The following is a 72,089-nucleotide window of genomic DNA, read 5'->3' as shown; positions in this document are numbered from 1 at the left end:
TCTATGACTGAATAAAAATTGATTTGATTTGATAATAGCATAGTTTTACATTCTCTTAGTATTTTACAAATTTTAGTATTACTTATGTCTTTTTATAGTTATTTGCCCTAGTTATTTATAGTATTTAGATTATTCATGGTAAAATTAATTGTAATTTTATAGGGTTCCTTTGTTTTTTAATACTTGCACTCTGTAATTTTACCTTAATAATTTCATCTTTACCTTATTTTATGCTATCAATATGACTTTTTATTTATATTTCTATTTTAGTGTAATTGTTATCTTACTAGTTGTATGCTGGTCTATGACCAAAATAAAATAGATAAGATAGATAGATTGATTAGTTTATAACATTTTAATTTATTTACTCAGGGCCAGTTCTAGCATTAGGTAAAATGGCTACTCAGGCAGTTTGGTGTATGATAAAAATGCAGCAGTTATAAATTATTTTCTTGTTTTATATAATAATGTTTATTAACGTTTATAGTTATAAAGATAATAAACTAATACAAACTAAGAAAAATATTAAAAAGTAAAAATAAAAAATAAAAGTGCAGAGAAAAAATAAAAAAATTAAAGGAGAAAGAAAAAAATATAGTAAAGAAAAAAGAAAAGAGATACATAAAGAATTGACTTCCCCTTTCATCACAAGAACAATTTTAGTAACTTATCACCTTCTCTGATACTACAACAAAATATCTCTTCTTCCCATATCTCATCTCTCATCTACAGTATAAACAGATTCTGAAAGCCTCATCATTCAAGCAAGAGTCCATTAAGAGTAATAATAATAGAAATAACAACATATATATTTTAACCTTAATCAAATAAACCAACTTTATACTCCTTTCCTTTCCTTTCCATACAGTAACTTATCACTTTCTCTGAAAAAACAACAAAAGATCTCTTCTTCCTATATCTCATTTGTCTATAAACAAATCTTTAAAGCCTTCTCATTCGGTCCTGGTCAGCAAAAATCCATTAAGGGTTACCAGAGATAACAACATATCTATTTTAACCTTGATCAAATAAACCAACTTTATATTCCTTCATTTTGCTTTTGACAATCTTGGTCTTTAATCCCTTTAAGCAGTGTCCCAGAACTTGATTTTTCATTTTCTCTTTACCTCTTCTCAGAAACTCCTTCAAAACTTTAACACGTCTCTTTTGTAAATATAAAATAAGAAAATTATCCAAATCACTCTTCTGGTTTGTTATTTGTATATCCCCTTTAATTATTAAGACATCAGCTGGTTTCATTTGTAAATCCAGTGTAAGATCTTTTTCCATATCATTCTTATAATCCATCATTTTTAAATCCACATTCAAATCAGCCTCAGTCTGTTTTGTCCAGTAAAACCAGTTTCTCTTCTATAACCTCTTTTAAATCTAGTTTTATGATAGCAGACAATCTTAAGAATAACTTCTGAGTGCATTGTCCCCAAATATCCTTGAATTCTTCCAAAGTTAGAGGATTTTGCTCCATTCTGTATTAGTGGGTCTTTTCTCCTTTAATTATAATCTTTGGTTCTTTCTGGTTCTCTCTAGTGTTCAACCTTCAAAGTCCCATATTATCATGTTTTTTTCTAATCAACAGCATTTTCCCACAGGAAGGTTTCTTATACTTAATTTCAAAATCTTCATATATTTTTTATAGAATTCTAAACAATCCACAGGAAGGGTTCTTGTAATTAATTTGAAAATCTTATTTCAAATCTATCTGGCCCCTTAGTCCATTTATAACTTTCCAAAACCAAAGGTCTAATCACCCTTTTGCTGTTTATTACAAAATAAAAAAAATTAAAGTCCTTAAAATTGCATACTTCAGCAAAGGATCGTTACCTTGTCATGGTGCTGGAGCTTGAGCACCTCAATGATGCCATGAGCTAAACTGTGAAGGGCCACCCAAGACGGGAAGGTCATGACAGAGAGGTCAGACTAAATGCGATCCCTGGGGAAGGTAATGGCAACCCACCCCAGTATTCTTGCCGTGAAAACTCAATGGATCAGTACAACCAGAGATATGTTGGTATACCATCGGAAGATGAGACCCCCAGGTCGGAAGATGGTCAAAATGCTACTGGGGAGGAACAGAGGATGAGTTCAACTAGCCCCAGACGTGATGACGCAGCTAGCTCAAAGCCGAAAGGACGGCTAGTGGCCGACGGTGCTGGTGGTGAACAGCGAATCCGATGTTCTAAGGATCAACACACCATTGGAACCTGGAATGTAAGATCTATGAGCCAGGGCAAATTGGATGTGGTTATTGGTGAGATGTCAAGATTAAAGATAGACATTTTGGGCATCAGTGAAATGAAATGGACTGGAATGGGCCACTTCACATCAGATGACCACTAGATCTACTACTGTGGACAAGAGGACCACAGAAGAAATGGAGTAGCCTTCATAATTAATAGTAAAGTGGCTAAAGCAGTGCTTGGATGCAATCCAAAAAACGATAGAATGATCTCAATTCAAATTCAGGGCAAGCCATCTAACATCACAGCGATCCAAATATACGCCCCAACCACAGATGCTGAAGAAACTGAAGTAGAGCAGTGCTGTGAGGATCTGCAACACCTACTGGACAACACACCTAAAAGAGATGTTATTTTCATCATGGGAGACTGGAATGCTAAGGTGGGCAGTCAAATGACACCTGGAATTATAGGTAAGCATGGCCTGGGAGAACAAAACGAAGCAGGACATAGGCTGATAGAATTTTGCCAAGACAGCTCACTCTGCATAACAAACACTCTCTTCCAACAACCTAAGAGATGGCTTTATACATGGACTTCACCAGATGGACAACACCAAAATCAGATTGACTACATCCTTTGCAGCCAAAGGTGGCAGTCATCTATACAGTCGGTAAAAACAAGACCTGGAGCTGACTGTAGTTCAGATCACAAACTTCTTCTTGCACAATTTAGGATCAGACTAAAGAGATTAGGGAAGACCCACAAATCAGCTAGATATGAGCTCACTAATATTCCTAAGGAATATGCAGTGGAGGTGAAGAATCGATTTAAGGGACTGGACTTAGTAGATAGGGTCCCAGAAGAACTATGGACAGAAGTTCGCAACATTGTTCAGGAGGCGGCAACAAAATACATCCCAAAGAAAGAGAAAACCAAGAAGGCAAAATGGCTGTCTGCTGAGACATTAGAAGTAGCCCAAGAAAGAAGGAAAGCAAAAGGCAACAGTGATAGGGGGAGATATGCCCAATTAAATGCAAAATTCCAGAGGTTAGCCAGAAGAGATAAGCCAAGGAGTTTCAGAAAAACATCTATTTGTTTTATTGACTATTCTAAAGCCTTTGACTGTGTGGACCATAACAAATTGTGGCAAGTTCTTAGTGGTATGGGGATACCAAGTCATCTTGTCTGCCTCCTGAAGAATCTGTATAACGACCAAGTAGCAACAGTAAGAACAGTCCACAGAACAACGGACTGGTTTAAGATTGGGAAAGGAGTATGGCAGGGTTGTATACTCTCACCTTACCTATTCAACATGTACGCAGAACACATCATGCGACATGCTGGGCTTGAGGAATCCAAGGCTGGAGTTAAAATCGCTGGAAGAAACATTAACAATCTCAGATATGCAGATGATACCACTTTGATGGCTGAAAGCGAAGAGGAACTGAGGAGCCTTATGATGAAGGTGAAAGAAGAAAGTGCAAAAGCTGGCTTGCAGCTAAACCTCAAAAAAACCAAGATTATGGCAACCAGCTTGATTGATAACTGGCAAATAGAGGGAGAAAATGTAGAAGCAGTGAAAGACTTTGTATTCCTAGGTGCAAAGATTACTGCAGATGCTGACTGCAGTCAGGAAATCAGAAGACGTTTAATCCTTGGAAGAAGAGCAATGACCAATCTCGATAAAATAGTTAAGAGCAGAGACATCACACTGACAACAAAGGTCCGCATAGTTAAAGCAATGGTGTTCCCTGTAGTAACATATGGCTGCGAGAGCTGGACCATAAGGAAGGCTGAGAGAAGGAAGATAGATGCTTTGGAACTGTGGTGTTGGAGGAAAATTCTGAGAGTGCCTTGGACTGCCAGAAGATCCAACCAGTCCATCCTCCAGGAAATCAAGCCAGACTGCTCACTTGAGGGAATGATATTAAGCAAAACTGAAATACTTTGGCCACATAATGAGAAGACAGGACACCCTGGAGAAGATGCTGATGCTAGGGAGAGTGGAGGGCAAAAGGAAGAGGGGCTGACCAAGGGCAAGGTGGATGGATGATATTCTAGAAGTGATGGACTCATCCCTGGGGGAGCTGGGGGTGTTGACGACTGACAGGAAGTTCTGGTGTGGGCTGGTCCATGAAGTCACGAAGAGTCGGAAGCGACTAAACGAATAAACAACAAAAAAACTTGCATGAAACTTATTTCACTGAATATTGAAGGAGACTCACCCAGTATATTGAAATTTGCCATTCTGAAGGTTCCTAATATCCAAAAAACAGTTAACAAACAATTTTCAGAAGTGATTAAGAAAGGAAGTATGGGAACCCAGTGTCCATAAAGGCACCAACTGCAGCTTGGGCAAAGATGGCAATACCTTGGCTCTCAAAGTTCTAAATCCACTGGAGATCACTGTCTTCCAGTCTCCTTGCAGGGATCTACTGGCTGGAGCGCTTGTGGGCAATCCCAAGTCCTCTCTTTGTCCAGAGAGGAATTCCGAGAAGCCGGTCTGTTCACCAGCTCCTCATTCCTCTGTGGTCGTCAACTCCACTCTCAGCAGAGCTGTCTTCAGTTCACCATTTTTTCCCCAGAAGTCCCTAGTTATAAGTTATTTTCAATGTTTTTACTGTAATCTTACTGCCAGGGAGAGTGACCTGTGGATTTTTATTTTTATTTTTTAATCTCACATGGCAAAATTGTTGGCTTTGGAAGTGCCATTTGCTATTCTGCTGCAGGGAGCAAAATATCTGGGATTGGTCTTGCACTCTGTGGTAGCCCCTAATGGTTCTTGTCTAGGCTGAGGCTTTAAGCAGGGTTGGCCTGGGTAGTACTTGGATAAGGGACCACCTTAGAAACAAAAGTTGGCAACAGTCATTCAAAATGGCAAACTAAAGATCCCTATCTAAAGCAATAGCTTTATTCAGGAATGATTTGGTAACTGTAAACATATTTTCCACATATAAGGATTCATAGAACCTTGCAAAGTTTTAAAGAATATATCTTCAAACTGCTTGAAGATTTCAAAACAAAGATAATGGAAGTTTAATTAAAATTATACTTCAGGTCAGGAAAGGTGCCACCAAGTCCCAGTGGTAAATCAACAGTATCTAATAAAAATGAATATGACCTTTAACAAAAATAGAATTCTTGTCCAATTTAAAGAACACAAACTTCGGCAAAAGATAATGGAAGCACAGTTTATTTTATTAAATAAAGGATGCAAAGAAAGGTTTCTTCGGAGCTAAAGGACCTCAACATTTTGTTTTGAGACCAGTCATAAACCAAATGTAAATATATTCAGAGTGGAGAATCAGCCAGGAAGACAGCTGAGTTGTTGGACAACAGAGCCATTAAAGGTGATCTCAACAGCAGAGAAGATTGGTGAATTTTTTGCTTTTGGGCAGATTCACTTTTCATCTTACTCCAGCATGAATATGAGCCACCCAACTTTTGTAGAGGGCAGGTGTGCATGACATATACATGACAGCATCTTCAATCCAACAGCAGCAAGCAATCTCCACCCATCTTTTCTGGCTCCATGTCAAAAGTCAAGTTTTTCATTTTCTGCTGACTCAAGTCATGATTTCCAGTTTGTATGCTGTGCTTTAATTCCCTGTAAGTAAATTCCTCCCCTCTGGTTGATTATTATGCCCTGTAGTGGGAAGTTCCCTGGCCTCAACTCTCTATTTTTTTAAGAAGTTCACCACTGGAACAGTGAAAAATTAGATTTTTTGTGTTTTCTTACAAATTCATTTATGGTCATTGCAACTATGGACCTGTCTTTGTGTTTTGTTTTGTTTTGTTTTGTTTTGTTTTGTTTTGTTTTGTTTTGTTTTGTTTTGTTTTGTTTTGTTTTGTTTTGTTTTGTTTTGTTTTGTTTTGAACTAGGTGAAATTGACAAAACTTCTGCCAGTTTCCCCTTCTAGCTCAAGTGACAAGAAAAATGTCCGTCCTTCCTTCCTTCCTTCCTTCCTTCCTTCCTTCCTTCCTTCCTTCCTTCCTTCCTTCCTTCCTTCCTTCCTTCCTTCCAGGAGGGGTAAAGAAGGAACAGAAAATACCAATCAGGGATGTTAGTAAACATGGTTCAGACAGAACATCAATGTGCCCCAAGCGAAGGAAGGGGTTGAAATCCAGACAGGGATTTCTTGAACAGGCTTCATTTCTAGCTGGTTAACATATGGGGGACAAGAAGCTGAAGGCTGCAGAATGGGAAAGGCATTACTGCAGCAGTCAGAGCTCATACACGTAGCCTGAACAGACTTTTTTTATGCAGAAAATCTGAAGAACTGAAGCCAATAAAGGTGACAAGAGATAAAGCTACAGACTTTGGTAAAAGGTCATGTCTATCCTAGTAACCATTTTATGAATGGGAACAGTTTCCCCCCATGTCTATTTTCTCAAATGGTCTTAAGAACAGCTGGATGCCCATGTTGTAGGGGCATCATGCCTGAGAACATTATTATTCTATTGGCTGATTATGCTTCTCATTTTCAAAATTTTCTTCCTTCAAGTGACAGTTTCTTTAAATGAATTCATATTGCCTCTTGTTAAGTTTAAGCCTATAGACTTCTTCAAACCCTTCTGTAATCAATAATCCTGATCCATTCTGCTTCTACCCCATACACACAATTAATAAACACAAATTGGTATCAACTAGGATCTGTTGCACAGTCTTGTGGATTATTATTTGCCGAAGGTCACATTCTGAAAGCAGAATTTCAGAACTACTGAACAGGCACCTCAAACAAATAAACAAATAGCAAAGCAGTAAATATGTAGTAAACACAACAACTGACTTTCAGTGTTCATCACAAATTTAAATGAAGGAAATCTAATGATCTGACTGGCTCTGGGAATATGCTAAATTTACATAAAATTGCCATATTTAGCAAATAGGTTCACTCCAGTAATATGCTCTGCACTCTGCTTGTATGCCAGGAAATCTTGACTCTGTACCTCACAGTGCAGGAAAAGCCAGTGCGTGAGCTGAAAATACCAGTCCCCAATTAGACTACAGGAAGGAACAAATCTGTTCGATGTTCAAAACAGATACTTGAACTGGCAAATCACTGGGGCTAAAGTAGTATGAACTTTCTTTAAGCAGGGAAAAGAGACATACTAAGTCTTTGAAGTTGTCAGAATAGATTGAAATGTCATCTAAGTAAACCAGGACCCCTTTGTACAAATGCTCATGGAGGACCTCATTGATATATTGCATAAACACTCCAGGGGGCCCCACTAACCCAAATGGGAGGACTTTTTATTGATAGGAACCTAGAGGGCAGTTAAATGCTGTTTTCCACTCATCCCCCTCCCGAATTCTAATTCTAAAGTAGGCTTCTCCGAGGTCAAGTTTGGTGAATACTTTTCCCTTTGATAGGTGTGATAGCATGTCTTTCATTAAGGGGAGAGGGTATTGATTGATTATTGAGATGGCATTTTTTCCACGGTAATCTGTGCAGAGTCTCAGAGAGCCATCTTTTTTCGCCCGGAAGGTGAATTGGCAGGCCCAATGAACCCCCTCTCTAAGTTTTTGTCAATGAATTCCCTGAGAACTTGTTTCTCAGTTTCTGACATAGCATACATTTTTGGCTTATGTAGTTTAAACTTTGGGTCAATTTCAATGGCACAGTCAGTTTTTCTGTGAGGAGGCAATTGGTCACACTCTTTCTCATCGAACACATCAAGAAAGTCTGTATACTCGGGTGGAATGTCGGGCTGTGCCACAGGTTCTGCCACAGGGGTGTGGTTGAGGAGGATGCCGGCTACATTCCGCCTGGTTTGTGGTATAGTAAAGAGGTTGCCAGCCCCATTGTTAAACAATAAAGCACCTGAGTCCCAGTCGATTTGTGGCTTTCTACTCTTTAGCCGTGGGAGTCCCAGGATGATAGAATAGTTGGCAATAGGGGCTACAATAAATTGCAAGGTTTCTTTATGTCCCCCCAACCTCATGGCCAAAGTCTTAGTCCAGAATTCCACGGGTCCCCCGTGGGCAACTGAACCATCTGAGGAAAATAATTGGATGTTTAAGTTTCTTGGTTTTAAGGCTCAGTGTGTCAATTAAGGCGGGGTGTATCAAGCATTTTGTGCACCCCGAGTCTAACATAGCTGTCAGATTGGCTTTGTGCCCGGTTCTTACGTTTTTTAGTTCTACTTTCACCAGCAAGGTGGGGCAATCATCACTCACCAAAGGGTCTTCCTTGTCTATCTCCGAAGTAGGCATGTTGTGCCCTGGAGTTTCCACCTGCTCGTGAGCGTGATTTAGAACAGGTGAAATTCGTTTCCCACCGGCTCCAGTTCCTCCTGTTTGGAGTCTTCGTCGGAGTCAATCAGGGACTTCACCTCTGGATCCTTTCGGGCCAGCGCCATTGGAGCAGCTGGCTTGCGTCTAGTCAGTGGGGTTTTAGCCGGTTTGGTTGCTCCTTTCGGTGCATCTGACTCCCTGCATGGGCATTCTGCTGCTCTGTGGGTGTCCTTCCCACATTTGAAACAGCTGCCTCTTTTCCCTGGCCAGTTTTTCTGGTCCTCCTTGTCACAGAAGAGTTTTCGCTGGGTGAAGGGAAATTGACCTGGGGCTACGGTATTATTTCCCATCGTTTGCGCTCGGAGTTGCCGACAGAATTGGTATTGGGTATTCTCTACCTCCCCTGCTAGGCAGATCCATTCTTTCAAAGTGTGGGGGAGGTCTCTGCAGTAGAGCGCCCATCTCAGGATTTCTGGCTGCAAGTCCCCTTTGAAGTAATCAATCTTAGTGGTTTCTGACCAGTCCATAACTTTTCCGGCAAGAGCTTTAAACTCCATGGTATACTCTGCCACGGTCCTTCCCCCTTGCCTAAGTTGCTGGATACCTGTCTTCACCCTCATCTTGTCGAGTGGGTCCTTGAACCGGTCTCTCAGTGCCCTCATGAAGTCACACAGGCTGTTCAGCTCCGGGGCCATGGCATTGTGCAGTTGCACAAACCACTCTGCCGCAGGTCCCCAGCATCTGGTGCTACCTGGCTCATTTTCTTGTACTCAGTGGGAAAGCAAGACCCATATTCCTTCATGTATATGGACATGTTGGTCAAGAAGAACACCAACTGTTGTGGGTCTCCATCAAACTTAACTTGTATGTCCTTTGGGGTCACAGCTGGTGTTGCCCCACTGGGCAGAGCTCTCCCCCAGTCGCCTTGGCTCTCTGAGTGGCCTCCACTCCGCTGGCGCATCCTGGTTTGGGGTTATGGTACACCATCTTTCTTGTGAGTCCGGCAATGCCACTCTGGATAGCTGAGTTGAGATTTCTGCCAAGGGGTATGCCATGGTCTCCAGGGTTCTCGATACCTGCTGCAACACCACTTCCATAGCAGACATCCTCGGCTCCAAGTTCCGCATTTCTTGTGGAGTTCCATTGGGATCTGGTATGGTCCCATGCGACCCCAGACTGTGCACCCTTACTTGTGCCTCCAGGGGTGGAGGGGCTCTTCCCTCTTCCTCTCTGGCACTGGGCTGGGAAGGACCCATCTGTGGTTCTTCTATGATAAAGCTTGGTGTCTGAGGCTCTCACAAAATTGAGGGAACGGAGGGCACTTTCCAACTCCATAGTGTTGAGCTGGGGTTCCATCTCACACTCGCTGTCCCCGCTCCCCGAGCTCTCCTCCATCTCAACTTTTTCTTCTTCCACTTTGGCATACAGCACTGTCCTCTCCGATGACGGTAAAGGTGATGGCTGCTTAGCCCGGGATTTTCCGTGTTTAGGCATGGTTCGTTAACTTTCAGCTGATTACTTGCTCAGGAAGAGTTTTCGAAAAGATGGGATTCGCAGCTTAATGTCAGCACCTGATCATTCGAGCATTCACACAATCACAGTCAGGAGGCTGGGATTCCTTTAACTGTTTTAATGAAGCGTAATGAATGGTACAGAACGCAAGCTGCAAATAAGATTTCCTGTTCAAACCTAACTTAAAAACTACATTCCCTTAGTCCCTTTTCCCATGAAACCATGTCACCCCCCCTCCCATCCAGATGGTATTCCTGGCATATCTCAACCCCGTGTCCTTGATGTCCGCCATAGCCATCATAAACCACTTCACACTCCAACTTCACACCCCCTCCCATCTGGCGACACAGAGTCCATTCCTTGGAGAAGGAAATGATGGTAGATGCTCCGATAAGGGTTTCTGTAAAACCTTTGATCGGGGGGATCTGACAATTTGTTTTGTTTCTCTGGATTTGTGCCTGTCGATCACAAAGCCTGTTCTGAAGAAAGGGCATGTGGGGGGGTGGGGTGTTGGAGAAGAAGATTGAGGGAGATGGCAGATACCAGAAGACAATGAAGAGAAGCCTGCAGAGAAAACAGCTGCTGGATAAACCACCTTTCTATACTGCCTGGCCAGGACTCAGCTCATTGCCCAGGCAGAGAAGAAAGCTGGTTCCTCCCGCTGGAAAGCCTTTCTCAGAGGGAAGGAAGGGGCCAGAGACTTCTCAAGTAAGGAATTGTTTATATGCTCACTGCTGAGGTTGGAAGGCTTATGGAGACTATTGGGGTGAAAGCAGAAGAACAAGTCTTGGGCTGCTGCCGCCAGATCACTTTACTTCTCACCTTAGACATTTTATTCTGAAGGTTACTTTTAGCTCTTGGTTTAAATTGCTGAGGCTCCAAGAGCATTTTTTTGTTAACCCCTGTCCCTGAATGCTCAAGAGACTGGAGGGAATATACTGCAGCAGGTTCTCTACTTTGGAGAGCCCAGTGTTTGCTTTCTGTTATTTGCTAGTCAGCTCCCCACCTGTCTACAAGGGTCTCTGCCACATATATATCTTAAAATAAAGTAAATGTGCTTCAAGGGAGAGAAAGCTACCGCATGTGCTCTATTGGAGCATCTGCCAGTCAGAGTATTACCAGTCAAAGAGAATATCAATCAGAGTATTTTCTACTCTTTCAATTACAAGACCAGAGTATTTTCTACTCTTTCAACTACAACCCTTACACTCAGCATAAAGTGTAAGAAGATCTTTCTGCAGCATATTCCACAGAAGTAATTTAAGGTGGATAAGAATAATTCAGAGCCAATCATCTGTAAAACACTGATGTCAGCAAGTATTCATCTGTTCTTTTGGTTTTAGTCATTTCACATTCATCAGCTAATTAATCAGAAGAGCTTCACAATGTTGTTTCTTCATAGTAGACTTTGTGGGAAGATTTGGTCTTTCTACACCTGTAGAAGTCAATACAGTGTGAATGAAATTGCATTCTAGCCAACAGAAATTATTCTGAATATAGAAGGTAGTGGCAAGAATATAATACTGATTTCAGCCTCTATAATCACTATAAAATGGAAGCATTTTTTTTCTGAAAATACAAGAAAACTCTAATGGAAGAAATACCACTTTGAACCCAGTTGATTTCCCTACTAGCACATATTAAGTCTTCTAGAATCACTCAACCATTGTTGTACCAAAATAACAGCAATGAAAATATTGAAATGACATATAACATCCTGTCTGGGTGACACTATAAAGGTGCCTTAAGTCACCAATGGGGCAATGGCCCCAGACTCTAAGTCTAAAACAATTTGATACTTAGACAGTCAAGGAAGTACATTTGCTGTCTAACTCTGCCTAAGCATTAAAGTCTGCTGAAGGAGCTCTCCTCTATTTTCCATATTAGGAGCAGCCCCTTTTGTGGGTGAGTGAAAGAAACATACTTAGCTGTGGTCTACTGGTTATGGGATGCCCTTCCCTGAAATGAAACTTTAATTTCATTTCTGTACCAACAATAAAGATCCATACTGGTTTCAATGGCAGCAGCTTGATTATTGCTTTATTATATCCTACCCTGAATCTACTGATATAAGGTGAGTTATAAATAGTTTACTACTTCATGTTGAAACTAATTACCCCTCTAATCTCAGATGTATTTGTGCATGTTAACTCACATGCTCAAACGGCCACACATTAGTCAAGGCAGAATGTTGGGGTAAATTCTGACATCTATTTGCAGAATCCTTACTTTTTTTCAAACATATCCTGGAAAGTAAGTGTATATAAACTACAGTGGGAGAGGAGAAGGAAGTCATCAATCAGTTTCTATGATCTCAATCACATTAATATATCAATTGCAATCCCAGAAAATATTTATGAGGAGCAAGTGATGTTGGACTACTGCCTTTGAACCTACGCTTCAGAAAGGAACACCCCACAAATGGGCATCTTTAAATGAAAAAATATTAAATTATCATTTTTAGGGATCAGATTGGGTTACAAAGATAGGGAAGGGGGATATTTTTGTCAGGTAGGCCTGAAAAATTTGCAGCTGATTAGCTTTTCAGTAAGGTTTCTCTCAATTTTTCTGGGGCTTTTAAAGACATGTGCTTCTGTCAGTCTTCAGGGAATCAAAGGGGTTTTACTGAGAAATTATGACATGAAATGTTTTTTTCTCTCTTACACATATGGACCAAATTCTTTTCAAACTCAGAGGATTGTGTAGTTTCCTGCACCCTAGAACATAACATAGTCTTGCTACATATAACAAATAATATATTGAAAACATTCCTGTTCCTGACATTTGCAGCCAGAAAGATGCCCAAGACTGTCTCAAGGGAATTAGCATGTACCCACCACTCAGTCTGCCTAAGTGTGACAGCAGAAAATTAACCTGTTACTTGATACTGCATAATCACAGAAATCCCTTTGAACTGCTTAGCCTACATGGATCAAGGGATAGGCCTAAGCATCATAAAAGTTTCAGAATCAGGTTTGCTTTGTTTGAGGCTGCAAGCTACCTGCACAGCAATTCAAACTCACAGAATATTGTTTTCCATTTACCTGTACTGCAGATAGAAGGCCTTCTCTAAATTTGTGAGAAACAGTGTTCACTGAGCACCAAATCTTTTAGCTCATTCTTAGCCATATGAGTAAAGAATACAGTACATGAATTTCTAATCTTTCATACGTCCTCATGTAGCCAGAGATGACAGTGAAACTTCCAACTGGCATCATTCCAGCAGCAATGCCAACAGCAACATGATACTTATAAGAACACGGTGTATAAGAATTTAACCTCAGATGTTCACGTCTTTCACCATTGTAACCTGAAAGATATCTATCCAAAAGCCAAAACTTTCAAAGAAAACATTGGAAGATAAAATCCCAGTTAGTATTAGCCATAAACCAAGGAGTTGCAATTAATAATCAAATCACAAGATGCCTCAGAGCTTTCAGGGGCCATTAAAAAATTTATCATGGAAGTATTGTTTACCTGTAGGTGAGCATCTTTAATTCCTTATGAAATATACCTATTCAATTAAGACAATAATTCTGATACTCTTCAAGGCAGGAATGCACAAGAGGCCTGCTACATATCCTGTTGAAAGGAAGAAAATAGGTAAGCAAATGGGGCTACAAGTCCTTGCATACTCACTAGAAGTAAGTCCCCCTAAGTTCCAGGCAGACACAGATAGGATAGATGGCTGTACAAGTGGTGTGAACAGGAGCAGCATTACCACAGACAGCGTAAGGAGCCTTATCTGTCATCCCTCCCTGTCTTCCCCTTTCGCACACTCCCAGTGCGGCTGCAGGATGGAGGCAAAAAGAAGATAGATATGGAATTCCTAGAGAAGCAGGACCTTTCTAGGATCTTTTCCCTGCCTCAGAATCAGGAAGGGACAGTTAACACTCTAGTAAAGTGTTTCTCAACCTTGGCAACTTTTAAGATATGTGGACTTCAAGTCTGGGGAATCATGGGAATCAAGTCATGCTGCCTGGGGAATTCTGGGAGTTGAAGTCCACACATCTTAAAGTTGCCAAGGTTGAGAAACCCTGCTCTAGTAAGTAGTGTCCACAATAGGGTTGACTGGGGGCAATAATTTTGTATTAAAACTACCTTGTCTGAGACACTGTATCCACGTGACTTGCTTAGTTAAGCATACAGTACTGTAAGAACAAGGTTACTAGGTGTCATCATTCTAACACTGCTGTTGATGTTCTTCGTTCTATTGGCCAAACAGCAGTAGCTGTGAGTGTACCTCACACCTCCCTCTAGTGTTACATTCTGTTCATTACAGTCCATATCTTTATTAGGGAGCTGACTGAGCCAGGGAAAGCCCAACACAGCAAGTATGTGGCACTTTTTGCTGATGAAATTGTGGTAATGAATGACTCAGCTAGGACTGCAGAAATATATAGATAGCTGATAGATTGCACAGACATCAGTTGCGCAAACCAAATATCAGTCACCATCTAGAACCAGGCGAGTACCCTTTTAATGGCCTTATGAATCACCTGCCCATAAACCTAAAGGTTGTTTAGCCCATGATTATATATACCATATATTATATGGATTGCTAAAATCTGTATGGTCACTAGAGGGCAGCAAAGAGATACACCAGTTCTTTGCTGTAGAGCCAGTTTGGTGTAATGGTTAAGGCACCAAGTTAGAAACCAGGAAACTGAGAGTTCTAGTCCTACCTTAGGCATGAAGCCAGTTGGGTGACTTTGGACCAGTCACTTTCTCTCAACCCTAGGAAGAAGGCAATGTCAAACCACTTCTGAAATCTTGGCAAGAAAGCTGCAGGAACCAGTCCAGGCAGTCGCCAGGAGTCAAAAACAAAAACAAAAAACACCTGATTCAAAGGGACCAAAATAAATTCTTTGCTACCATCTAGTGGTCATCAGATAGGGAATGTTTGTGTTAACTAATTTCTCCACAGCAAGTTCACAGCAAAACCAGCTTTAAAATTCTGTGTCTCTCAGCATCATTAACAACACAATTCATATCTCTGGATGATCTCATTTTTATATAGATCAAATAGCAGAGGGAACAAGACAGTACCAAGGTTTCAAACATACCAACATTAGGGCCGCCATATCTGGGCTGCAAAAACCAAGATGACCATTAGGTAGGGCTTTGTGTATCTCTTTGCTGCTATCTACTGGTTGTCTGGATCTTTTCAGCCCAGATCTGGTATCCCTAGTTAATTACAATATTTCCTTATAGCTTCCCAGACAGGTTCTTCATAAGAAGTTTAACATGCTGCTTGTCATTTATATGCACTGCATCTTCTTTTCTTAGTAATTCTGATAGTCATATTTACAATACATATCTAATCACACTTAAAATCAAGTTTGATAAAGAAACACAACTCACTTAAGTGTCACTTATTTCATTGGATCTACTCTCACTTTTGGAAAATCAATCCATTTTTTCCCCAAAAAAATATAGTGGAAAATTTGTGGCATGCATATTGGTTCTTCCAAAAAAGCAAAATTTAAATGAAGAAAGAGCTGGTTAAGCATTTTTGAGTCATCTTTTTCTTAATTGCTTTAGCCTGCACTACGAAATATCATTATCTGAGAATATCACTGGATTTATTTAGATAGACTTCTAAATGTACTGAATTGGATTATACTTTAAAATTGGTGTTACCAGATCTGGCCTGCCTGGATCCAGACAGCCACTAGAGAGCACCAATGAGTGTTTTCTGTATCTCTTTGCTGCTCTCTAATGGACTTCAGGATTTTTGAGCCCATATTGGATTAAGTGGCTCTAATCCTATGTATACTTATTTTGTTGTTTATTCATCTAGTCGCTTCCGACTCTTTGTGACTTCATGGACCAGCCCACGCCAGAGCTTCCTGTCGGTCAACACCCTCAGCTCCCCCAGGGACGAACCAATCACCTCTAGAATATCATCCATCCATCTTGCCCTTGGTCGGCCCCTCTTCCTTTTGCCTTCCACTCTCCCTAGCATCAGCATCTTCTCCAGGGTGTCCTGTCTTCTCATTATGTGGCCAAAGTATTTCAGTTTTGCCTTTAATACCATTCCCTCAAGTGAGCAGTCTGGCTTGATTTCCTGGAGTATGGACTGGTTTGATCTTATTAGAGGGCAATATTCTTCAAATTAAATGAGATGTGCTTATGGGTGGATATAAGATTGTGTTGTAAATCTATATACTGCTAAAACTCTCATTGTGTTTATCTGTTTGTCCCCTCAAGTTAGCCCAAACAGTGCATTATACCACAACAATTTTTGAATGAATGTACCTAAAATCTGCTAACTTAAAGAATGCCTGAAAAAGCTGGGACCCATTACTCCTGTGGAATTGAAACTTCCATACAGTATGTTCAGACCAGTTTTATTCGCAAAGTTGTGGCTGTGGCTGTGGCAGTGTCCCCGCGGTCACACGATTGTGATTTCCGATGCTCCCTGCTAGCTTCCCACAAGCAGATTCAATGGGGAAGCTGGTAGGAAGTTGGAAGTTGCTTCCTCTCCCACTGCTTTTTTGCCCTCCCATGGTCAGTCTGTATCTGTTTAGATAAGGAAATATTGACTTATTATTGAAGTTTGTTTGCCGCTACAATTACTTTTCTATTTATGATATATTAGATGATCATGGGACTGTCCAGCATTGGGGTAAAAAAAATATGGTCAGCCTAAAATTTAATGTTCATTCTGGTCACATCAGACTGCACTCCCTTCCTCTCAAAGGATGAGCCAATCGGTCACAGGGTTGTCTAGTATAAATTAATAGATCTGTTACCATTGTAAGAACCTACATGCCATTTTGTGAAAGTGAATCAAAGGGAAGATATTTTGAAATTTAATAAATCTAATCAACTATATTATGCTGGTCTATGATTCTAATAAAGATTTGATTTGAATAGAAAGAAAAAGGTGCATTTAATATACAGCAATTTCTTCATATTTGAGTAACACACCAAATACCTAAGAAAAATTCATTCCCATTTATTAATTTCCCAAACATAGTTACCTAAAGCCTAAATTAATCTCCAAATTAAATCACAAATTTTTGGATCCTTAATCATTTTTTTAAAATAATAAAAGTAGAACAAGCATACCTTTTAGCAAAACATACATTAAAATTCCCAAAACCATACCAAGCACAAGGTCATATATTGCTTTCTCCTTTCTTTTTTCTCAGGTTTCTGTTGTGGCTGTTTTATACCAGTAAACTGTCACTGTTCACCAGTCAAAAAGAACTGTTCATCTTACACTAGTCTTGACATTTCAGGATAACTAGTCTTTTTTTTTTAAAGAAATCTATTATCTTGCAATGTAAACAGGTGTTTAAAAAGCTTCCTCTTACCTCTAGATATAGTTGTGTATTCAAGGATGCAGTTCCAAGAAGGAAAGTTGATTTCTATGAAAACAAAGGCATTGCAAACCCAGTGCACAAGGTTTAGTTAGGAATATATGAAGCATGAGAACTTTGGGTTTAAGGACCTCATGTAAGTATGAAATTAAAGAGAAAGTACAGTGAGATATTTATAATAGACGTCCAACATTAATAAGGTCTTTCTGTGCATGAATTATGGCAAAGAATTCAGCAGGAGACAAATTTGCATAAATATAGTATGTCATATAATGTATTGGAGTCACGTTTATAATTCATATCGCTACAATTCACAGCTTCACAACTGTAGTTGCAGAAGCAATGATTGACATGTTGGGAAATGGGCATAAATTTCATTGATACATCTGGAGGCCAATTTCATTGGTACGACATTCACATACTCCTAGTCTTCCGTATGCCATTCACTATTGAGATACTTCATTTATTCTGCAGTTTGTGTAAGAATAACTGAAACATAAGTACATGCTGAGATACAGTGCAGTATCTTCCAGTCAAACATACAGTATTCACTCCCATAATCACAATATGTCATCTTCAGAACCTGTAAACATTAGTTCAGATACTGATGGCATCTGAATGGGGTCCAGGGTTTTCTCTTTTTTGTCACTCAAAACATGCTGCACATCCAGAAAACGACATTATGAAATTTTGAGAAATTTTATTCACAGCTTTTTAGCTGCAGGAATGAAGCTGTGACTTTTTAATGGTGTCCTGAAAGGGTAGTGAATTAGGAAATAAAGGTTTCTATTTCAGGCTTGAATATTATTTGTCTCAATAGGTAACAGCACATATTTAAACTTGGTGTTCTTGGAAGCTAAGCAGGGTTAGCACAGGATAGTTGGATGAGAATCATTTGGGAATTCCATGGCTGCTGACTGAACTGGGAACTAAGAAAAAGAAACCACAAAAATCAGTGACAACCCCCTTCCATAACACTGCCCAGAAAATTACAGTGGGTGACCAGAAGTCAAAGTCTGAGTGTGCCTTTCCCTCTTATATGACTCCTGGTTTTAGCCTGCCATAGTGAGACAGCTTCATCCACGGTAGCTGAAAGATCACTATTGACTTCCTTCATATTGGAAAGTTTCTCCCCTCTATGGAAGAATGGTTAATTAAATTGTGAGAGTATGTTCAATGTCCAGGATACTGTAACTTCCTATCTAAAAAATAAATTCAATCTTATTTGAAAGCAATTTCTAGACTGCAGTACTATGCATGAAATTGTGCCACATCCCAAACTTGGATTCTAGAGTTTATAATGTGACATATTGTCTATGCATTATTTACAGTATTTTTTGAATATATAGTTTACTATTTAAAGCTTTTTTTCCTCTCGATATCAATAGCGTTAACCAAATATTTTTCCAGTTCCTTAGAAACATCTCTTGACTAGAAATTGGATATGAAATATCTTAGGAGTATTCAAAGTTGTTAATGTTGTATTAGAATATATTAACCATATACAGAATTTCTGATCATCTGGTTATTTGCAATTTGTTAGTTATCCACCTGTATTCTATTGCTTATACTGAGTTTTTTTTTCGTCCTTGCTACACATTCTTTCAAATGACTATTTGTATCAGTATTGTTTTTCCTGTTTTTGAAATTATAATAAAAACAAATTTTTAAAAAGTTTCACATTTTCCTCTCCTTTTTAAAAATGAAAGTCACCCTATAAGGCTCCTTATCAGATTCAATAAGTGAAATGATAAAATGCCATGAATTTGCCAACGGTTGTACTGTGTCCTAGAATTTACCAATTCCAAATGCTACCAACAGAATTCTACTCTTCAGGCTTTTTAAAATACCTCCCCCCCCCTTTTTTTTTTGGAGAAAGGAGCAAACTCATTCCTCCTTTCTCTTTTTTATTCTTGCCGATGCAATGGAATGTTGGAAAGAAATTATACCAAGGACCTGGGGATTCTTACCTACATGCCAGGATAACTCTTCGAAAACTGAAGAGAACTGGACCACGTTTGGCGTTGGAGGAGAACCCAGCAAAAGAAAGATCAAATTAGAAAATGGGCCAATGAGGCTTGGGGCTGCAGAACACTGCATGCTAGGAAAAAAGAAATTTCGCGATACATCCCTGCAGGAGTGACACTTGCATAGCCACATTGAAGGTTGCTGACTCACCCTTTCTAAGCCCCCTCTAATCACGTGATGCAGAATGGCCTGGAAGCAGCTAGCCTTGTGTTTCCCATTCAAGCATACCCACAAATGCACACAGAACTAACACAAGGGGAAGGAAGAAACATACACAGACACATCGTACCAAGTTACACAGAACAAAAACAGACATTGTGTTTTGTACTATTCTTTTATGGAGTGCAGGACTAAAAGTTCAATTTGGGGTGTGTATCCACTTGCTAGTTAAAGCAAAGGGAAAAACATCTACAGAAGTAGAGTGATCATTTCTGCACTGTCGAAAAAGAAACACATTGCCAGAGAAGCATAAAAGAGGACACTGATTTAGATAGTTCATGTTCTGATGATAATTTCTATGTAAAGTAAATAGAAATGTTTCTAACCATACTGGGGAGTTCTGTGACCAAGTGGTTGGGTGCTTGTTATCTGCTGGTAATTCCTAGCTATTGATGGGCAACTGGAAGTCTCCTACTACTCTGTTTTTAGACTGGATTAGGCCCAGACAGCTCTTTGGAAGGAGGAAAGTCCCTTGGAAATCTGAATGACAGTCACTCCCCAAATGAGTTACACTATATTCTCTTGCACGTTTTCCTACACATTTATGATAACTTCTATCTGAAAATTTGTTTTGTCAGGTGTATTTCTTTGCATTGAATTGTATGGATGTATGAACAGTGGTACGAATGGCTGACCCATCAATTAAGAATTTTATGATGCAACATCCCAAGTCTGTCTAAGCGCAGGATAATGATAGATAAGCTTTGCTAAGAGTCTCCATCTCCACTCTTAAAAATTCTAATGGCTCATATGTGTGTTAGATAGAAGTAGAATAATTTTTTTAAAAGGGAGGATTTTAAATATGTTTTATTATTTACATTTTTTATCTGAAAGAATCCAGCTGGGCTTTATTCTGGGAACTGAATGAAGGAATGTAGCTAAGTGTCTGGTTGGGCTCCTAACAACATAAGATCAACCAAAAAATTTATAATATGCTTTATTTGCAACAATCACAGGTATTCTATCTGAACATTCATTCTGACTTGTAACACTAATCAAAACTACTGTACCTCTGAGACAGAAACTCATAAGGGAATGATGCTTCTGTGAGTTAAATAGGGTTAACTTACTTGATCAATGTCTAGTTCCTGAATATAAAAAACCAACTAGAGGTAGATGAAGACTGCTTGGAAACACAGCCATTTCCTTTGAATGACATTTTCCTTTCTACATAAATACGTATCTCAGTCAGGATTAGATCAAAAGCATCTAATGAACATATTCTTAAAATTTGTACACAATTTATTTCATTTTTTTGCAATTGTGAACATAACAATATATTCAGTCATCAAAACCCTTATTTCCAGAGATAAACTCTTGATTCATTTCTGTTAAGCATCTGTCACAGTCCTGGATATTCATTTGAATGTCCCCACACCCATGTGCATAATATGACTGGATTATGAGCCCTTTATTCTTCTTCGCTGGAGTTGCATTATACATCTGAAACTCAGACCCAGGTTTTGGTTTTACTTGCAAATCCAGCTGACAATACACTTTTGCAAAAACAGCACAACTCTAACATGAACCAAACATTTAGACTGGGGTTATGCATAGAAGTTACACCAATTCATACCTTAAATCAGTAAATGCATATTCCATTGTAAGTACACATTTTTGTAACAGTTTTGGAAATAAATCTCTTCTCAATAATCTGACATGAATAAACACATTTTAATAAATACATTTGTAACAAAAATAAATGTTTATATAACTATAGAATTACTTCAATTTGTACATTTTAGTAAATCAATTTCTTTGCAGCAATTAAGGTATTCTTCAGGAGCATGGCAACTGTCATTGGTCCTACACCTCCTGGGACAGGGGTGATAAAGCTAGCTTTCTTCTTTACTTCTGATATTTAAAAAAAGGAAAAATTGTGTAAAAAACGTGGATTAAAATATGTGTAATCAAAAGCAATCCTCCCCCAACAATGGACAACAATATTTTCATAGGACACATAAATCCAAAACGCAAAATGTTTTCCAGTTCCAGGATTTTACATCATATGATTCCTCCTACAAATACTCTCAAATAAATTAGGAATTAATGGAATCCAACTGAAATGATATTAAATTAAAAGTTAACTCAGATCTGACTCAGACACACATGGTATTCCTTTAGCAGGATGTGATGGTTTCTCCCGCTGGCTGAATAGTCATTTATGAATCGCAGGGTTAATGCATGCATATTTACTTTCATGTCACCAGGTATAGTCTGTTTTAAGCAGCATCCACAGGGGGAGTCAAAACAGGCAAGGTGGTGATCTCAGCATCATAACAGAAGTCCTACTCCTTTTGTACAGTATGTAGAAGGGGCAGGGGATCAATTGCAACATCACAACCACCATCTTGCCTGTTTTAACATCCCCTGTGTATGCCACTGCCTCTTTCAATTTTATTTATTTATTGTTTATGTGCCCAGTTGTGGAATTAGCTTAGTCTCCTGAAACCAAAGCTATACTTGTTTATTATTTATAAATGCAGAAACTGAGAAATTTTAATTAAATTTCAAAAACACTGTTCCAATACAAATGAAAACAAAAAACCCAAATATAGTGGTGGTAATGAGGCATAGGACAAAAAGACAACCATTGCCATTTTCATTAGGCACCAATAGAATTGAGGGCATGACAACCTTTTAAAAACATAGATTCTATCACTTGAGTTCTTCTTCCTTTAGTAAACATAGTTCCCCCCAAATGTCTGGATCCCTAAACAACAGCTCTTATGGCTTCCTTAACTATGTTCATAAGGGGAAAAAAACTCAGAGCAGTGATGAAGAGGAAAAGTTCATAAGAGGTTGGAAGACCTCCAATCTGTGTTTCTAATTACAACATTAGAAATTGATCTGACAAATAACATTTTAATTGGGCTCAAATTAGGTAAAGGTAAAGGTTTCCCTTGACGTAAAGTCCAGTCGTGTCCGACTCTAGGGGGCGGTGCTCATCTCCGTTTCTAAGCCTTGGAGCCGGCGTTGTCATAGACACTTCCGGGTCATGTGGCCAGCATGACGACTCGGAACGCCGTTACCTTCCCGCCGAAGCGGTACCTATTGATCTACTCACATTTGCATGTTTTCGAACTGCTAGGTGAGCAGGAGCTGGGACTAGCAACGGGAGCTCACCCCGCCGCGCGGTTTCGAACCGCCGACCTTCCGATCGGCAGCTCAGCGGTTTAACCCGCAGCGCCACCGCGTCCCTCGGGCTCAAATTAGACTTACCTAAATTAGACATTTCCCTGAGACCAGGGAAGCTTGGCCACCAACCATGTTTAGGTACCTCTATCATCTATTTTAGACTGTATTACTTTTATTCTCTGAATACAGTTTAGCATAGTAGTTCATATTTAATTTCAGAGCATATGTCTCAAAGGTTTTGAGAAATGGCCATGTTCCATTTAAAAATTTTACCTGGGGGAACAAAGTATCATCATTTTGCAATTCTTTCAGAAATTTCAGAAATTTGAATTGCTGCTTCAACTTCTAAAAGAAATGAAATTCATTCTTGACAAACAGGATCCTCTGTGTTGGAAGGTCTTCATTCTTAGAAGTCTTTAAAGTCCCAAATAGAATTTATCATTCCAGAAAATTACTCAAAAATAGCCTAATAAGGGCATAATTTTGTTCTCTGAAGATTTGGCAAACATAAGGCACATTTTACATTCTGTACTAAAGCTCTGTGATAATGCACTCCAGGATTCTTTTACCTGAATAATAAATCTACTAGAAATGACTTCCAATTATATATCTTGAATAGTTACAAATGTTGAGTAATACTTAGCCAAAATGTGTAACTCCTAAATACAGATACCCTTTTTTATCTACTATATATAGGAACCAGCAACAATATTCCCTAAGACATCATAAAGTATATATATCATTCAATATTGGATTATATAAAAGAAATTTGCTAAATTAAGACCTATTAATCTGAGGTTTTACTGTGTAGAAATGGAGGTAATTTGTGTAATGAAATGCAATTAATGGAGATACACAGATAATCTATAGGATTAATGTCTTGATTCCAAAATAAACTCTGAAATGGATGTCCATAAATAGGCAGGGGAACCTCTATGCACATGATGGCACCTTAGACTTACAAGAGATCCATAGACATGCAATCATAGTAGAAGAATTTGTGGTGAAATGCATCCAGGGGGATAAACTTCCAATTAAATTTTAATTACACTTGGTGTTAAGCATTTATTTTATTTCTTCCTCTTGAAAGAAAGCTCAAGACTGAAGATTTATTTCTTTAATTAAAAAATATTTTGTTTTCTAAGAATACAGGAATTTGACTTACCTTCAAAGTCTACATCTCCCACTAACTTTGTCTTTCCTGTGAGAGGGTCATGAATGTGGTTGATACCAACATCAATCACTGCTGCTCCTCTTTTAATCATATCAGAAGTAATTAGCTTTGGAATACCTGAAACCACCAATGCAATTAGGTTTACAGACCCAGAGAAAAGTGTTTCACCTGGAAGTACTTAATTTTCTGATAGATAGATAGATAGATAGATAGATAGATAGATAGATAGATAGATAGATAGATAGATAGATTTATGACTGACACTTTTTATTGCAGTGTACATGAATGAAGCACAAGTTCCAGAAACCATATGAAGTAATTATTTTTCACCAGTAATAATAATAAACAAATTCTCTGCAAAAGCATTCTGCAAGGTCAGCTCTGGCAAGCTGAGAAATACATTAGCCAGTACACAAAATATTTTCAATATTTTGAAATACAGAAACTATTTCAATCCTGAATACTTATGGGGAATTTCATTTATTACATTTGTAAGGCCACCCAATTCAAAGTGACTCCGGATGGCCGACAATAAGTATCAAAAGATGAAGCGACACAGAAGGTTTGGCATACCAACAAGTTTCAAAGGACTGATATAAGAATTGAAAGAAAGGATTCAAAGAACTATCAAACTACTTCTGTGAATTCTTCTGGGCTTTACACTAATCATTCATCAAAATAAATTCCTGAACAAAGAACAGTCCAATACCTGCAGAAATTTCTTCTCTAAATCTTTTCTGTTTTACAATTGCAAAACTTTTTTTAAAAATTTTCAATATACAGTTATAAAGAACCAGAAAAATGCGGCATCTATAATCTGCAAAAATGTCACACTATCAGTCCCTCCCACTAGATAAGACCACTGGGTATGGAACATGAAAAATCAACTGATTAAATGAAACTAGCTGAAAGTGATCTGAATGAGGAGAAGGTTATGCTGGTTAAGTGTGGAGAATGATTCATTGAATAATGTGTAGCTGTGATACAGTTGTATTCATCTGAACAGAGAAAAATATGGCATCCCTGTCCATTTATCATAGATTAAGAAGACTGTTCAAATGCCTTATTGAAAAGCACTTTGAAAATACTGCATCTGGTTACATAGACCCAGGTTGGGAGATTGTATATATGCATATATATTGTATACCATTATATGGGATATAATGAACCCTCCTTGGGTCATTGCACACTAAACAATTTGGGAGTAATAAATGGTGCTCACCTAGGACTGATTTGATTAAGGGCAATTCCATAAATCAGCAAGGGATCGTTACCTTGTCGTGGTGCTGGAGCTTGAGCATCTCAATGATGCCATGAGCTAAACCGTGAAGGGCCACCCAAGACTGGAAGTTAATGACAGAGAGGTCAGACTAAATGCAATCCCTGGGGAAGGTAATGGCAACCCACCCCAGTATTCTTGCCATGAAAACTAAATGGATCAGTACAACCAGAGATATCTCGGTATACCATTGGAAGATGAGACCCCCAGGTCGGAAGATGGTCAAAATGCTACTGGGGAGAAACAGAGGATGAGTTCAGCTAGCCCCAGACGTGATGATGCAGCTAGCTCAAAGCCGAAAGGACGGCTAGCAGCCGACGGTGCTGGTGGTGAACGGCGAATCCGATGTTCTAAGGATCAACACATCATTGGAACCTGGAATGTAAGATCTATGAGCCAGGGCAAATTGGATGTGGTTATTGGTGAGATGTCAAGATTAAAGATAGACATTCTGGGCGTCAGTGAACTGAAATGGACTGGAATGGGCCACTTCACATCAAATGACCACCAGATCTACTACTGTGGACAAGAGGACCACAGAAGAAATGGAGTAGCCTTCATAATTAATAGTAAAGTGGCTAAAGCAGTGCTTGGATGCAATCCAAAAAATGATAGAATGATCTCAATTCAAATTCAGGGCAAGCCATCTAACATCACAGCAATCCAAATATACGCCCCAACCGCAGATGCTGAAGAAGCTGAAGTAGAGCTGTTCTGTGAGGATCTGCAGCACCTACTGGACAACACACCTAAAAGAGATGTTATTTTCATCACAGGAGACTGGAATGCTAAGGTGGGCAGTCAAATGACACCTGGAATTACAGGTAAGCATGGCCTGGGAGAACAAAATGAAGCAGGACATAGGCTGATAGAATTTTGCCAAGACAACTCACTCTGCATAACAAACACTCTCTTCCAACAACCTAAGAGACAGCTTTATACATGGACTTCACCAGATGGACAACACCAAAATCAGATTGACTACATCCTTTGCAGCCAAAGGTGACGGACATCTATACAGTCGGTAAAAACAAGACCTGGAGCTGACTGTAGTTCAGATCACAAACTTCTTCTTGCACAATTTAGGATCAGACTAAAGAGATTAGGGAAGACCCACAGATCAGCTAGATATGAGCTCACTAATATTCCTAAGGAATATGCAGTGGAGGTGAAGAATCGATTTAAGGGACTGGACTTAGTAGATAGGGTCCCAGAAGAACTCTGGACAGAAGTTCGCAACATTGTTCAGGAGGGGGTGTCATGATCACTGTTGCGATGCTTGTGACATCGCAACAGCTCGCATGACAATGCAGGGAAATGGGTACCGGGCGGATTAAGGGAAAAGTAGCTAACAAAAGAGAGCAACAGGTGCTGGCAACAAAGTATCAACTCTAGCTGGAGGTGCGGAAGAGAGAGATACAATGTTGCAAAGAAGGTAATTGACAAGACCAGACCATGAGGCGCGCCCGAGCTGTCAAAGAGATTACGAACCTGATTGCCCGGCAATGAGCCATCACCAGCCAGGGAAGCAATTAAGGAAACGCCCGGAGCACAGGAGGGGCTCCACGACCCCTCACCTACCGGCAACGGAACCGACGGGGCTCGGGGCGCACCTGAAGTAAGAAGGGGTGGAGTGCTGACTGGCGCAGGCTATTTAAATCCCGTTCCGGCGCGCTCCACTCACTCTCAGCTTTTCTAAAAGGCATGCACTCTGTTCTATCAATAAAGCCAGAACCTAAGCCCACGCTAGCGTCTGTGTCTTTACTGGTTAGCAGGCAGAGCCTGACATAAAGCTGAGAGTGACCAAACCAAAGTCGCCAAGCTCCACTGGACGAAAATTTTTCCACGGGAGAGACCAAGTGGCGAAAAATGGAACCGGGGACGGCCTGCAAGAGGCAGAGGCGACCCGACAGCTGCTGGAGGCGGCACACCCGAAAGGGGAGACGGACACCCTCCCTGCCCACACTGCACCCCAGTTCCAGATCTGGAGCTCCAACCCAGACGGGAGAACCCCGACGGAAGACGAAGTCGGGGACCACTCCTCACTTGGGCCGGCGGAGCAGGACCCTGGATGGGAACACCCTACTCCATCTGGAGGCTCCGCTACCCCCAAACGCCCGAGCAGGACGGCGGAAGACTACAAACCGGACAGCATCTGGCAGCACCGACGTCGGACGACCAGGGCACGCCAGACAGGGTCACGGCCCTGGAAGCCAGGGTATGATACCTTGAACACCTGCTCCTGTCCCCGACATTGGCAGACCGGGGCACACTAGACAAGGACACGGCCCTGGAAGCCAAGGTACGAGACCTGGAACATATGCTCCAGTCCCTGGCAATGATCGTAGGCGAGCGCTCCAAGACTGAGGCGGCACAGGGGGCAAGAGGGGATCGGGGCACCATACCCACCCCACCAACAACCCCGAGTGGAAGGGGCCAAGCACGAGGCTCTGTCGCAGGGCTTCGTGGCCTCAGGCCAGTGGGAGCCATCCCTCACCACCCACAGGTAGGGGTCCTGCAAATTGGGAGGTTCGCCAAAGACTTCCCTGTACAATTCGACGGGAACCCTACGAAACTGTCCTTCTTTCTAACAAATGCGAGGGACTACATGGCGCAATACGGCCATTGCTTCAGCACAGAAGCCGCTAAAATCTCTGCAGTGGCCACCAAGCTCCAAGACAGGGCTGCGGACTGGTACGTGCAGATGTCCGAGTCCGGAGCCCCAGCCTTGGCCAAATTCCACGACTTCCTAGCCGAGCTGAAGCATTACTTTGAGGACCCCCTGGTGAAGGAAAGGGCCAAGTGCACACTTCAAGCGCTGCGCCAGGGAAGAAAAACGGTGGCCAACTATGCCCTTGAGTTCAAGGTCCTCGCAGGCAAAATCACGGAATGGTCTGAGGCCACCCTGATCGACATGTTCAAGCGTGGCCTCAACCAGGAGGTGCTACAATGGGCACTCTACAGGGACGACCCAGCCTCCCTTCACGGGTGGATTTGCCTAGCCGGAAAAGCGGAGCATGCTCAGCGCATGTTCCTGCTCGCAACCGCAGATGACAAAATCCCTCCCAGCACCAGAGGACCAGTCCCACAGTCGGACCCGACTTGGCACACAGACCAACAACGGAGGCTTGCCCGCGGGCAGTGTACCAGGTGTGGGAAGACAGGCCACCGAGCGGCGGACTGTTCCAAAAACAGGACAATGGATCGCCCGCCCAGACCCACACCGAAGACGCCGCACAAGCCATCCAACCCCCCCAGACAGGAGCGTTAGCAACCCGGGATGAGGACGCGGTCGCCTACCTCGCAGGGGACGCGATCGACGCCCAAAAACAGCTGGCAGAAAATGCTCCCCACCTGCTCTAAGCAGCGCTGCTGGGCAGGTGGTGAAGAAGGGGCGCAACAACCCCAGGGTGAGTGACGATTCCTCCATCCTGGCAGGGACAATTAAACTCTCTTATGGCCCTAGAGCCATTGCAGTCGAAGCTCTGGTGGATTCTGGGTGCTCCAGAAATCTGATCCACCCGGACATTGTCGCCACACTAAAACTGCCCTGTTGCCCCCTCCCTAAACCGCTGGCGTTCCAACAACTAGACAGCTCTACAGCGGGGGGGGGGGGGACCGGCCACCCAGAGGACTGGAAAGGTCACCCTGACAATGGGCACCCACAAGGAATCCATAAACTTTGTGGTGACCCAGATAGGGAAACCCATAGTAGTGCTGGGGATCCCCTGGCTAGCACGCCACAACCCACACATAGACTGGAGGACATGCTCCATCAAGTTCAAAGATGGGGTCTACCAGGCACTGACACCAGAAAAACCATCTGCTCCGATAGTGGGGAGGGCAGAAGTCATCGACCATACCCACGACCCCCCCCCCGCCAGAAGGACTGCCGGAGCAATATGCAGACTTTGCAGATGTCTTCGGAGAAGAGGAGGCGGACCAATTACCCCCACCACCACAAGACGGATTGCACAATTGAACTGCTCCCAGACGTCCCATTACCCAAGACCAAGATCTACCCCATGACCCAGAGAGAATTAGCGGCGCTGCGGGAATTCTTGGACAAAAACCTCTCCAGGGGCTTCATAGAACCAGCAAACTCACCGGTTGGAACACCCGTCCTATTTCGGGAAAAGAAGGACGGCACCCTGAGACTATGCACCGATTACCGCGGATTAAATTCCGCTTCCCTATCCAACAAATACCCCCTACCCCTCGTAAAGGACATGCTAGCACACGTGTCAAAGGGAAGGGTGTTTTCCAAACTCGACCTCCGCGAGGCGTATTACAGAATCTGCATCAGGGAGGGGGACGAGTGGAAAACGGCATTCAACTGCCCCTTGGGCTCCTTCCAATACAAGGTACTGCCATTCGGTCTTGCGGGGGCCCCGGGGGTCTTCATGCAACTCATCAACGAGGTACTGCATGAACACCTATTCAAGGGCATACTGGTTTACCTGGATGATGTCCTCATCTACACGAGGACACAGAGGGAACATGAGAGGTTAGTGAGGCAAGTCCTCACTAAGCTCCGGAAAGCCAAACTCTACACTAAGCTATCCAAGTGCGAATTCCACAAGTCGCGCTTGGACTACCTAGGGTACAGAATCTCTGACAAAGGCGTAGAGATGGACCCTGCAAAGGTTCAGGCAGTTTTGAGCTGGGAACCCCCACGCACCAGGCGCCAGCTTCAAAGCTTCCTCAGGTTCGCGAATTTCTATAGGTCCTTCGCGAGGGAGTTCGTGGAAATCGCCCTACCCTTAACCGATTTGCTCAAGACCAAAGGCGTCGGGGAGACGTGCAAGGTAAAAAACCCAGGGGCCGTACTTAATTGGACTCCTGCTTGTCAAACCGCGTTTGACAGGCTAAAAGCGCTGTTCACAGCGGAGCCAATTCTAGCTCACCCGGACCCTGAACGGCCTTTTGTGGTGCAGGTGGACGCCTCTGACTTCTCAATAGGTGCCATCCTGCTGCAAAAGGATTCCGCTGGAATCCTGAAGCCATGCGCCTATCTCTCGAGGAAATTCTCGGAGACAGAGAGGTGCTGGCACATGTGGGAAAAGGAAGCATTTGCGGTTAAAGCAGCGCTGGAGGCTTGGCGTCACCTTTTGGAAGGGACGACTTGCCCATTTGAGGTCTGGACAGACCACCGCAACCTCGAGGCACTCCGTACACCCCGGCGCCTCAGTCCCAAGCAAATATGCTGGGCTCAGTCCTTCAGCCGGTTCAACTTCCAGCTGAAGTTCATACCAGGCAAAAAGAACTTCCTGGCAGACGCACTCTCCCAACTGCCTCAGGATGCGGAGCCTATCTCCGACATCGTAGGGATGGTGCTTTCCGATTCCCAGCTGGGTATGGCAGCGGTCACCCGAGGTCGAGCTCAGGGACAGCCTGCCCCCCCTCGCAAACAACTACGATGCAACCCGCCCCTAGACGCAGAACCTCAAATGCCAGGTGGGCTACGAGCAGATTTTATAACGGCATTAAAATCTGACCCCTGGCTCCTCGCCAACCCCAACAAGGTCACTATGAACCAGGACCTCGCATGGGCGGAGGGAAGGTTATATGTACCCGACTCACAACGGCAGGCGATCTTCAACAGATCGCATGACAGCAAACAGGCTGGTCACTTCGGGTTCTTGAAAACCCTACACCTGACTCGGAGACAGTTTTGGTGGCCCTCACTGAGGAAGGACGTCAAGACGTATGTGGCATCCTGCCCAGTGTGCGCTATGGCCAAGCGACCGGCTGGCAAACCCCAGGGGCTGCTGCAACCCGTGGCTGAACCCTCCCGCCCTTGGGATGAAATTTCAATGGACTTCATAGTCGACTTACCGCCCAGCCAAAAGAAAACGGTCATTTGGGTGGTAAAAGACTACTTTTCAAAACAAGCGCATTTCATCCCCTGCGCCTCGATCCTGTCAGCCCAACAGCTGGCGAAACTGTTCCTAGTCCACGTGTACCGCCTACACGGCTGCCCCTCCCGCTTGGTGACCGATAGGGGCACACAATTTACCTTGAGGTTTTGGCGGGCTTTTTTGAAACTGATAGGTACCCAGCAAGCCCTGTCAACCTCCTGGCATCCCCAGACGGACGGATCCACAGAGATCCTTAACGCCACACTGGAGCAATTCCTCCGCTCCTACATAAACTATCACCAAGACGACTGGGTGGACCTCCTCCCGTTTGCAGAGGTCGCATACAACAACGCGATACACCAAAGCACGGGAAAAAACCCCTTTGGGGTAGTGTCGGGTCAGGAGTTTGTCCCCATCCTGGAATTACCTCAGCCTCCATCCCCAACAGTGGCCACCTGTGATTGGGGTGAGAAACTCGCAGATTCCTGGCTGGTCATCAAGGACGCACTTAAAGAGGCACAAACGGCGTACAAATTACAAGCGGACAAACACCGGCACCAGCAACCAACATTTCAGGTGGGGGACATGGTCTATCTATCCACCAGATTCATAAAATCGCCGCAACCGTCGAAGAAGCTGGCCCCCAAGTTTATTGGACCATTCCAGGTGACACAAATCGTGAAACCAGTCACGGTGCGCTTGGACCTGCCCCATAATTTAAAGAGACTGCACCCGGTATTTCACTGCAGCTTACTCAAGCTGGCAAGTGATCCCTCCCGGTGGCACCCACGCACGCCCCCCCCCTCCACCAGTGATGATAGACGGGCAGCAACACTTCGAAGTGAAGGAGGTACTTGACTCCCGCAAGCGGCGGGGCTCCCTCCAATACCTCGTAAACTGGAAACACTTTCCACACCCTGAGTGGGTCGCTGCCCGTGACGTCCAGGCCCCCGACCTGATCCGCACCTTCCATACCGCCTACCCCTCCAAACCCGTGGCTTAACCTTCTCAAAGTGGGGCAGTATGTCATGATCACCGTTGCGATGCTTGTGACATCGCAACGGCTCGCATGACAATGCAGGGAAATGGGTACCGGGCGGATTAAGGGAAAAGGCAACTAGCTAACAAAAGAGAGCAACAGGTGCTGGCAACAAAGTATCAACTCTAGCCGGAGGTGCGGAAGAGAGAGATACAATGTTGCAAAGAAGGTAATTGACAAGACCAGACCACGAGGCGTGCCCGAGCTGTCAAAGAGATTACGAACCTGATCGCCCAGCAATGAACCATCACCAGCCAGGGAAGCAATTAAGGAAATGCCCGGAGCACAGGAGGGGCTCCATGACCCCTCACCTACTGGCAACGGAACTGACGGGGCTCGGGGCGCACCCGAAGTAAGAAGGGGTGGAGCGCTGACCGGCGCAGGCTATTTAAATCCTGTTCCGGTGCGCTCCACTCACTCTCAGCTTTTCTAAAAGGCATGCACTCTGTTCTATCAATAAAGCCAGAGCCTAAGCCCACACTAGTGTCTGTGTCTTTACTGGTTAGCAGGCAGAGCCTGACAGGCGGCAACAAAATACATCCCAAAGAAAGAGAAAACCAAGAAGGCAAAATGGCTGTCTGCTGAGACATTAAAAGTGGCTCAAGAAAGAAGGCAAGCAAAAGGCAACAGTGATAGGGGGAGATATGCCCAATTAAATGCAAAATTCCAGAGGTTAGCCAGAAGAGATAAGGAATTATTTTTAAACAAGCAATGCGTGGAAGTGGAAGAAGACAATGGAATAGGAAGGACAAGAGACCTCTTCCAGAAAATTAGAAACATCGGAGGTAAATTCCAGGCCAAAATGGGTATGATCAAAAACAAATATGGCAAGGACCTAACAGAAGAAGAAGAGATCAAGAAAAGGTGGCAAGAATATACAGAAGACCTGTATAGGAAGGATAACAGTATCGGGGATAGCTTTGACGTTGTGGTCAGTGAGCTAGAGCCAGACATCCTGAAGAGTGAGGTTGAATGGGCCTTAAGAAGCATTGCTAATAACAAGGCAGCAGGAGATGACGGCATCCCAGCTGAACTGTTCAAAATCTTGCGAGATGATGCTGTCAAGGTAATGCATGCTATATGCCAGCAAATTTGGAAAACACAAGAATGGCCATCAGATTGGAAAAAATCAACTTATATCCCCATTCCAAAAAAAGAGAAACACTAAAGAATGTTCGAACTATCAAACAGTGGCACTCATTTCACATCCCAGTAAGGTATTGCTCAAGATCCTGCAAGGTAGACTTCAGCAATTCATGGAGCGAGAATTGCCAGATGTACAAACTGGGTTTAGAAAAGGCAGAGGGACTAGGGACCAAATTGCCAATATCCGATGGATAATGGAAAAAGCCAGGGAGTTTCAGAAAAACATCTATTTCTGTTTTATTGACTATTCTAAAGCCTTTGACTGTGTGGACTATAACAAATTGTGGCAAGTTCTTAGTGGTACAGGGATACCAAGTCATCTTGTATGCCTCCTGAAGAATCTGTATAACGACCAAGTAGCAACAGTAAGAACAACGGACTGGTTTAAGATTGGGAAAGGAGTACGGCAGGGCTGTATACTCTCACCCTACCTATTCAACTTGTACACAGAACACATCATGCGACATGCTGGGCTTGAGGAATCCAAGGCTGGAGTTAAAATCGCTGGAAGAAACATTAACCATCTCAGATATGCAGATGATACCACTTTGATGGCTGAAAGCGAAGAGGAACTGAGGAGTCTTATGATGAAGGTGAAAGAAGAAAGTGCAAAAGCTGGCTTGCAGCTAAACCTCAAAAAAACCAAGATTATGGCAACCAGCTTGATTGATAACTGGCAAACAGAGGGAGAAAATGTAGAAGCAGTGAAAGACTTTGTATTTCTAGGTGCAAAGATTACTGCAGATGCTGACTGCAGTCACGAAATCAGAAGACTCTTAGTCCTTGGGAGAAGAGCAATGACAAATCTCGATAAAATAGTTAAGAGCAGAGACATCACACTGACAACAAAGGTCCGCATAGTTAAAGCAATGGTGTTCCCCGTAGTAACATATGGCTGCGAGAGCTGGACCATAAGGAAGGCTGAGAGAAGGAAGATCGATGCTTTGGAACTGTGGTGTTGGAGGAAAATTCTGAGTGCCTTGGACTGCAAGAAGATCAAACCAGTCCATCCTCCAGGAAATAAAGCCAGACTGCTCACTTCAGGGAATGATATTAAGCAAAACTGAAATACTTTGGCCACATAATGAGAAGACAGGACACCCTGGAGAAGATCCTGATGCTAGGGAGAGTGGAGGGCAAAAGGAAGAGGGGCCGACCAAGGGCAAGATGGATGGATGATATTCTGGAGGTGACGGACTCATCCCTGGGGGAGCTGGGGGTGTTGACGACCGACAGGAAGCTCTGGCGCGGGCTGGTCCATGAAGTCATGAAGAGTCGGAAGCGACTAAACGAATAAACAACACAATTCCACATAGCCATGTCTCCCATGTTGCACCTGGCTGTTACTGAAGCTGACTTTAAAAATTCCAGTCTGGATTGCAAAGGTTTGGCAACAGGGCCAGGTTGATTCTTGGACTGGGTTACAGGTTCTGACTGGTTGTTCCCCTCCTTCAAGCCGTTCTCATCCAGGCAGGGAAGGCAAATCAGTGTGGGTAGATATCCTGGTGCCTGACTTTTTTAGGGGATTCTTTTTCCCTTCCTCGCTAGCCCCATTCTTTTACTTTACTTTCCCAGATGTTTTCATACATGCATGCCTTCACAACTCTTTCCCATATTCAATCCTTTGACACTAATGAAACCCCCTCCCTCCCTCCCTCCCTCTTTTATTATTCCATTGTGGCTTTGATGCCGGAACAATTAAAACAAATGGACCAAGTTGTTCCTTTATTTGTATGTTCTACCACAGATCCAAGGAAACTTCGTAACAAGGAAAACTGATGGTTCGGCTTCATTGAATCAAAGTAGCATTTATTGAAGTTTCATTTCAATATGCCTACATTGCAACTAATTTTTTTAGGAAAAATAAAACAAAGAGAGGTTTTACAATACTATGGGCAAGAGATGGGAAAGCAAGGGGAGCATGCTTCACCCAGCCTGGACAGAAAACAAAAGGGTGCCCACTGGGAGATGTAAGGGTTGAATGAAGTTATGAGCTTCTAGAAGAGATAGGAAAACACAGGATGAGAAAAGTTCATTGGCTTAATGGACCATAATTTTGTTTAAAAATGGCAGCTGTCAACCACCAGAGCACCTAGAAGTCTGGCAGTCCAGGACAAAAACAGCTGTATTGGGCAGTGGCCAGCTGTTGGAGGGGAGGTGGTACGCTAGGTGCTGTATCCAATCAAAGCTGTCACTAGATTGGAAGGAATCACTACAGAACTACTTGGAAAACAGCAGGCGTGGGGGGTGCATTTGTGATGGGCTGGGAGTGGGTGGAGGATGACCTTATCAGTTTCGGTACTCCAGAACTGAAGGATGGCCCATACTGGTGATAGGGCAAGGAGAAAGTGCAGATCTGCCCTGAAATTAAAATCCCCACTTGGCAATGAAGCTCACTGGGTATTAATAAGAAAATTACCAGCTCTCACTTAAATTTTCTTCACAGGATTGTTCTGAAGAAAAATTTGGGAGGAGGAAGGATGTACTATGGTATACAGGTTATCTGGAACTCCAGAAAGGAAAATGAGACCTGAATGCTACAAATAAATATATAAATAAAAATAATCTTATGGGAAAGAATTCTGGAAGTTCTAATCCAACATTATTGGAGGACAAGAGGCTGGGAAAGACTCATATCCATTATGATCAGAAAAAAAGGCAACTCCAGAAGAGACTGATAAAACATAATGCGGTTCTTGGTTAAGGTTAATAATGCATGAAGGAGCCTTCCATGTCAGGGAATGACATGTAAGGGAGAACACAGAGGGATTATAACAGGAATGCTGAGTGGGAGTGTTTTCAGGGAAGAAGGAGGCAAACCTAACTTCCATTTCTGAAATGAAAAGAAGAAAGCAACAGAAGATGTAGAAGAGTGCCACAGAGGTTAAAAAGGGCAGATGGTTCTCACAAAACAAATGCCAAAAGTTGGGACTGGCAGAACTGAGAAGAAAGCCAGACCCCCCTTGCCACGACTTTTATGGCAACTTAGGCAGGAGAATCAGTGGCCTGGGAAGGACAAATCAGGAACAAGGAGAAAGGGGGAGGGGGGAATGATACTCAGTAGACTTTGGCATTTGCAGTATTAAACAGACCTATCATTATATTTGCATGCCAAAAATTCTGTAAATTCTCAGATGTAATTAGGTAATTAAGTCAACTGCAAGTCTGAGGACAACCTTTTTCCACAGATAGGTTGGTGTGTCTGTTCTACTATGAACTACTAACATGCTCATTTTGAAATATGCTTCTTGTTCCTCACAAGAAATTCAAACAAAATCTCTTAATAGAATAACCTAAACCATTGTATAATAAAATTTACAAAAACAGACAAACAAACAAACAACAATTCTGGTCTGTCACACAACTGTAACTGGATTTTATCATCTAGGGTGGGAATAGCATCTTTGTTCATGCAAGACTAGCCCACCAAAATTGAGAGATGGTAGATCAAAAGTTTCTGTTTCCTCTATTGTTGTTTTAAGACTATCACTTTATCTGAATGCCAGAAAAATCAGGCTGAAGTTTAACTTAAGAGTCCATGTGAGGGGACACCCACTACTGATCCAACATTATTGTATGTCTCATTAAGTAATAGATTGGGGTGCATGGATAAGTTGTGTGGCTGTGTGTTTGGTATGAGAAGATGTGAAGGTAGATATACCTGTGTATATATGTGACCACATATATGGAGTTTTGGGAGGCACAAAACCACGCCTATCTCTTGATGTAGTTAATAGGGCACTTTTATTTTTAAAAGAGTTCTGCCAAATTGCCAATAAAAAAAATCAAAACAAAAGCAAACCAAGAAAAAATAAAGGAGAATAGTAAATGGAAGTTGTAGTTTTGGTGAATGCTCCACAGCCAATTTAGATAACATAATTTGCATGAATTGTAATTGCATATTACTACTTCCTTAAAATCTATATTGATTTTCACATTATCTTAGCACATTTTGCTTCAGCAAAAACATGTTAAATTTGTGAATTACAGAAACAATACAATATTGATGTTCAGATCTACTGTCTGAATTTAAAGACTGGTAGTGCTCCTCACCTGCAGCAACTATTACAATGTCTGCAAGCTGTGTATGGATCATCAGCTGATCTTTTGGCGTGTATCTATGAGTTATTGTCACGGTAGCATCACCTGTCACACATACAATAGTAAAAATTATTGCTAATTTACAGCTATGATTAAAATTACCACCCTGATGTAGTTAAATGAAGGGTTTGCACTACAGCACTTCCTTTCATTTGTAATTCATTAAATGTCACCAGGCCCTGTGCTATAGATATTTATTTTCAGGACCCAATTAAGTAAAACTGCACAACCAGTGATCCCAGGGTTATATGCGCCCTTCCAAAACCCCTCCCCATGTAGAATAGGAGACAAAAGTTACTAAACATTTGTAGAACATCAGTGTCAACAGATATTTCATTCTGTGTTATCATTGCAATAAAAGGCATTAATTCATTTAAATGACAAATTAAATATAATCTTTGTTCTGGCTCTGCCCACTTTTTTGTTTTGACTGCTTTGGGAATATAGCCCACAACACACCATTCAAAGTCAGGGGGATCCCATTCTAGAATAATAAAACATTATCCAACTTTACTGATGCTTGCCATCTTATTCTAAGGAAGCAATCAGTATCACTAAACATTGCCTAAGGTTGACAGTATGTTGAATGAGAGGGAACAAGATTAATTTTTTCAAAAATCTCAGAGGTGCTATTGGTCAAAAAGAAATAGAAGTCAGGAAATAAAGTTCAGCGTGGCCTAGATGAGTTAGCCTCTCATCCTTAGATTTTTGCTTCACACCCTTGGATGCAACACATGCAAGGCATGAAAATCTAGTTTGTAATAGTCTGCATACCTGGAAAGAAAAATGTGAAATGCTTTATGAAGGACTACCAGATCTGGGCTGTTAAAACCTGGATGTCCACTAAGTGGCAGCAGAGCTAGAGTTCTTTGTATCTCTTTGCTGCCATCTTTTGGTTGTCCAGATTTTTACAGCCTACAGTAGAAAGACCGAGCTTTCTTAACACAGAAAATACAGATTTTGTTTACATTTTAAGGCAAAGAAAATCTTCTGCTCAGACAGTATTCTGCAAGAATAATAGTGGTAAGCTTGAAGGAGAAGGGGTATCTGAAGAAATGATAGATACTGTACAAAATAACGGATTAATGGGAGTCTTCCTTATTAGGAAGGCAGGGCAGAAAGCTGGAAAGAGTTGGAGAGTGGTGTAAAAAGAGAGCAGAGGAGTAGATGACAGCAAAAAGAAGAAGAGTAAAGTAAAAGGGGACAATCAGTATAGAGAAAAGATGAGACATTGGTGATCTTTGTGAAAAAGTGAATTATCATTCTGTGCATAAGGATGGAGTTCTGTATTTCTAAACAAAAACATCTGTTATCCCATGTTATTTGCTCATGCAATATTATTGATAAAAAGAGTTTTTATTTTTTTAAGTACGACTGGTCTTTTGAATCAGTGTGAAACAGAATCCCCCCCCCCATCTTAAGAATTCAGGAAAAGAGGTAAAAACAAAGAGGACAACATCAGTGCAAGCTTATCGTTTAGCAACAGTGGCAGCAGGATATTTATTTATCCACAAAGTAAACTTATCTCCAAAGAAACTCTTATTTCTGATTAAATAAACAGGTTTCACCACACAGGCAATAAAGAATGAGGTCTTCTTTAGCCCTTTCCCTTCTCTCCCTGTTCAAGTTTCCAATGGAATAAAGTAAAATGTTCTTCAACGTACCTCCAGGCCTTTCATGTTCTCCATCAGTATGTAGAAGCATTGAAATAGGCATTCCAACATTTTTCGATCTTCCAGCTACAACAACATTTCTTCCAAATGTTTGTATTCCTTCCAGAAAAATAAACATAACTAAAATCATATTGAAGCATGTGAAATTAAATCTTTCATTTTACCATTGTGAAAAGGTGTGATTACATATTATGAATTTCCTTTTTCACCATGGAATTATGATAGAATGGTAAATTTAAGTTTTTACTGTTTTCTGTTTTTAGGTGAATAACTGAATAATTATTCAGTTAAATAATGTGTGACTATTATTACTACAAAAGGTGTAGTATGAGTTCTTGAAGACAACAGTTTACAAATAAAATTACATTCTGGAAAATCACATTTTGGATTAAAGCTAGACTTTAAATCACAGCTAATTTATCTAACTGTAATTTTATTTTATTCATTCTTAAAACTAGTATTTTAAAATTTACTTTATATAAAACACAAAATACGATCCCTAAGGAGAAGATGGAGACCGTACAAGAGCCTTAGGAGTAAGGAGAATAAATTGTGTTACTATGTGCAGGATAATTCAAGAAAGCTTACTCTACACTTGCTGCTCAGCCTTCAGTCACTTTTAACAGGGCATTTATATAACTTGACTGCCATTCCACTGTTATTTCTGGAACTTAGAAATCACAAATCAGAAAGCATGTGTACGCAAGAGAAATTTGAGCACTGCACCTGAAGCAAGTGGCCCAACATAAACTTTTATCTGGAGCCAATTCTCAACCTACAAACACAGCAGCATGGGTGAGAATGGCTGTCCTTCTTCCTGATGGGCTATGATCCAGTGAAACACCATGGCAGCGTGTGCACGCATGCGCACACACGTTCACACACACACACTGGACGTACAGCTCCTGGTCCTTTTTTTTTTTTTTTGAAAGTCTGTATAGCTCCATCTTCTTTTGTAATTTTTCTAGACCATGAAGTGATGGGGAAAGTGGTACAAAGATTGTATGTTCAACAGTGACATCTAGACCTGTTCTCTAAAGTTTCATGGAGGAAACACAATGAAGTCTTATACTGGAAGTACTGTATATAATCAATACTTTGCTTATACCTCAGACTGTTAAAGAATATTAGGATAGAAGTAAAACTACTATATATACTCACAAATAAGCTGATAATTTTAGGTGCCAAAATACACCCAAAAAATTCGGTTCAGCTTATCCATGAGTATATATAATACTTTTTAAATTACTTATTGCTTCTCTTTTTCAAGTGCCATGCTCTCAAAGTTACATTATAAGGCAGCCTAGACAAAGCATGGGCAACATATTCAGCCATGGGAACAATTTCCTGCTGAATAAGGAATAAGACTGTTGGAGAAATATAAGGCAACCAATGAGGCCGGGTTATTTGAGGGACTGCCTCTCCCCGGTTACATCTACCCATCCCATCAGGTCTGGCAAGAGAGGCATGTTAAGGGTCCTGTCTATTAAGGAATGTCATCTGACGGGACCCAGAAAGAGAGCCTTTCCTGCAGCACCCACCCATCATTCCTCCCAAGGTTAGATTAGTACCAACCCTGCTGGCCTTCCGGAAGGCTCTTAAGATATGGTTCTGTCATCATGCTTGGGGGTGCTATCAAGCCTGCTGGTTAGTTGGATTGTTAGTAATGTATTGTACTCTTCTGCAAATTAGTTTTAATGTCTTAATTATCTGTTCTGATGGGTTTTATTGTGTTTTATTTCTAATTGTTGTTGTTTTTAATTATGTAAGCCACCCAGAGTCACTTAGGTGAGATGGGTGGCAATATAAATTGAATAAATAAATAAATAAATGACCAGATTCAAAGGACCAAATTCACTGAGCATTTGAACAGGGAGAAAGAACAGTACAGTTTGCCAGTACTAGTCAACACACAGTGAGAAAAAAGAATGAAGGACAGCAGAAGCCAATGTGATGATACAAAAAGCTTTGTGACATCTTAAAACAAAAAAGGACATGTATAAGAGTTAGAAAGATGCCAGATCACCAAGCACAAACAGGTACCTTGGAATGGTAGTTTCAGAACTCTGAATGACTTTGCAAACTGAGACTAAGAAGAGTAAGACGGACTTCTTTAGATCAATTGAAAATAAAAGGAAGAAAAAAGATCCAATGTATCGGCTGCCTAATGAAAACAGCAACATATAAGAAAGATAAGGAAAAGCTATTCGACTTACATTGCCTCAGACTTTTCTAACAACAGAGTTATGTGTTCTATCAGGCAATTTGGAAGAGCAGAATAAAAGGGCAAGATTAAAGTTTTAGATTGACAGAAACATGGTTAGGGAACATCTAACAATTCTGAATGAGTTTAAATCTCCAAGATCAGATGAACTGTATCCTAGACTATCGTAGGTACTTACTGAGGATTTATTGGTTGAACCTGTATATATTATCACAGAGAAGTGGTAGAGAATGGTAGATGCCAGATGATTGAAGAACAGCAAATACTGACCCTGTAATTAAAACAAAAACAAAAACAAATCTACTACAATTCATTTAGTCTGACATTGATACCTGAGAAAATTCTAGAGATCAATCTCTAAGCACCTTGAAAACAGTAGCAGTAATTACCAGAAAGCAGTAATTACCAGAATTGTCAGGAACATGTTTTGCTGGACTAACCTTACTCGTTTTTGTTGAAGAAACCACAGCAGGTGGCAGCACTTAGCCAACCATGGCTGATCTTGAAAAAGCTAAGCATGGCCAGATGGGAGACTGTCAGGAAACCTCTGAGCTACAGTATAAGTAGACTGGAAAATACCAACATTCTGGAAGAAGGCAATGGTGAGCCATTTTCCTATTACTGCCAAGAAAACATGATGCTCATGTTATACATTCAGCAGCCTTTTGGGAACCAGCTGAAGTTTGGTCTCATAGGAGGAAAGCAATGACCTCCTGCTCAGAAGTACAATTAAGATTTCTAACGGTGTTATAAATTCTGTCACCTGGTGTTTCCTTCACACTACTCATTGTCTCAGGCTTTCCTGTACAACATTGTTGTTTTATATTTGATATACTGTTGTATTGTTAGGCTTTTAAAAACTGGTCTCAGGCTTTAAATGAATCAATAACCAGGATGCTCATATGGTCACCAGAATCAAGACAGATTTTCCCCTAATTTCCTTAGTGGACCATGGGAATGCTGTAGATATAATATTCCTTGATTTCAGCAAAACACTTGAGAGAATATCCCATGAGATTCTGAATAGCAGTATAGTTAACTATGGATTGGATGGCATGGTAATTAAATGGATACATAGCTGGTTCAAAAATCGTACTGAAGAGTGCTCATCAGTGATTCTCATCAAACCTGAGAGGTACCAAGCATCAGAGTAGGAAAGAATCAAGAGATATCCAATCTTGTGTCTTGTGTTCTTCAGCATTTTTCTTAATTGCTTGGATGGGTGAAAAAGAAGAGGGAACGCTTATCAGATTTGAAGATGACACATAATGAAGTGGGATAATTTGTAACTTAGATGTCAGAAATAACATTTAGAATGATCTTGAGAGATTAGACAAAATGGCTGAATATTAATTTATTTATGAATTTATAACCCTCTTCAGTCAGGCAACTCTGAACAGTGTACAAATTAAGTTTTTCATTTAGGAGACAAAAGTAAAGCACACACCCCAGGATGGGGAATATCTGGCTTGGTGTAGTACTTAAAAAGGGTACTAGAATAGTAGTTAATTACATACCGAGTATAACTCAGGCATATAATGTGGCTGTCAAAAGGAAAGTGCCATTTTAGGCTGTACCAACAGAAATATAGTGTCCAAATTATGGAACTAACAGTTCCCTCTATTCTGTCTTGGTCAGACTCTACCTCAAGTACTGTACTGGGTGCTCAATTTTAAAGATAACCCAGGGAAGAGTAGCAATAATTAGGGGACTGGAAACTACTGTGCATCTTATGAAAACAGACTGAAAAAACTGGGAATACTTAACTTTGAGAAGAGAAAATGGGTGGGATATGATAACATTCTTGAAAAGCTGTCACACAGAAGGAGGTGAGGACTTTAGCCTCCTTCCAGATTGCAAGACATGAAATAATGGATTTAAATTATAAGAAGGAAAATTCTGATTCAAAGCTAGAATAATTTTCTTAATAGTAAGAGCAATTAGACAGCAGTACCAATTACACACATACGTACCTAAATGGAGGTGCATAAACATCTCATTGTCACAAACATATACCCTTTCTCTCATTGTAACTTGTTATAATTCTTCATTGGTTATCAGAGGAGTTCAATAAAGGAAGAGGCACTCCAGTTCACTATTTCATACTGAGTGTTGGTCCTTTTATTCTCCCCTTAATGCATACATGTGTCTACTCTCCGCAATCTCCTTGAAGATCTGCTTGTAAGCCTACTTGCCCCTCCCTCCTGGCATTTTATAAAACTGCCCAAACACCTGTATTCTGTCATGCTTTTAAACTGATTTGAATGTCTTGGGCATGCATCTGTTGGGACTGCTGTGGGATAAATTAATTATCATGTTGTTTTTATCCTTTTTTTGTGTATGCTACTCAGAGACTTTGGACTGAGGCAATGTACAAAAATTGTAAATAAGTAAATAAATCACTGCTTTCCAACTGTGGGAAAATAAATAATTTACGCATACTTGCTGAGAAAAAGATGGGAGCCCTATTCCACCCTAATGAGTTTCTTCTTCTTGCTCCCTGGGCATTGGGTTGCTGTGGCAGGCAGCAAGGATGGTTTCTGAGGGCTGCTTGCAGCTGATGGGTTGCAGACAACCACTGTCATCAGTCTAGATGGGCTAGTGTCAGCAGTGCTAACCAAATTTCAAAAGAAACCTATTTCAGTACAGAAACTATTTGTAAGTATGATGCTCTAGTATTTTATAGCTTAAGCTTATATTTCTTTTTCTCAGAGAATTTTCCAGAATGTATTTAACCTCCATCTCCTTAAAATACTTGATTCAGGTACCAGTTCTCTTTATTATTTCCCAAACTGCAGCAGCAGTGGCAGGTATAATGGAAGGCTGGTCGAGACACAATCGCCCAATATTGAAAATATGGAATCCATCTACATCCTTTTCAGGAGCAACACTGTTGCACACAGTCCTTTCATCAATGTGATCTGGAAAAAAAAAGTAATTTTTTTATTTCCCCCCCCCCATATTTTAAATACAATTAGCCTAATAATCGTTATTTATCTTGTTTAATGTATTGTGCCAGTTTTTAAAGGTCAATGTAAATATTTAAGGAGGTAACTTCATATGCAGTATGTTAAATGTCTATAAGGGGACTCTTGATTTTGATAAAGTGTCCATAGTTTCAACTGACTAGCCACATCCTAATTTAGCTTAATGGGGAGGGGTGGATTATATGCATGTTACTTCACTCAACACAAGACGTGGTGGTACAGAAAACACCCAGAAGATTATTCCCCCACAGCTGTAGAACTGAAAGAGAAGCCAATTCCAACAAGAGAAGCTAATTCTCCCTGTAATGGGTCCTGCCTTTCTATAGGACATGTAAGAAATTCCTCCTTTCTACATTGGAAAGAAGATATTCTTGATTTCTGGTATGTAGAAAAACGTACTTTTCACAAGAATTTTTGAATCCAAAGATGTAGCAAATGTTGTTGTTGTTGTTGTTCCCCTTGAGATGTCTCCACACAGAAGCATAACCAGCAATTCTCCCTCTGGCCTCTCCTATTAGGAAATGTGGATTAGGGAAAGTGATGTTCTGATCCACCTCACACAATTGTTTTTTGCCAGCCTCTCCAAGAAAGGGAAGTAGAGAGGGGTGCAATATATCTATAGTGATATGGTTAAAACAAATCCTCTGTCCTGGTCAAATGGGATCATGATTTGCTATTTCTTTTGATATGTGTCATGTGCATTTGAAACCATTTCTAGGATGCTTCAGCTTAAAAACATAATATTCGGTCTGAGTTAATTAAATTTCTAACAGGTCAATTGATACAAGAAATGCTGTGCTTCAAGGGCCATTAAAAGTGACCTCAAAAAAATTCTTTAGAAATGTGTTAAATCATTGCGTATCTGATTTCAGACTGTTTTCCCATCCTTGTTATTCTGGAACACTAAAACCGACATCCTCAACTAATGTCAAGCATGATGAAACCTTTCTCTCCATTTTTGGAATTTGCTAATACCTAGAACATTGCTCATCTTTGTATTATTACCATTCAAACGTACATATTTATGATGAGACCATTCTACAAAGACCAGGAGTGATATCTATAAGGCTGAAGGGTATTTTGGAATCAGTTGTCTTTCCTGCCCTTGAAGCAGGGCTGAAAAACCTATGCCCCTTAAAATTTTGTTGGAAAATTCCTAGCATCCTGACCAATAGTCATAATAGCGGAGCTGAAGGATGCTGTACTCCAATATTATCTAAAAGAAATGATAAACAGAATGCACGGATGAAGATGAAATTTTGTGAAGAATTTCTCGAGAAAAACCGTACACCATTCAGATTTGTATTTGGAAGTTACAAAATCTGTAAACTTATTTGGATGACCAAAAGGATGGCTGAGATGTCTTCTTCGTTCCTGACAAAAGAGGTGCCTTCTCATAACACGTTTCAGAGCACATCACATGATATCTTGTCAAATAATTTAAGATGGCTCTCTAGGCCTGCTTGGAATTAGGAACTCATAGTCCAATACGTTTAAAAAACATCAGATAGGAGAAGGCAGGCTGAGCAATAGCCATTATATAACTAGGTCTGCATCTAGTGATTCACATTCATTTTAACTATGATACTGAAAATCATTACTCTGGAATTCAGCTGGACAAGTCTACCAACCTTGCAGTATCAGTATGATAGTTGATGCTTTGAAGAACAGTGGTAAAGCTTCAAAACTCCTTAGAAACATTTCCATGTACTTTTCACAAGAGTTCCCATATCCATCCAAAGAATGTTTTACTATTGTCAGGCAAGGAATGATGTTTGTTGACTATTAAAAAAGGGAAACACTAAAGAATGTTCAAACTATCGAACAGTGGCACTCATTTCACATGCCAGTAAGGTAATGCTCAAGATCCTGCAAGGTAGACTTCAGCAATTCATGGAGTGAGAATTGCCAGATGCACAAGCTGGGTTTAGAAAAGGCAGAGGAACTAGGGACCAAATTGCCAATATCCGATGGATAATGGAAAAGGCCAGGGAGTTTCAGAAAAACATCTATTTCTGTTTTATTGACTATTCTAAAGCCTTTGACTGTGTGGACCATAACAAATTGTGGCAAGTTCTTAGCGGTATGGAGATACCAAGTCATCTTGTCTGCCTCCTGAGGAATCTGTATAACGACCAAGTAGCAACGGTAAGAACAGACCACGGAACAACGGACTGGTTTAAGATTGGGAAAGGAGTACGGCAGGGCTGTATACTCTCACCCTACCTATTCAACTTGTACATAGAACACATCATGCAACATGCTGGGCTTGAGGAATCCAAGGCTGGAGTTAAAATCGCTGGAAGAAACATTGACCATCTCAGATATGCAGATGATACCACTTTGATGGCTGAAAGCGAAGAGGAACTGAGGAGCCTTATGATGAAGGTGAAAGAAGAAAGTGCAAAAGCTGGCTTGCAGCTAAACCTCAAAAAAACCAAGATTATGGCAACCAGCTTGATTGATAACTGGCAAATAGAGGGAGAAAATGTAGAAGCAGTGAAAGACTTTGTATTTCTAGGTGCGAAGATTACTGCAGATGCTGACTGCAGTCAGGAAATCAGAAGACGCTTCATCCTTGGGAGAAGAGCAATGACAAATCTCGATAAAATAGTTAAGAGCAGAGACATCACACTGACAACAAAGGTCCACATAGTTAAAGCAATGGTGTTCCCCGTAGTAACATATGGCTGCGAGAGCTGGACCATAAGGAAGGCTGAGAGAAGGAAGATCGATGCTTTGGAACTGTGGTGTTGGAGGAAAATTCTGAGAGTGCCTTGGACTGCAAGAAGATCCAACCAGTCCATCCTCCAGGAAATTAAGCCAGACTGCTCACTTGAGGGAATGATATTAAAGGCAAAACTGAAATACTTTGGCCACATAATGGGAAGACAGGACACCCTGGAGAAGATGCTGATGCTAGGGAGAGTGGAGGGCAAAAGGAAGAGGGGCCAACCAAGGGCAAGGTGGATGGATGATATTCTAGAGGTGATGGACTCGTCCCTGGGGGAGCTGGGGGTGTTGACGACCGACAGGAAGCTCTGGCGTGGGCTGGTCCATGAAGTCACAAAGAGTCGGAAGCGACTAAACAAATAAACAACAAAATACTTTTCTATCACATAAAGCTTTACTTCAGGGGGATTCTTGAAAATCTCTGAGGTGAATCTCAAAAAAAGTAATTAGGGCACAAATTATAAAAGAAAGCAATACAGCTTTACTCCCAGATACATATTGTCCTATTAAGACCTGGCACATCCCATGCATTCTTATAGGAAAGGATTCCTGAGGGTCCCCACTCTATGTGAAATCAAGGAAATTGTATGTCCGTGATGTTATGCTTTCTCTGTAACTGCCCCCATGCTCTGGAACATGCCTCTTGATATATGGAACATCTCTTTGTTTTTGTAAATTGCCTTGAGTCCCATAGAAATGGGTGGTATATAACTGCATAACCAATAAAAATATGAACAGTAGCATCTATACAGCTATAAATTTTGGGGGTGGGGGGGCGAAGGGAGGGACTAAATAAATGAACTATAAGAGAATAGAATTGGGGGATGTTCTGTGATTGTAAAAATTTATTTTTAACTGGATATAGTGTTTGGAGCTGGGGGTGGTGATGACCAACAGGAAGGTCTGGCATGGGCTGGTCCATGAAATCACGAAGAGTTGGAAGCGACTGAACGAATAAACAATAAAAAGTGTTTAAATGTTTAAAAGAGACAGTTATTAGATCATTTCTTAAGAAGACTACATTGAATCCCTTGGAGATGGCTAGATCAATCTCTGATCTTCCAGAGACAGAGGAATAGAAACTTCTCAGCCACAGACATTCCTAGACAGAGTTGATTACTGTATCTTGAAACATTTCAAATTGGCTTCAGTGAGGGCAATGCAGTTGAGACTTTCTTGGTTGGCTTGATGGATGATCTCTATCTGAGTATCAACAAAGGGAACTGGTACTGGTTCTTCAGCAAGCTTTGATACCACGGACCATCATCTACTTCTGGATCACCTGGGAAAGTTGGTAATATATGCCCCTGCTTTGCAGTGATTCCATTTCTGTCCCTTAGATAGGTTTCAGATGTTGCCTGGAAACAGCTGTAATTCAGATGTTGTTGCTTGAAACAGGGACAATGGTCAGGCCTCCATTCTGTGCTTTTCAATGATACTGCTTAGTATCAGGAGTTTCGAAGCTGAGTGTTACCAATATACTGATTGGTTTTCCATAACACAACCAGGTAATGGTGCAGCACTCCAAATGCCCATGTGCAGTTGGGAATGAAGAATTTAGTACACTGAAACTGAATCAAGATAAAATGGAGGTGCTTTTTGTGAGGGATCTTAATTTCAGGAGATAGTAGTCTTGGTATTATTTGTTTCTGCTTGGACTAAGCTGCAGAAAAGGTATCCATGGTAACAAATCATTTTCTTAAGTGTTTGGCAGAGTCAAAAGGTCAGACCTCATTTGGTTAACAAGGTTTAAGTGTTCAATGACCTTATATGGGAAACTGAAACCATCCTCTGCTTCCTTGCTTAATTTGCATTTAAATAAGCCAGCTCTGCCAGCTCCTTACTTCTTTGCTTGCTTCTCCTGTGTTTGCAGCCTCTCTTTCTGCTCAGCAAACTTGGGTGTGTGCATGTACTTGTAAATATGCTTTTTTGTATTTAAGGATTTTGCCCATCCAGGGCTCTGGATGAGGAAACTATTTATGTTCTATGCTTTGTTTAAATACAATTATTTTTGTTGAAATGCCTGGTGTCTTCTTTCTGATCTCTCAGGCCAAACGCTTTCCAGCACTCTGCACAAACTCCAACAAGTAGATCTTCCAGTTCTGAATGCAGCTGTACAAACCCCAAAGCAGCACATACATATGCACTCTTTTTCCTAGACTGCAGCAATGGGCTCTAGAGCCGTTTAGTGAATGCTTCAGTGAATCCTTCAATAGCACCCCTTCGTGGAAGGTGACCTGCCAGCACTGATAACCTCTAGGCTTAACTTTTGCAATGCACTCTGTGTGGCGCTGTCTTTGTGTTTGGAGAAGAAAGATTAATCAGACCAGAACCCAGCAAGAAGGTTGGACTTTAGAAGAGTTCAGAATATCTCTGTCCTGAAAGCATTACATTGGCTACTAGTTTCTTTCCAAAAGAATTGCAAATTGCTGGTTATTGCCAGGAAAGCCCTACACGGCCTTAAATAAAAGTTACTTGAGAATACTTCCTTCTTTATGATTCCCTCAGTTTCATTCATGGCAGTTTAAAATTGAGCTTTCTCTGGAGCTGCTGCTAGTTTTTGGAAAGGACAGGACTGATCTCTTGCAACCTGCAGCAATGTTTTATTGGCAAAATATAAAGCAATTTGGCAATCAGATTTCAGCTACACTTGTAAAGGACTAAGCAATGTAACAGAAATGACAAATATTTAGAGAAGATAATTAGAAAAATAAATACCAGTAAAGACAATAATGACTTGGGGAATTTAATTATTGATAAATCACTTCCTTGTACCAGAATAGAGGTATTATTTTAACCGCATTTAATTTTTCTCATATATTCTCAGTCATTCAATTTTCTGACTCCACATAAAACAGAATGGTGTTACCTGGAAGAGGTAATTGGACTAATATGCCACTAACTCTTGAATCCTTGTTTAATTTGCCAGTGAGATCTAAAAGTTCTTCTTCAGAAATTTCCTTGGGCCTCAGTATTATTTCACTACAAATGCCTAAAACAATCCACAAAAGAAGTACCCTTAGCAAGAATGGTTTACATTTGCTCTTGCAAGATTTGCTACAGAAGTCAAATTATGCAGTTCCACATTTATTAGCACTATTATTTATCTTTGTTCAAGCCTCTTGAACAGGTAAAATAAATTCACGTACTACTTAGTCATCTAGGACATGTATAGGCAGTCTGGAACCCTTGACTCTATTTTCTGAATCCCAAATTACTGAAAATTAATCAGATGGTTTCCCTAGGTGTCTGCAGGAAAAGGAGGCAAGGGTTGGCTAGCGACAAAATGTACCCTGCTCCTTACAAATTTGCATGTGACACTGCAACACAAATATAAAAGGCTGGAGCTTGAATTGTGATGTCATGACATACATTCCAAAATGTTGGCATCATTGTGGTCCTGAATGGATGCCTTTTTGAGGTAAGAAACACATGAGGACTGATGTCTAAGCTCTAAATTAGGCTTCACAGGGACCGTGCCCCACCCAAACCCTATGAAAATAGTGTCACTGGATAGGTGTGTCAGCTCTCCTGCTTTGCATCACTGCCACACCCACTGAGGCCTCGCTCCTCCAAAAAAAGAAGAAACAAATAAATCATACACAAGTAAAATACTGTATATATTATAAACATGCTGAGTTGGCAATGTACGAACTCTATTTTTTAAAACAGCCTACCTACGGCTGCTGCTGCTTTTACTTTATTTCTTACATAAGTGTGACTGGCTGGGTTTTCTCCTACTAAAACAACTGTGAGATGAGGTCTCTCGTTGCCAAGGGCAAGCCACGATTCGATATCTCTTTGTATTTCCTCACAGACCTGTGCAGCCAGCCTTCTCCCTGAGATAATAGTTGCTTCACTCCTGTAGGAGAGACGAGATAAAATGAAAACTTTAAAGAGAATCCATACATTACATCTAAATATTTACAGCCAAGAAATTACAATACAGCAACTAGTTACACTTCAAAAGATATAAAGCCTATTTTATTTAAGCACACTGAGCTGTTGTGTGATTCATGTGAAAAGATGACTATAATATTTGAGAAGAGACAGATTCAGTATATGTTGGTACAAGATTTCTGGAATGGCAAATGGTTCTGCCATTCCTACCATCTCCTGAAGATTTCCCCGTAAGCTTTCAGATTCAGCTAGGGCTTCCTTCTGGCCTGTTACTTAGTTTAGAAATGCCTAGCAAACTATAGGTTAATGCAACATCCCACAGAGAGAGTTGAAAATCCCGTCCTTTTCTTTATAGATAAAAATGTTAGAGTAGCGCTAAAAATGCTGTGAAAGTAATTTTTATAAGAACATTTGAAAAACCTACGTTTCTAACAATTATAACTTTCTAACAATAATATCATCCACAAAATGAAGGCACGAGGAAAAGGAAATGGAGCATGAGAGATGGAGACAGCACTTTGTTACCACTGTAGTGGAGCTGATATGTCGAGGCTAGGTTTGCTGGGATAGTATGAAGCAGAATGTGGTGTTTTAATTTAGGTAGTCAGTTTAGTAATGTATGAAAATAGGTCTCAGAAAAGTGAAGCACAGTCTGTATTTGTGCTTAAAGAAGAGGCTGTAACATTGGTTCAGGCCTTGCTTGCTGATTAGGCCTTGTGATGCAGGCTGAAAAAGAAACAGCAGCAAGAAGGCTGAAGAACACGTTCTGAGACTAACAGGCTGAGTGTCATTGGAGCAACCGGCAAAGGGAGCAAAAGATGGCAGGCAACCTTCTGGCTAAGAGACTAGAAAAATCCAGATTGCAAAGACGAGTCCAGATGCCCTAGGGAAAGGACCAATCAAATTCTGAGGGTTGTGAAAGCTGACCAGTCAAAACCAGATCTGAAGCCACTTCTTTATACCTTTTTTCTTTCTTTTCTATTTTTCTGCTACTCTTTTTCTTTTCGCACCTTTAGTTTTTCTATTTTTTTCCTTTTTCTTTTTCACTCTATTTTAGTTTGTATTAGTCTTATTCTTGTGTTTAAACTGTTCAATAAAATTATATATAAAAACTATGGTTTATTGAATAAACCATAATGATTAGAGAAATACTATCAAAACTGAACACATTTCATTTTGAACAAGGCAGGATTTTTAAACATTATTTACTGAACAAGCCATAATACCCAGGTTCACAGATATTAAGCCACAAAGGGTAGATACTAAACCTAAAAGAAATTAGACACATCATGACTTATCAGTATATGTGTGAATCCAGCTACAGCTTCTATAAGGAAGCCTTCCTATCAGCCCACTTCTTAACTAGTGTTGTATGTAATGTCCAGGAAGCCTGAGCAGATGTCAGCATTTAGTCAATCTTGGCTACTTCAGAAGTAAACAGAGCTGGCCCTGGTTAGGACTTGAATGGAGAACCATCTGGGAATTCCAGAGCCATTAATGGCAAACTACTTCCATAAATATCAAAAAAACTTCATGGTTGCAATTACCAGAGGTTGAGATTGACTCATCTTACCTGCAAAAATAGGTTACCAACAATTTCCATGCTTATGAAGTGTTTGACCATCATTGTTACAATAGTGGCCAATGATTTTTCTAAGTATAATATTAAGGAGGGTGATGTAGTTCTAGGCAACAGTACTATTAAAAACAACTTAGCATCAAGTCTCCTTTTAACACTGTACAGCCTAATTTTTACAGCAATGCTATGTATATGTGGTTCAAACATATTTAATATCATTTTATATCCAAAGGATATTCAGTGCAAGGAAAGACAAGGCACTTGCCTGAATTTTCACCTTGGTGCCCAAAATCATGGTTTAACATGGTATCTGAGGCTCTCTGGTGATGCTTCAGACATGAATTCCAAATTACAGTTCATACTATATGTACTTTGATCTTCGTTTATATTTCAGTTGTAAAGATGGTACCTCTCCTCAAGTACCTTCCATTAGGAATACTGAATGCCCTATTCAACAGTACAGCAGTTTAGGTGTAATATAAATTCAATAGTGGTTTATAAATAGTAGTCAGTAGGTGGCCATGGTTGTCTATGGTAGTAATTCAGGTCTCTTAATGTTTAAGCCATTGCCCAAATTTCAGATAATACATTCTTTGTATAATACATCCTTTGTATGACAGATCCCACCACTGAAATGTCACAGAGAAATTATGTGGTGACAGTTACAAAAAAGTATTTTAAGCCCAGGAAACAAAGGAAACATGAAAAAGAAACTCAAACTGACTCCCTGGGGTATAAGAGGGAGGGATATGCAGTCGGGTTTTCAAGATTCTTTACAGTAGCCAAAGCAAGAAGGTTCCAGCATTCTTGGGGAGTCTATTTCCTTATTTGGTCATCCTCAAAGGGTTAATTTCCTATCTCTATCATTTCAAGGGAGAGGTTTTGTCTAAACAAATTATATACTTAAATAAGAAGCTGCAGTATCATGCTTATTGAACTAAAAATTAAGTATGAATAAAAACATCAATGGTAAAAATACCTTTTATTGTCTAAATATATTACTTAACAGCATTCCTTTGATTCATAAAGGAAATGAGTTTAAGGGGCATGGGGGAAGCAGAGAAGCCTGAATTCCGAAGATGGAATCTCTTCTCTCTGATGCTCCTAGAAGAGAAAAGAGAAACCAATAAGCATAGGCATCCTGCCTCAGGTTTTCCCCAGCCATGTCCCATAACTCATCTTCGTAACTACCTGGTGACCTGATTGATAGAAACTCTGCCTGGGAAATCTGTAATGGCTCTGCTTAGATACCAAACTAACGAGTACGCCAGAGTTAAGCTGTCACACCAAGTGAACTACAGAAGGAGCTTTCATGTTTGTGTAGCTGCTCTGACTGGCAAAAGGAACCAAGAACAAGCTATCGAATAGTGGTGCATCAGAACATTGTTTTTTTTGTTTTAAGCCAGAATTAACAATTCTAGCTTAGCATGACATCATGACAGCAATTCCAGAACAGGCCTGCAGGCATGTGAACTGCAGCTCACTTCATCAGATGCATAGACTGAGCTGCAGAGAACCAGTTTGGGCTAGTGGTTAAGGTTCTGGGCTAGAAACCAGGAGACTGAGAGTTCTAGTCCCGCCTTAGGCATGAAAGCTGGCTGGGTGACCTTGGGCCAGTCACCCTCCCTCAGCCCAACTCAGTGCAATGTAGACTAGCCTCCTCGTGGTGCACCCCGGGCAACATGACTTGTCATGGCTAAATAGTCTACACATCTGGCTGCTGGACATCACAAGGATTTCCCAGAAAGAAAAAGCAGCATGAACACCAAACTGCTTTGCCATACGATTAAAAAAAAAAACAACCCTGAGCTGCAGCTCAGTTCATCAGTGGCTAAACTGAGGCAGGATTTAAACTGGCATGCGCAGGGGGAGGGTGGGAAGGGGAGGGAGCAGGAGACAGGTTAGCTATGCAGATGCAGCTTATATTTGAAACAAGTACCAATTAACCATTGTAGTCTGTTAATTATGTTTGCTGAGATCTTTTGAGACAACCTGAAATCTTTTGCTGTATGTGAGTTCAGCAATCTCTCGCTCAGTAGTGCTGTTAAAGACTGTTTTTTCCCCCAGAACGTTCCCTTTGAGAACTGCAATACAGTGTCCTGGGATGTCAAAATGCTTTGATATAACTTTGTTCCTGTTTTGAGTCCTGACGTGTATATTAATTATTTTGTGCAAAGTTTTCTATTTGTCCTACATGGAATCCAGAGGAGCATTGCTGGCATGTATCACATTAGAGGAAGAGCATGTAAAGGTGCCTCTAATCCTGCGTTTGTACTTGTTGGGGCCTGTGATGCTATTGGTGTAGACGTGAGGGTAAAGTAGACATCTGCATTTGTTACAGGATCTGGTTTCCCTATTAGCCTCATTGTCGTGTTGTGAGAATCTGCTTCAGGTTGGGTGGTTGTCTGTATGAAAGTACAGCCCTGCCACCCAGTGCTTGAGAAAGTCCACTGTTAATGTCCAATACGGGCTGTAGTTTATTAATGCATTTGAGTGGCTTGAGCTTAGAGATGTAGGTGACAACTAACAGTGTTCTGTTGTTTTGTTATTGTGGCCTGTCTTTTAATAGGTCCTCTCTGAAAATTGATTACTCTACTGATTTGTCTATTAATTTTGTTGTGTGGGTAGTTCAGTCTCCTAAACACCTGGTTTAATTCCATTAATTGCCAATTAGGTGAGAACAAATGTGATTGTAATGTAGAGCTTGTTTTACAGATTATAAATTTTGTGGTATGTTCTAGGTAGAAGTATGTAAGTATGCATGGCAATCTGTAGATCTCCTGTATAACATAGTGCTTATGTGTCCATTGTGTAGTTTTACTGTGACATCAAGGAAGTGGACTTTTTCTGTAGACACGTCAAGGCTGAGGTTGATGGTAGGGTAGAAGTTGGTCATGATAGAATCTGATTATTTATTTCCATGGATCCAGATGATGAAAATGTCATAAATGAATCTCAAGTAAAGGAGATAAAAGGATAAAAGTTGAAAAAGTTCTAGGTCAGCCATAAAGACATTGGCATACTGAAAAGCCATTGATTTGCAGGTACAAATCATTGTACATAACATTGCTATTGACAAAGATGAAGCAATTATGGGTGAGTACGAAGTCACATAGCCTGAAGTCCATGTTTGTGCTGGTCTACAATGCCTCAACATCCATGGTGGTTAAAATGGGGTTGTTAGGGAGATTGCCCATGGACCTCAGTCTTCTTAGGAAGTCTGTGGTGTCTCCTATATAGTTGGGAGTGCTGGCGACATTAGGGACAGAGTGTCATGACCCCGTTGCAAGGCACAAAGAGCCTCACAACATGGATCATGATCATTAAGAAAGAGAGATAGGAGATAATTAAATCAGTGCTTAAACCAAGCACCCAAAGCACCCACACCCATGGAATCATATGCAGATGAATAGAAGGACTTCAGATAAGCAGCGATAAACCACACCTGGTGCCCTGGAGGACACACCTGAACCAGGAGGACAAGGACAGCAACCGGGAAAACACCCACACAGCCATCAAGAAACCCATCAAGGGGAATGGGGACAATGAAGGGTGGAGGAGCACGGGACCCCGCAAGAGGGTATAAACAGGGCACCTCACCACCGCACCCCCATTCCCGTTTTTCTCTCTGTCAGTACCGTTTCAATAAACCGGAAATCCTTAATCCCTATTAAGTGAGTCCGTGTCTTATTCGGAGCGAGGCTGACCCTGACACAGAGTCCCTTATTCAAGTTGTGATTGTACCAATGCTTGAGACAATGGAAAGGTACTGATTGTCTTGTTTTGTGTATTTTGGGAATTATGTAGAATATGCCTAATCATGGCTCCTCCAGTGTTTTCATGTTGATACAGTCTTATATCTCCTTAGGAAATTATTTCATCGGACAGCCTGGGATCCTACTATCACTCATCATAAATCTCTAGCACTAAAGCTTTCTTAAATTATAAAAATCAAGTTGCTAAATGCCACATGCCTAAAATTCTACACAGAATTATTACCATGCAGTTAGCCTAATCTCCCTTCAACCAACCAGGCTGGGAAGCAAATAGATCCTGAGAGTGGACTTGGAGATAAGTGTCTTTAGTTCTAAGACAACATTTTGTTCTCTACACCAACTCAGCTCATTTTTGTCTTTTTTTCCCAGTTAAATACACCCCTAAACAAAGCTTTACCCTACAGCCAATTCACCATTTTTGTATTTTCTACAAATGGACCTATATGAGTCCCAGAGGTACTGCAGGAAATATTGTTGGCAGATGCTGGGAAAGCCTTTAGCCCAGGAGAGGTCAAAAAAGTCACACACCAAGCATTTCTATAAAAATAATTTATTTACAGAAAGCAAAAACAAAAGCAAAACATTTAAAGTACGTAGCTCCCTTTGGAGCAAGCCTTGCTGAGCTACATTTCCAGCAGAGAGAAAAAGAGGAAGTGAGAAGACAAGTCCGGGCTATTTGCATGAAGCACGTGAGAGGAGACAATCCAATACAACCCCTTCACCTGGCCAAAATGATTAGGCACATATAGCAGTCTTAATCTGTTAGTAGGAAAACCTCAACACTCCCCTTTTTACACTATAGATTAAGTTGCAAACCAATCTTCTCTGACTTTATATGTCTTTCCATTCACATTACTTTACCATTATCTCCCCTTTGGTTTAACAGAAAGCTACCATGCTTCTTCCTGTGTTTTTTTTTTTTTTTCAAACCTAGGTAATTGGTCACAACTCCAAGGCTTTTTAATATGAAATGGCTTTTCATGCAGGCTTCAAAATCAAGCCTTTGTTTTTCTGTTAATGTGAATAGCAGCAAATCATCAACATAAATGCACAGATACATACAGCCTTGTTTGTCCTTCTTCATATATACACAGGGATCTGCTTTTCCTTTTTCAAAACCAAAATTCTGCAGTTTTTCATCTACTTTTTGGTTCCAGGATCTAGCAGCTTGTTTTAACCCATAGATTGACTTCTGCAGTTCACAGACTAGATTCTCCCCTTTTTCATAGCCAGGGGGTTGCTGCATGTATAATCTGTGGTCTAAATCACCATAGAGAAATGCAGTTTGAATGTCATAGTGGTTAACTGACATTCCCTTGAGTGCAGCAACTTTTAACAGTAATCTAATTGATTCACCTTTAGTAACTGGTGCAAAAGTCTTGTCATAGTCTAAATCTTTCCTTTGAGTGAACCCTTTTGCAACCAACCTTGCTTTATATTTTTGGATTTTGCCATCAGCATCCCTTTTCAGTTTGAAAACCCACCTACAACCCAGACAGCGTTCATTGGGAGGTAGATTTACCAGTTTCCATGTTTTATTTTCTTTCAAAGATGCTAATTCCTGTTGCATGGCAGAATGCCAATTTTGTGCAATCTCAGGTGGTAAAGCATTCACTTGTTCTAGAGACTCAGGTTCTGTGAATATGTGAAAAGCCTTTACTGTTTCAGCCTGAAAACGTGATGGAGGAACGCCTTTATTACTCCTCTGAGATCTGCGAGGTAATACAGGGCTTAAATTTTGACTCCTATCACTTTCCTGAGAAGCATCTATCTCATCAGACAGATCTTCAGTTTGCTTTTCTGGTTTAATGTCCTCATCAGGCAAAAGATCACCATCAGCAAGTCCTTGCTGTTCTCTTGTGGTGGTCAGTTCAACTGGAGAGCTAGAATTTAATCTCCCCCAGTTTTGTTCAGCAAAAGAAGCGCTTTTGCTAATTATTAATTTCTCTCCCATTATGAACCTGTAGCTCCTCTGGCTTTGTTCATAGCCAACAAAGACGGCTTTCTTTGTTGTGGGGCCTCCTTTCCTTCTCTGTTGTTTTGGAATGTGAACCCATGCAGTGCTACCAAACACTCTAAGATGGCTTACCTTTGGTTTCACACCATAAAACAAATGGAATGGAGTGTCCTGAATCATAGAGTTATACAACCTGTTCTGAACATAAGTGGCAGTCGATATAGCCTCTCCCCAGAACTTAAAACATAATCGTGAATCTTTTAACATGCATTCCATCGCATTTTGCAAGGTTCTGCCCTTTCTTTCAGCAACACCATTTTGCTGAGGGGTGTACGGGTTAGAAAGAATTTGTTCTATCCCTTTTTCCACTAGGAACCTTCTGAATTTGTGAGAAAGGTATTCTCCTCCTCTATCACATTGGAGTGCAGATACAGGCCTAGGGAATTTTCCATTTGCCCATGTCACAAAACTTTTAAATTTCTCAAATGCCTCATCTTTATGTTTTAAGATGTAGATAAATGTGTATCTTGAGAAATCATCAATGATGGTCATTGCATACCTTGCTTGTCCAAGACTTGGAGCAAAAGGACCAATAATGTCAGAGTGTACAATTTCCAAAGGTCTAGTTGTAACTCTGTCACTGTGCTTACTCACAGGAGCTTTTAGTGTTTTGCATTCTTTGCAAACTACACAGTCTAAGTATTTATCACAGGGTTTTATCTTTAGGTCAGCACACAGCTGTGGCATTTGTGCTATATACTTGAAATTAGCATGACCAAATCTCCTATGCATCAGGTGTACACATTGGTCATGATATGGTGTGTTGCCAACTGCAGCCTTGCAGCTTGGCTTCCTTGCATTTTGCACAATGTACAAGGAGTCTTTTAACATACCAGTAGCACACAATTTCCCATTTTTACGTATCTCACAACCATTTTTCTTAAATGTTATGATATACCCTGTTGCAGCCAATTGTGCCACAGATAAAAGGTTTGATTGTAAATTTGGCACATACAACACACCTTTTACAGTTTCTCCTAAGCAGGATAAATACAAGTCGCCTTGTCCCATAATTTTGGTCACAGACCCATCAGCCAAAGATACACTTTGTCTGTCAGTTTTAGACAGTGACACAAAAGAGCTTTTACAATTACATAAATGACAATTGGCCCCAGAATCTAACACCCATACATCAGAATTACCCTTCTCAGCAACCTGTGCAATTTGGGTTGTCTGAAGAGCCTTCTTCTGTGTTGCCATTGTGTTCTTCTTCTTTGTCTTTCTACTCTTGGGTCTCATGGCACAGTCTCTTTGCAAATGTCCAGCTGAACCACAAGTGAAGCATCGCTGGCTTGCTAGCGCTGTGGCCTCAGGTTCCTTTCCCTTCTTTTCCCTCATTTTCTGGTCTTGCAGCTTTCCAAAAGAGATGGGGGGGGATCTTTCCTCTCTCTTCTCCCATTCAGCGAGTAAGCGCTGTGTAACATACGATGGGGTGAGGTCTGCTTCAGGCATAGCCTCCAGGGTACAAATCAGCGTGTCCCATGTTGCATTTAGTGAGGACAGGAGGATATAGGATTTTGTGAGAGGTGTAAATTCCATTCCTCTCTCCTGCAACTCAACAAACAGCTGCTGAATATAATGCAGGTGCTCAGGAAGGCTATCTCCTTCTGCAAGGTAGGCTCTGTACAGCTTTTTCGTCAGAGTAACTTTACTCCCTGCTGTTGCCTTTACATATAAGTCTCTCAAAGCGTCCCAAAGTTGCTTTGCAGACTGCATGCCTCACACTTGGACTAGCTGATTGTCCTCAACTCCCAAGATAATGGTGGCTCTAGCCCGCTCATCCTGTCTCAGCCATTCAGCATTGGGATTTTGGGGGTTTTGCTCACCAATTGGCAGCCAAAGATCCTCTCTGCGAAGATACATTTCCATCTTCAGGGCCCAATTCAAATAGTTGGTCTCTGATAGGCGCTCCAGAGGCATCGCTGAGGGCTGGGAGGTAGCCATGGCTTCTTCCTTCTTTTGCAAGTCACCTCAGCTAGCTTCTTTGTCCTGCAGACCGGCAGTTGCTGGAAAATCTCCAGGTGGCTCCAAAGAAAATCTTCACAGGTCTTTGCTACCTGCCTTTAAATTGTGCATGAGGTGTGGAGTTGATCTCTCTTTTCTCTCTGGGTTTTACTGCGTTGTTTACTGGGCACATAACCTGTTGGCAGATGCTGGGAAAGCCTTTAGCCCAGGAGAGGTCAAAAAAGTCACACACCAAGCATTTCTATAAAAATAATTTATTTACAGAAAGCAAAAACAAAAGCAAAACATTTAAAGTACGTAGCTCCCTTTGGAGCAAGCCTTGCTGAGCTACATTTCCAGCAGAGAGAAAAAGAGGAAGTGAGAAGACAAGTCCGGGCAGCTCCTCCCCTCCCCCCAGGCTATTTGCATGAAGCACGTGAGAGGAGACAATCCAATACAACCCCTTCACCTGGCCAAAATGATTAGGCACATATAGCAGTCTTAATCTGTTAGTAGGAAAACCTCAACAAATATAACTATCAATCGAAGCAAATATTTGTAGCTCAGGACTGTGGAGTCCTTGGTGCTGAGCCTTGTTGTTTTCTTGCAGACGTTTCATTGCCTCCAACTCACAAACAGAAAACTATGTATAGATATAAAACTACCTGGCTCATCTTTTATTTCTACTGAAAATGTTTACAGAAAATGAATTGAGATAGTACCTTTTCTATTCTTCACTAAAATATAAATATTAACCTTTAGTACATATCCAAAGGATATGTAATGAACAAGCCACAAATTTCTAGCCCTAAGCCCTGTTACATCCCTCAGTCTAATGTTTTCCTCATCCACCAGGGCTCCTCATCCATCAGGATTACAGACAACACCAGGACAAAAAGAAAACATGGTTCGGTCCTTTTAATTTCCAGCAAATTATTGTCTATGTCCAGCCAAGATAAAATTCAGCCATTCTCTGGGTGGGTTAAGAATTTCTGTTGATTAGAGATCAGTCATAATTTTGTTAGTTTAATTTATTTATATCCTGCCCTCCATTCAGGGTTCAAGTCCGTCCATCCATCCATCCATGCCAGATTGTAAAAACAAAAAAGACTCCAGAAGAACCTTTATTAATATAGGCTACAGTAGCAGAATAGCTTATACCAGGGTTTCTCAACCAGGGTTCCATGGAACCCTGGGGTTCCGCAAGAGGACTCTGGGAGATCATAGTTTATTTAAAAAATTATTTCAAATTCGGGCAACTTCACATTAAAGAGGTAAGTTTCATTATTTTTAGTTTAAGAACATGGTTAATGCATATATACAGGCCTACACATGAAACGAATGTATTAATTTTGTAACTTCTGGCCTATATTTGAACCTGAATGTGTCCCCGAAGCCTGAAAAATATTTCAAGGGTACCTCCAGGGTCAAAAGGTTGAGAAAAGCTGGCTTATACCAATAAAGTAGGGTTCCAGTAGTTCTTCTGGAGTTTCTTTCCTAACCTGGTCAACCTCGAAAAATTGACAGTACAGTGCTCCCTCCTCTCTTTCTTCCCCACAACAACCTTATAAGATAGACTGGGTTCAGAAAGTGACAGCCCTAAGGTCACCCAGTGAGCTTCCAAGTCTGAGTTTGAACTTGACTTGATCTCCTATCTGTCTTACTTTTACCCATCCTCTCCAAAATGGCTCTCCAATCTGGATAACAATTCTCAGTCAGCAGGATCAGTGGCCTTGGTAGTTAGGAATGATATCAATTGCAGTCTAGTACACCTGTTATGCTAGAGAGATCTCAATGGCCCTTTTTTATCCCAGGTATGTGTGGGCATATGTGTATACAAGCCACACAACACACAGCAATCTTCTGTGTCAGAGTTCCCATACGCCCTTCCTCTTGCAAAATACATAACTTGTATGTATCAGAAAATGGCATGAAAAGCTAAATTGTTCCCATATCATTTCAGCAGTTTTAAACCCTTAAAGGTATAAACTTATATTTTTAGCATAAACATTGGTCTAAGTGAAAGGCCCATTAGGGTTTTATTATATCTGAATATAAAGTAGTTTCTTGCCATATTCCTTCATTATTCTATGGCATACCATCCTTCAAAAAGAGTTATAGCACTGTAATATAAACATGATTAAAATACACTACATATGACAATAAAAGCACAGACAGCCAAAGACATTTAGAATAATCTCCAATGGCTCTCTGGTAAAATTGTTACATGCCAAATAAAATGCAGCATTCTAGATGTTTTAGTTCATTAAATAGCAGTCCCAACACTATTTAAAAATAAATATCACAACTTAATGGTATTCTAACACTGCTGAAAATCTGAAAAAAATAATTGCATTTACTTGTAATGGCCATCTTTAGACATCATAAGGAAAGAATTCTTCTGGGGCACACTGTACATTCTCTCTCTCCCTCTTGGATCCTACTGCCAGCAAAAGCTAGAGAAACCATACAACCCTGGCTTGTTCCTCCCAGTTTACAAATGGAAGTAAAATGTGGGGGAGGGGGGATTTGGTTTCAGGTATTATTAGGTGGACAAGCCAAGAGGTGAACTAGGAGCTAAGCAGGAACAGTTAAACAGTTAAGCAGGAGGTGCCAGCAAACTGCTTATTAATGGTGAGATAGAATTCTGAATTGCCATGATGGACAAATCGACCTACGCAATGATCAATCAAGAAGCTTAGCTTATTGAGCTGTGATCCATGCAGTCTTTGTTCTTCCCATTTGGTCAGTTATCTACTACAGAGGGATAGCTCTGGTATCACATCTGAACCCAGGATTACATACTGTGTCCAATCAAGCCAAGATCACAAACCAGCTTGTGGATGGATTGCAAATATATCCTTAAGTGCAATAGAGCATGTATTATAGAGCCAGTCTGGTCTAGTGGTTAAGGCTCCAGGCTAGAAACCAGGAGACAGAGTTCTAGTCCCACCTTAGGCCTGAAAGCCGGCTGGGTGACCCTGGGCCAGTCACTCCCTCTCAGCCCAACTCCCCTCACAGGGTTGTTGTGGTGGGGAAAATAGGAGGAGGAAGGGGTATGTTTGCCGCCTTGAGTTATTTATAAAAAGAATAAAGGCGGCATTAAAAAAATCTTTAAAAAACAACAACAGCATAGTCCCAGGGTCAGATATCATGCAAACGAAAGTATCCGCGTCTGATTCGTTTGTTGCCTGATTTGAGCAGCAAAACAGGAATGTCAATACTGGCCAAAGACTTTTGATCTGAGATGTTTTTAAAAAGAAAAATAAACTATAGGGTGGCTTTGAAAATCTTCATTCCCATTATAATAGAATATATATCTTCTAGAGGAGGAACAGTAAACTGTTATGATGACGCTTACAGTGATTATTCCAGTTCTGACACAAGACAGTACCTGACCCAATTTTTCAGATTCTCATTTTGTGCCTGTCTCTAAACGAGACTAAGAACTATTACTCTCTCACAAAGAGGATAACAGGAGTCGCTCTACCTGCCTTTTGCGAACTGCTAATCCAGGAGAATGAGTAAGGGATCAACCCGCTAACTTTGCTCTGTTCTAGAGATCTTTGGTGGCCTTACCGACATTTTTCTATGTGTCCTCACAATATCTGATGAATGAAAAAGTATGAATTACATGTGTTCACACAGAGAGTTGCAACATTAAGCACAGAACAGCAGAAATGAAGAACACAGAGCTTTAAAAAAAAATTCTAATGAAGGATTATGTGACATCGGAAAGGAGTGCTATTGGGGATGCTCAGTTATAAAACTGCAGTCCATTTTCCTTTAGCTAATGTATATCCCCCTTCCTCAGAAAAGGAAAATTCCCCAAATAATAACAATATCACCATGATGAATTTCAAACAATGAAACATAGATACAACTTATAAATTAAGGAATTTGGTTACAAAACCACAGGCATACAGGAAACTGGACATCTAACTATCCATAGTGAAACAGCCTCCTGATGATAAGCCCGGGTACCTACGCACTTGGCAGAAGAAGGAAGCTGTGGTGCGGAGGAGTCGCCACTAAAAAGCTGCTACCTTTCTTCACCTCTTCTGCTCCAGTATATCTCCAAAACCCACAGGTTAGGGATTCGCGTGGCCGAACGAGCTGCATAGCGAGCAAATAAACAGCCCTTAAAATACAAAGCTAGACCTCTGGCGGAGATGTCCCCGCTGCTCACGCTCCGCTCCACGACTCTCCCTCAGGGCGACGCGAGCGGGTCTCTCTCTCTCTTGGGCCTTTTCGAACCAAGCGCGCGCCCCGCACTTCAAAGAAGCCGAAATCCGCCGCCCCTCACTTGTTCTTCGGCGTTTCCGTTCCGGAGGCGCTCAGGCGGAAGGTTCCCCTGCTGGGCTGAGCCTCCCGTCACACCTTCACGGCTGGAGAGAACCCTGCGGCTGAGTTCACTCGCCAGTCCCCACTTCGGTTCCTTCACTCCTCTCTGCTTTCCCTTCCCTCAAGAGGCGCAAAGGCGCAGCCTCTAAGCATCGCTCATTTGCAGCCTAGACCGGGGGGCGGCTTAAGGCTCCCTGGACCCCACGCGACCCGCTCGCCTTTCCTACCTGCCGCAGCTGCTGGGGGAGCTGCTCCGGCTGCAGTTGTTAGAGGCGTTTCTCACTGCCGGCAAGAGGAAGGAACCTCCCCGCCGTCTCCCCCGCAGCAGCAGGAGGCGGCCGGGGACGCCCGTCGCCGCCATACCGAGGTCCCTGGGTGCTAGCTCACGCCGGCTGCCTTTGAATCGGCCCCGCCTTCTTCCTGCGCCGCTCCGAGATGGCTGCGGAGATGCTCCGTCTGTGCCGCCAGAGGCAATTGCTCTGGAAAACTGACCAGCGGTATCCTTCGGGGAAGGAAAGAGGATTTGTCCACTTCCTTCTCCAGAGAAAGGAAGTCTGAACAGGTGCAATCCTGCAGCCCATGAACAGAAAGCGTTTTTAGGAGGAGCAATGAGGAGCAAAGAGGACCAATCACGAGGCCCCTGTCTCCAAAATATGGTTCAGTACTAGTCCAAATCATCAGTTGATAGAGAATTGTCCTTCAAGGCAGGCACATCTCAACAATTATAGCATAATGAGGAGAAAGTTTGCCTCCCGCCCACCTATGAGAGATTGGTTTTCATCATCACAGATTAAAGCTACCAATATTTGGCCTGCAAAACCCCAGTGACTGCTGCATGGCAGCAAAGACATACTGAAAACTCTATTGCTTTCCTGTCTTCTAGTGCACATTGTGATCTTGCCACTCAGACATGGTATCCCCACACATGGACTCCTGTTTACTGGGCTGTTTATTTCAATGGACAAAAATTGGCACAGTGCGTGGACTCAATTGAACATTTTGTCCCTGGACCTCAAATCAAACCTTTACTATGGCCAACAGAGGGATCCGAGCAAAACTGGTTGTGATTTGTCCAACTCAATCCCAGGGTCTGCTTGTTTTGCATTGTATTTGTCATGAGTTCTGATGGTGAGCAGGAGGGGGCCCCTATCCAGGGGCAAAAACGCATGCATAGTTTAGAGATTTTGAGCTGTCATTCAAAGAGACACAGAACAGACCCGCCTTGACTTTTGGGGGTTTATCTGTCTGGATTTTCCCACGCTTCTTCAGTTTGGTAGGATTTTCTGTCTACTATAGCAATAATAAAGCACTAGAGAGTTCTTCCTCATCTCGGTGTGTTCTTGCTTAGGACAGTATTTGTGGAAAACCTGGATTTCCTTGCTCCAAGTCCAGCACCTCAACCACTACACCATATCCACTCCCTTTAGATACAAATAAAACAGGTAAAACTGAAAAATATGGCTAAAAAGAAAAAGCACTACTACAAATTTTCAGACTGCAGGAGACTCATAGAGGAGAGAAAATTAGGCAACCTAGAAAGACACCTCCAGAGAGTGGTCAGGGAGGAAAAGGGACAATTAGAGGCATACTCTTTTCCAGGAAAGGATAGGTAGGTGAAAGTCATCTTGGATTCCTTGAAGGGTAAGCAATGAAGGATTCTGTGGCTCAAGGACTCTATTGAGCCATCACCTCAAGGACATATATCTGATGCGGGGAACTATTTTTATAGTGCCCCAAGAGGAGAGCAGAAGGCAATGCATCCAGCCTGGCCAATGTGAAGGCCTGGTGAAATTTCAGGACTGTGATAGGTGAAAGGTAAGAGACTGGCATATACCCCTTTCAAAAGTCCCCACTTACTGTGAGCCTGGGAACCAGAGTAAGATTGATTTGAAATGCAGTATCCCAAATACCCCGTTTAAGGATATTTCTGGTATTTTCAAAGTCTAATGGGCAAAGGCTTTCTAGCAGGAATCCTAAGGAGTAAAGTTTGCCAATTGCCTTTTTTTAAAGCAGACTGACTTAGACTGGTCTCTAAGAATCTGTGGGGCCAGACTCACTGGGAAAAAAGTTAACTTCACCCAAGGTTAAAAAGATAACACCAAGCTCTAGCATTCTCAAGCCCATATCTAAACAAAATGCACATTCTTAATGCATCTTGGGACTGAACTTAGACTGAATGGGTTCAAAGATGTCTAGGACTTGGAGATCATAGAGGAACTGGAAAATGACCCTGGCTACAAAAACCTTGCAAGCTGCAAGGATAAAGTGAGCTCCTATTAACTAGAGAAATCTCACAATAGCTGAGGAGCAACACTGAGCAACACTTGTTAGATATATATAAAAGTTTTCTCCCAGATAATGAGGCTTGGAACAGCACTCTGAGGTATTTATAAGTGCAACTGCTCAGTGGCATTCACTGAGGAGGAAAGTAAAGTGTTAGTATTGCAAGGCCTGCATTGGAGGTGAAGGGCTAAAGCAATGCTAATGAATTGCTCTACCATACTGTAGTCATGGGAATGTTGAATTCAGAGGAATCCATCATATGGATTCCTCCTAAAGGTCTTCCATGAGTTGTACTGGATCATGCTCAAAGAGTATAAGGGACATATCCAGGTATAAATAAATTGGCCACAGCCCAGATTTCTTGGAAAAAATAATATCAAAATAGTAATAAAATCCAGGAAGAAGGCATCTAGGTTCTTGACTTTTCTGCCAGCAGTGTTCCAGGAAAAGATAGTGATTAAATTATGATCATGGAAGAATCAGTCAGCATTAGGAACATCAATCAATGACCTGACTAAACCATCAGGGGAAGGTGGAATTAATTGAAGAGAGAGAAGATCTGCTGAATTGGCAGCTATAAACACTAGAGTCAAATGTAATGCCTAATAATTTATTTGTTTTGCTTGTGGACTCTTCAGCTGAAATAGGCAAAGTGGAACCAGAGGTTTACTTTTGACCAAGAGTGGCCTGAGAAGGGCATGAGCCCAAATGGGGGGCTGCATCTGAGACTGGGGAGCTTGATACCTCTTGTGACTGATGGATAGCCCTCAATAGTGTGGGTGTAGCTGCTTCTATTAGGGATATCTGAATTGGATTGGGGGGATAGGGTTTGAAGGACCTCAGTTGTACTGGGGCTTCCAGGCAAACATGAAACTTGACTATCTTCCTGTTACTCAAAGGTTCTCAAAGAAGTGAAAGAACTGGGAATGTGTCTATTTTCATTATTCTTTTTCTGTTTCATACTAAAGGGAGTCCAAGCATGCAAAGCAACAGCATAGCCAAAACAGGGCCATCAAGAATCAAAAGGGAGATGTTTGCATGCTTGACTGTTTGTGTGCTGTGCTGGTGAGCTGTTAGAACTGTGGAATAGCATAGACTAGTCAGCAGGAGGAACTCTAAATGATTTTCCTCTACAGCTCTTAACTGATTTGGCAATAGGGAGATAGTGGCATCTCAGATGGCCTCCCTCACCCAATGGCCTCCACAACAGAGCATGGAAGAATCTGTAATGTGCTCCCTCTAACAAGGAAGGAAGAGAGAGTGTGATCAACTCTTCAGCTTGGGTTATAGCAGACTGGGATGTAGAAGGAGGGGCACAGGTGATTGGGTGTAGTTCTGTAACCAGACCCCACCCCCCATTCCTGCTGCAGTGCAGGGATTGATGGAAGTATTTTCCCCAGACTGATGATGTGCAGAAAAGGAAGGACAGAAAAGCTAGAGGGCAACCAAATGTGCTGCATCCCCATCAGTAAGTGCTGTGAGAACAGACAGTATCGAGGTACAACAGGAATCAGGACTGGGGGCAGCAAATTTCAGGCTGGAATGTGTTTCTGCCAGTTCAAGCACAGGTTGACAGCACTGAGCAGTGTGGAAAGGCCTAAGGGATGCATATCTACAATGCTCTAGGTTTTGCAACCAACCACCCTCTTAGTAGGTCAGAACCCACTTTTCAGGTTGGCAAGGAAACCTGTAAGCCAGAAAAAAAAAGTCTGATCCTGGTTAAGTAACTTTATTAATGAATGAAGATAACAAGAAGAATTAAAGGAATTAAAATTTTAATATTAAATTAAAATCAAACATTAAAATATTACATGAGAATCCTAATAATACTAAAAAAGGATTACTAATTTTAAACAATACTATCACAAAAAGTCCACCATAAGCCCAAGCCACAACCGAATAATAAAAATTTGTTCCGGAAGGAAGCAGAACGGCCTCGAGAGCCAAAGCGCGCCAAAGGTCTTGCAATCTGCCACTCCGCCCGCAGGTGCCTCCACACTGGGACTGCCCTGATGCTCGCTCCCGACACCAAAGGCTCCGAACTCCAGGTCACGCCCGCCACGCCCGCGAACGAGCTGCTCTCGCCCTACCAAAGCAGCCGACGGGGCACCGGCGGCAGGCGGTAGGGGCCAGCAGAGCTGAGTACCGTCGCCGTCCGGGAGCGAGGCAGAAAAGCCCTTGTCGCCGTGCAGGAGGCGGCGGCAGACCTGTGGAAGGCTCGTGGGGCTTCCCCGCGGCCCGCGCGATTCCACCAGCCCGGGAGAGCGTCCTCCGCAAAGCCGGCCTCAGGACACACGCCTCCCGACCTTGCGGAGAGCTCCAGGGCCCGAGACGGGCTGTTCTCGAGGTCTTGTGCCGCTGCTCCTGCAGAAGCCCCGAAGGGGGGCACCCCATCGGCGCCACCCACAAAGAGTAGAGTCCAAGGGGAGCAGGTGGCGTTTCAGGTTCTGGCCAGCAGGTGGTTGTCTCTTCGGGGAGGCGCTCCGTGGCTGCCGCCCGGGGAGAGGGGCAGACGGCGGGTGCGCTTTCGGGAGCGGCGAGGTCCTAGAAAGGTCCCCTTCTGGTCCACCAGCACAAGCGGCAGAAGCAGGAGGAGCCGGCGCGTCCGGCGTCGCTGGAGCGGAGGCGGAGTGGCACTTGCCACAGCAGAGGCTACGGAGGACTCTGGATGCTCCTCCACCGAAACTGCGGGCGGCGGGAGCGCAGAGGATGGAACGCGCGAGTGGGACGGTGGGCAGGACGCTGGTGGCACCGCCGTGTAGCGCGAGTGGGGCGCTGGGCAGGTCGGGGAAAGAGCGAGCGAAGAGCAGGAGCCCCGAGGGAAGCTTGGCGCGCCTGTCTACTGCCTGGTGGACGTGGACCTTTTTCACTTGGGATTCTTCGGCCACAACCGCTGGTGTGTGTGAGTGTGTGTGCGTGTGTGAAGAGCTTGCGGGAATGGTGTTTGGACGCCTGCCAGGCAAGTTCTATTGTAATCGAACTAGCCGAGGCTTCATGGGGCTGCTACTAAGCTCTGGGAAAGAGAATGCTAAGGAGAGCAGAAATGTTCCCTGAGGAACAGCTGGCAGTAGACTTGGTATCAGGTGTTTTTCTAATCAGCCTCTTCTGGTCTGCCAGCTTCTCTCTTTCTGGTCTCATGTTCCGTCAGAGGTTAGATTCCAGGTTACCAGTTTTTGTGTATGTGTGTAGGTTAACTGCCTTGAATTGCATTAGATCCATCATACCAAATTTCATTTATTTCTTATGAACTTTGTTGTAATGGTTGAAGTGACAGAGTCAGTCTGTGAGACTAAAATTCTAATATTAAGTTAAAATCAAACATTAAAATATTACATGAGAATACTAATAATACTAGGGACGCGGTGGCGCTGCGGGTTAAACCGCTGAGCTGTCGATCGGAAGGTCGGCGGTTCGAAACCGCGCGGCGGGGTGAGCTCCCATTGCTAGTCCCAGCTCCTGCCAACCTAGCAGTTCGAAAACATGCAAATGTGAGTAGATCAATAGGTACCGCTTCGGCGGGAAGGTAACGGCGTTCCGAGTCGTCATGCTGGCCACATGACCCGGAAGTGTCTATGACAACGCCGGCTCCATGGCTTAGAAACGGAGATGAGCACCGCCCCCTAGAGTCGGATTCGACTGGACTTTATGTCAAGGGAAACCTTTACCTTTACCTTACTAATAATACTAAAAAGGAATTACTAATTTTAAACAATACTATCACAAAAAGTCCACAATAAGCCCAAGCCACAACCGAATAATAAAAATTTGTTCCGGAAGAAAGCAGAACGGCCTCGAGAGCCAAAGCGCACCAAAGGTCTTGCAATCTGCCACTCCGCCCGCAGGTGCCTCCACACCGAATTCTTACTCAGTTGTGAAACTTGCTGGCTATCTTTGGCCTAGTAACCCTCTCTTGGGCCATCTCCCCCATCCCACCATTGGTTTAAAGCATTGTCTCTGCAAAAAACAAAATGATCATTAAAATGGCTTTCCATATTACTGCCCTTGTCTTGCATCTCTGACATTTGTTGCAATGCTCTGGCGAACTGTGTTGTCCAGATCTGGCTGATCTCCAGTACAGAGGAACTGACCAATAATCAAGAAATAATTATTTTCAGTGATGAAGAGTGGGATGGCTGCATCCAACCTGGTGCTATTTTGGGTTGTGGAAAATTGGAATTGCCAAATATGCCTCCTCTCTCCCACTCAGTGAAAGAGTGGAGCTCTGCTCTCCTTTCCTGTACCTGGTTGGAAGCCTGGAGAGAAATATATTTATAGAATAGGTGGGGGGAGGTGATGATTATGAAAGGAACAAGGGGGGGAAACTAAAATGTGCTCCAAGTTGATCTCAATTCCTTGTGACTTCATGGACTCATCCAGGACGTTTCCTCAGCAATAATACAGAAAGGATTTGCCATCATTTTCTTCTGACTGAGATGTCTCACTGATCTCTGAGTCAGACCACCCAGAGCATTGGAATTTTGTGGCAGTTCCTTCACCAGCAGGTGATTACAAGGCCAGACCAAAGGTGTAAGGAAGTCTGGGCACTGAAAGAAGAGTTCTTTGTTTTATGAATATGAATATGAATATGAATATATATATATATATATATACACACACATACACACATACATACATACATACACTGTATATATATATACACACACACATCAGAGTGTAGAATGTGAGGAAGCATAAACCAAGAAAAACTAGAAATTACCAGAGTGGAATATACTATATTGGACATTTTAGGAATGAGTGAACTTAAATGAAGCAGCAAGGGCCACTTTAAATCAGATGATGACATGATAGTCTAGACAGGTCAAGAGGTCATCTGAAGGGATGGGGTGGCAATTCTGCTCACAAAGGACATTGCTAAATACATGCTAATACAGTACATGACAGGATCACTTCTATTAGAAGTTGAGGATATCCAGTAAACATCAGCAGTATAATATAAATTATTATAAATAAATGCACTTACTACAGACACAGTGGATGGAATATACTGAGGAACTATAGGGCAAATTGCAAGATGTGCTAAATACCTAGAAAAGGTTCATGGGAGATTGGAATAGAAAATTTGGAGAAATGGAGGAATCTGGAATTACAGAAAGATTTAGATTGAGTATGCACAATAATGCAGGAGATAGGTTAATAGTTTTTCAAACTGAATTCTTCCTTTGTTGCCAACACTTCAAGCAACATTAACAAGGCTATCTTGATGTCACCAAAGGGAAAACATCAGAATTAAATTGATTACTTGATAGAAGATGGAGATGTGTAATCCAGTCAATCAGGACATTTTCAGAATGTAGAACACTGCATGCATGATATTGATTTTGAATACATAGGTTATACTTAA

General features: G+C 41.7%; 1 protein-coding gene and 1 long non-coding RNA gene across 3 annotated transcripts; both read right to left on the bottom strand.

Moving 5' to 3' along the window:
* Positions 1–20,374: 20,374 nt before the first annotated feature.
* Positions 20,375–41,672, bottom strand: MTHFD2L (methylenetetrahydrofolate dehydrogenase (NADP+ dependent) 2 like). 2 transcript variants are annotated; one of them, XM_063301970.1, is made up of 5 exons: positions 41,343–41,672; positions 38,932–39,039; positions 37,220–37,312; positions 23,833–23,958; positions 20,375–21,383 (listed from the first exon to the last, which is right to left on the bottom strand). In XM_063301970.1, the coding sequence occupies exons 2-5, from the start codon at positions 38,981–38,983 to the stop codon at positions 21,271–21,273; spliced, it is 384 nt and encodes a 127-aa protein (XP_063158040.1). In that variant the 5' UTR covers positions 38,984–39,039; positions 41,343–41,672; the 3' UTR covers positions 20,375–21,270. The 2 variants fall into 2 exon arrangements, with proteins under 2 accessions (XP_063158040.1, XP_063158039.1); XM_063301969.1 differs by lacking the exon at positions 41,343–41,672 and having other exon boundaries at positions 38,932–39,189.
* A 9,002-nt stretch (positions 41,673–50,674) lies between these two features.
* LOC134496236 (uncharacterized) lies at positions 50,675–64,748 on the bottom strand. The gene is made up of 3 exons (XR_010067885.1): positions 64,672–64,748; positions 53,343–53,467; positions 50,675–50,746 (listed from the first exon to the last, which is right to left on the bottom strand). It is a non-coding gene; the product is annotated as an uncharacterized LOC134496236 (long non-coding RNA).
* Between the last annotated feature and the right edge of the window lie 7,341 nt (positions 64,749–72,089).

This window comes from Candoia aspera, chromosome 4 (assembly GCF_035149785.1).
Source record: "Candoia aspera isolate rCanAsp1 chromosome 4, rCanAsp1.hap2, whole genome shotgun sequence".
Taxonomy (NCBI): domain Eukaryota; kingdom Metazoa; phylum Chordata; class Lepidosauria; order Squamata; family Boidae; genus Candoia; species Candoia aspera.
The sequence above is the reverse complement of the archived record's forward strand: the minus strand, read 5'-3'. Positions and strand labels throughout refer to the sequence as shown.

What these genes read in the sequence shown, in the direction of transcription:
- MTHFD2L (XM_063301969.1), bottom strand. Translation starts at nt 39,070, where the DNA reads ATGATTTTAGTTATGTTTATTTTTCTGGAAGGAATACAAACATTTGGA. An exon ending in AGAACATGAAAGGCCTGGAG is followed by an intron (nt 37,313 to 38,931) that starts GTACGTTGAAGA and finishes TATGTGTGACAG; the next exon opens with GTGATGCTACCGTGACAATA. An exon ending in GGGAGATGTAGACTTTGAAG is followed by an intron (nt 21,384 to 23,832) that starts GTAAGTCAAATT and finishes TTTAAATATCAG; the next exon opens with AAGTAAAGAAGAAAGCTAGC.